Source organism: Microcaecilia unicolor, chromosome 2, assembly GCF_901765095.1.
Source record: "Microcaecilia unicolor chromosome 2, aMicUni1.1, whole genome shotgun sequence".
NCBI classification, from domain to species: domain Eukaryota; kingdom Metazoa; phylum Chordata; class Amphibia; order Gymnophiona; family Siphonopidae; genus Microcaecilia; species Microcaecilia unicolor.
The window spans coordinates 445,081,630-445,153,718 of record NC_044032.1 but is presented as its reverse complement, the minus strand read 5'-3'; the positions used below and the strand labels follow the sequence as shown (position 1 = coordinate 445,153,718).

Here is a 72,089-nt window from a genome sequence, read left to right as displayed (position 1 = left end):
GATCCTCAACCCCCACTAGCTGAAGAAATCTGGACTCTGCCGTCCCAAGTCGGAAAAGCATGGCAGAAACAGCACTTTGAGCCACCAATGACGGCACCATGAACATGCTCAGCTCTCACACACAAACAGAGCATGTATGAGAACTGAGCATGCTCACAGTACAGGCGTCAGTGGCTCAGTGCTGCCACTGACCGCCGTACTTTTCTGACTTGGGACAGTGGATTCCAGATTTCTTCAGCTTGAGGGAGATCTGGCTGCTGGGTGGGCATGAGTCAAAAGAGGAGGGGTCTCAGGCCTACCTGTGGCTAATCCCCTGCATTACACATAGTTTGGGCCATCATGTTTAGCTGGCCAGCCACAGTTGCTTAGATTCATTAGCCAGGGCTCTTGAAATGCACAGTTTTTGTTACATTTGTACCCTGTGCTTTCCCACTCATGGCAGGCTCAATGCGGCTTACATGGGGCAATGGAGGGTTAAGTGACTTGCCCACAGTCACAAGGAGCTGCCTGTGCCTGAAGTGGGAATTGAACTCAGTTCCTCAGTTCCCCAGGACCAAAGTCCACCACCCTAATCACTAGGCCACTCCTCCACCTTACTTTTTAGATGTTTTTGTTGCTGCTGATGCTGAATTACTATCACTTTTAATCTCACAGTCATGTGAGTCAATTGCTGCATTCCACTGGTCACTTGTGCCACCAGATTTCCTACAAAACTTTTACATTAGTACATAAGATCCATCATTCAGGACTACCCTTATATGTTTCATAGTTATTGATACCTTACTCTCCAGCGCATACTTTATGATCTTCTGAACTCAATCAATTGGTAATCCCATCTTTCAGACATGTCTGCTGTGATTTTGTTAGAAGCAGGGTTTTTAGCATGGTCTGTCCTTCCCTTCAGAACACCCATCTTTCCCACTCCATTTAGATGGGTCATTTGTGAAGTTTAAAGTGGGACCGAAGACCTTTCTCTTCCAAAATGCTTCCTTCTAATGCAGTGCTTTCCAATCTTTTTGTGACTGTGATCCCAAAGAGCTCTTACTTAGCTTGAAAAAAAAACCACACCCAAATTTACAATACTGAGAGGGGCATAATCGAACGAAAACGTCTATCTCCATGGGCGTTTATCTCCAAGAACGGGTCCGTGAAGGGGCGGACCGAACCGTATTTTGGGAAAAAAAAGACGTCCATGTTTTATTCGACAATTTGTGAGCTGGGCGTTTTTGTTTTTCAGCGATAATAGAAAATGAAAGCGCCCAGCTCAAAAACGAATAAATCCAAGGCATTTGTTCGTGGGAGGGGCCAGGAGTCGTAGTGCACTGGTCCCCCTCACATGCCAGGACACCAACCGGGCACCCTAGGGGGCACTTTTACAAAAAAAAAAAAGGGACACAAGGGGATTATGACACATAAGGGGGGATGGGGACATAGAAGGGTAAATCTGGATAAAGGAGGGATAGGGACCCACAGGTATGATGACAGACAGGTGGAGGGGGGTATGGACACAAAAGGATGGGATGGGGACACAGAAGGGTGATACTGGATAGGGCAAGAATACAGACACAGAAAAGAGGAATATTTAACATGGTGGGAGGATAGGAGCAAGGACACAGGAAATACTAAACAGAGTGATAACAACACAGAGGGAAGATGGATAGAGAAGAAATGCCAAATGGACCAAGAGGCCCTGGCAAGAGAGTTAAGAGAAGACAGAGGAAAGCAGAAACCAGAGGCTGGGACCAATAGAATGAGAAAATGAGAAAATGAAATGACCAGACAACAAAAGTAGAAAAAATAATTTTCTATTTATTGATTGGAATATGTCAGTTTTTGGAATGTGCATCTGCCAGAACTAGTTTTAGACATGGCTGGGGCCCACAAGAAAAATCTCACTTGTTGGCCTTCAATCCCAGCATTGGGATGGGCCATTCTTGATGTCTCTGGATCCTGGGGAACTGGGTTTGATTTCCTTGTGATCCTGGGCAAGTTACTTAATCTTCTATTGCCCCAGGTATAAATAACACTGAGATGGAGAAAATACCTGTGTGTGAACTGCTTAGTAGGTGTAGGTGGTATATAAGTTGTAAAAATAAATAAGCACAGCCCTATACCATCTGCTGTAGTATCACCACTACATTTGTATATAAATTCAGCCTGCTCTGGCAAGATTAGAGGAAAAGAATCATGGTGGGGTAGCAGTCTTGATTCTGGATACAATCAAACCGCGCAGAATCACCATTCCCCAACTAAATGAATCAGAATCTCTTTTAATCCAGCTTGAAGAGGAGAAACCAATCTGGCTGCACATGGTATACCAAGCACCTCGTAACCACATGTTATCTATGCAAGAACTCCTGGACCCGATTACTCAAGTGACCCTGAATTATCCTAGGATGATGATCATGGGAAATTTCAATCTACATATTGAAATCCCAGATATCACCACAGCTGCCTTCCTTGACACACTGACAGCACTAGGATCCACACAGATGATCAATTCTCCAACCCACGAAAAGGGTCACATCCCAGAATTCTGGGATAGCAGTATTGAAATAACACCCCTATCATAGTCAGACCATTTTCTAATTAAGTTTTCCCTAAGTGACCACCTGAAACAAATGGCAGCTCCCAGATTTTGGAAGGAGATCAGAGACAAAAAAAAAAAAGCAGACTGCTGAGAATTTCCTAGAGGCCTTGGACTATCCACATGTGGATGAAAAGACAACTAGTGTCAGAACTTGACATTTGGAATACACACTTAGCCAAGACCTTAGAGAAAACGGCACCACTAAAAAAGGTCTTATGTCTCACTCACAAACACTCACCTTGGTTTTCTCTAGAGCTTTGGATCCTTAAACGCGAAGGACGGAAACTGGAAAGGAGATGGCATAAATCTCACCTGGATGAAAACAAGCTAAGTACATAAGTTCATAAGTATTGCCATACTAGAACAGACTGAAGGTCCATTGAGCCCAGCATCCTGTTTCCAACAGTGGCCAATCCAGATTACAAGTACCTGGCAAGATCCCAAAACAGTACAATACATTTTATGCTTCTTATCCTAGAATTAAGCAGTGGATTTTCCCCAAGTGCATCTTAATAATGGCTTAAAGACTTTTCTTTTAGAAACCTTCCCAAACCTTTTTAAACCCTGCTATGCTGCTTTTACCACATTCTCTGGCAATGAATTCCAGAGTTTAATTAAATTGTAGGAAATACATGACAGAGTATTGTCAAGCCTTAACAACAACCAAAAAATAGTATTTCTCTCAATGCTGTCAATTCAACCAAGCAGCTGTTCAGTATAGTAAACAGCCTACTGCAACCCCCACAAAAGAACCTGCCCAGTCAAAACTGAACTGCAGTGATTTTGCTGTATTCTTTGCCAAGAAAATTAAAAGTATCCGCCAGGATTTACAGGCAGTCCCATCCAGTCTTCAATCAGCTAACCAGGAGCACACAAAGTCGCCCCCATGTGACACAGACATATGGGACATTTTAACCCAATAACAGAGGAGAACCTTGACAAAATCCTTAGAGACCTTCGACCAGCTACCTGCTCCCTTGACCCCTGCCCATCAAAGACAGTACAGCAGGCAAGTATAGGCCTCACAGAAGTTGTCACAAAAATTATGAACTCCACTGTTTCAAATAGCAACTACCAACATCATTAAAAAGGGCTTTGATAAAAGATAATTCTACTACTTCTACTTAGCATTTCTATAGCGCTTCCAGGGTTACGCAGCGCTGTACAAGTTTAAACATGGGGAGGACAGTCCCTGCTCAAGAGAGCTTACAATCTAAAGAGCTTACAATCTAAAGTAATTTAAGGTTTAAAGTTGAAATGTTGGAAAATGAGGCTAAGGCCCTAAATCTTCAGGTTATTAACTTTCTAAAGGTGCCATTAAGATTACCTAGAGAAGTGCTTATTAGATATCTGCCTGAAATTTTGAAGCTGCCAAAAGAATCTTTGCCACCAATAATTCAAATTTATTATTTGCCTTCAATTAAAAAGAAAATGGAATCTGGAAAACAAATTGATATGGGTGTTATGGCTTTAAATGTTTCACAGCTTTTCAAAATTTCTGACTCAGAATTGAAAGAACTTACAATGCTGATGGTGACTTTTGCTTTGAAAACTGATAGAGACCTGGTTTTGCACCTTTTTTTTTTAAAACTATAAGGAGGAATTGTTTTTGGACACTAAGATATGGATGTATCCAGATGTCTCGAGGGAGACTCAAAAGCGTAGAAGAGATTTTTTTATGGATGAGACCTGTAGTACTCCAGTTGGGCGCACTTTTCTTTTTGAAATTTCACTGTAAATGTATTGTTAAGTACACGTCCAGTAAGTATGTCTTTATCTATCCGGTTCAATTATCCAGCTTCCTGGCTACTAATAAGAAGGTTTGATCAGTTTAGTATGGGTTACCTTAAGAATTAGAATAATCCTTGGCACAGAATTTTTACTTGGAGAATTGTCTGCACTCATCTACCTAGGCTTTTCTTAAATTATCTATTTTTTTTTTTTATTTCTTTAGTTTAAGTAACGGACCCCTACATATAATAGACATTAGTTTTTAAATCCTTGATTCCAGAGTTTCTGGTATTTTCTTTGTGATTTTTCCTCTTTATTTATGATATATGGATTTAATCACTTTTCTGTACAAGTGGTGTTATTCTGGGCTATGTTTCTATTCATAATTATATAGCAAAAAAAAAAAAGGGCAGCGGTGCACCCTTTGCTAAAGAAAAACTAGGACAAACTTGAAAGTTACTAGCCAGTATCCAACATCCCATTTCTAAGAAAACTTATAGAACAGTCTGTGTTCAACTCAGTGATTGACTAGAACAGAAAAACTGGCTGGATCCATGTCAGTCTGGATTCAGACCCAGTTATGGAACAGACGTGGTCCTCGTATCCCTACTAGATGATCTTCACAGAAACCAAGACAGGGGATTCGCCTTAGTGTTAGTGCTGCTAGATTTCTCAGTGGCTTTTGACACTGTAGATCATGATATCATGCTAGCATGATTGATAGATACAGGTTTCAATGGAACAGAACTTGCCTGGTTCAGATCCTATCAGAGAGGCAACAATCCATAATATTTGGCAGCACCTCATCGCCACCATGGGCACTGACCTGTGGGGTACCACAAGGATCGATACTGTCACCTATTCTGTTCAATATTTATCTTAAGCCAATAGCCGAGCTGATTCGGTCGATTGACACTCAGTTCTACAACTATGCGGATGATGTGCAGCTACTCATGCCCATTGAACCTGACTTACCCACAGCCCTGGATAAACTGGCTACCTGTCTAACATCAATTCAAGAATGGGCTAAACACAACAAACTTTGCCTGAACCCAAGTAAAACTGAGCTCCTCTGGGTTCCTAACACAAGTGAACACATACCTGACATCAAAATCACTTTTGGGAAGTACGGACTCCCCCACAAATCACAAGTCAGGAACCTTGGAATACAGGTAGATTCAACACTCACTCTGATACCCCAAATCCAAGAAACCTTCAAGAGCTGCTTCTATTATTTGCGACAACTACGCTGCTTCTCTCATTATACTGCAAAGGCAAATCTTATCCCAGTTGTGCATGCCATGATAACATCAAGTCCAGATTACTGTAGTGCACTCTACACTGGTCTGACCACAAAGGGTCTGCACCAGTTTCAATTGATTCAGAATGTTGCAGCAAGACTAATAGAGGGTTACAAGCAATGTGACCACATCACATCATTTTTGCAAAAACTTCACTGTCTACCAGTACAATAAAGGACTAAATTTAAATCTCTCTGTCTGATCTTCAAGGCCCTTTAGGAAAAGCCCACCATCTACATACTCCAAGGACACTAAGGTCATCCCAAGGAGTATCCCTAACTATACCCTCTCTAAAAGACGTTACACGATGTGATACCCGCAAGCAGGCCTTCTCTGGAGTAGCTCCCACATTCTGGAATGGACTCCCTGAAAGGCTCCATTTAACACAAGACTATCTCTACTTCAGAAAGCAGGTGAAAGCTTGGCTTTTCAACCAGGCCTTTAATGGAAGTAGTAACTAACTTGTTAGTCTCTCACACACACAAGGAGTGACATGGGCTGAACATAATGCAGCAGGACATGTTTATCCACTCCTACCCTAGCTGAGATAATAATCACCTCTCTGACCTCATGTACAACTTTCTTTAAATTAATCCCCCTAATTTTTTTGACTCCACTTACTCTCTTACCTATTCATATGTTAATCATCTCTCTGACCTCATGTGTAACTTTCTTTAAATTAGTCACCTTATAACTCCTCTTACTTTCTTACCTATTGTAAGGTCTCCACCACCGAGAGACTCTTAGCTGAGCTGTGTGCTGTAATCCACTGCTAAGAGCACATGGCAATCCACAAGGTCAGATCATTATACTTTATTGTAATCCCTTTGTGTCAACTGCTCCTCCAAAGGTAGTTCCCACCACAGCATTTCTCAAGAAGGATAGCAGTTCAACAGCAGAGTATTCAAAACAAAACAAAACAAAAAAAAAAGGTTCCAGAATCTCAGCAGTTCATATAAAGCAGTTATGCAAAGCAATTGTTCAAACAAAGTAGCTCAAAAAGAGCTCAAACTCCCAGCAGTTCATGTATAGCAGGTATCCAAAGTAATTCTCCAAACACAGTAGCTCCAGAAAGGGTTCAAACCCTCCCCAGCAGTTCATGTCAGCAGTTAGGCAAAACAATTCCCCAAACACAGCAGTTCAGGAAGGGTTCAAACTCCCAGCAGTTCATGTATAGCAGTTATGCAAAGTAATTCTCCAAACATGGTAGATCAAAAAGGGTTCAAACTCCCCAGCAGTTCATGTAAGCAGTTATGCAAAACAATTCCCCAAACACAGCAGTTCAGAAAGGGTTCAAACTTCCAGCAGTTCATGTATAGCAGTTATGCCCAAAACCACCACTCCTCCTCCTCTCTCTTTTTCAAAAGAAGTCAACCTAGGGAGAGTGTCAAGGGTCCCTCCCCAACCAGGCCAGCATTATACCCTGACCACCACCCGCATGACCCTTCCGTGGTAAACCTGTTCTCTCAGCTCCCCTCGTGGGACAGCCACCTTTTCCCTTCTTCTACCAGGCTCTCCTCCCGAGCAGCCCTCTCCTGTTTCACCTCCTTTCCTTCCAGTTTAGTCAGAGCAGCAATCTCCATCGGCTCCTCTTGCTCTAGTTCCTCCCCCTTTTCTTCCCCTTGCCAGTCCATAGGTTCCTCTCCACACCCATTGCTCAGCTGCTCTCCATTTGCTTGATTGGGCAGGTTCAGAACTCCTTCCCTCATCCTGGCTTTCTGGGATAGGTTTTTCCAACTCCCTTCTCTTGCCCTTCTCCTGACCTCCTCTGGGGGCTGTTGAGGATTGAAGTCCCTGTTTCTACCATGGGACCTACTCAGGGGTTGCTGAGAATTGTAGTCTTTTCCTTTTCTCCAATCCCCCAGGGGAAAAGACTCCTTCCTTTCTCTACCCAGTCTCCCTTCCTCTCGAGCCTCCTCATTCCTCCATGTGCCTTCATTCTCCCTCTCACCCTCATATTCCTCACACTATCTATATGTTCTATCTTTGCTTATACCATACGCTGTCAATTAAAATGTTCTGTTACATATTGTGTTGACATTGCAAGTAGTATACTATCCATACTTTATCTTGTTATTTGAATATTTTACTGCTGTAATTGCCTATTGCTTATGTTTTATTTATTCCTACTGCACACAGCCTTGAGTGAATTCCTTCAAAAGGTGGTAAATAAATCCTAATAAATACATAAATAAATAAATAAATATGCTGCTCTTCTGTGGAACAACCAAAGCAGTTTACATTTATTAGATGCAGGTATTTTCTTTGTCCCTAGTGGGCTCACAATCTATGTTTTTATACCTGGGGCAATGAAGGGTTAAGTGACTTGCCCAGAATCACAAGGAGCCACAGTAGAAATCAATTCAGTTCCCCAGGTTTCCAGTCCACTGTGCTAACCACTAGATGACTACTCCAAAAGGAAGCCCTGGCAGAAGAGGTCTATTGACAGGAATAGAGTGTTTTTAGCATGCATTGAAACTCTGGACCCAAAGACCCAATGAAAATACCTCAGGAAGGAGTATAGTCAGTCTGGTTTTCAGGATATTCACAATGAATGGACATATGGAAGATTCATGCAATGTGGGCAGTGCATGAAAATTTATTTAATGCATACTCATTGTATCTAGCTTGAAAATCCATCTGGCTCAGTGTGTCCTATAAACTAGATGGAGAATCATTGGTCTATAAACACTGGCAAGTATTTTGGACATAGATTATTATTTAGTTTTTGGACACCCATATTGATACTGTCAAGTCACTGGTCCAAAAAAGGACCCTCAAAGAAGCTAGAGGGCCCTCTTACAATATGTCCCTCTATTACCAAGGTTACATCTGCACCTGGACATCAAACAGCGAGCAGATATGGTTTGTAATAAGTGTACAATTTTTTACATCCCAATCTGTGAGCTATAATCAGATGCTTCTACTTTAAAATATATCAAGGATCTGAGACCACCCCTTTTGAAAAATATAGAACCTGTTCTAAAAGGTCTATTTCCAGCTCTGAAAAATACTATTCCATATGGATATCAAAAATACAGAATAATGAAGACAATTTCTTCTCATTACACCCATTTGTACCCAAGTAATTCCATCAAAGGGACAGAAGAAGGAAAGCAAAGAATGAAACTGAACCGAAGGCTAGCATCTCATTTCTGAATTAGGCTAATAGTGAGCAACCAGTGGATGGCCTCTTCTCATCTTATCTTTAATTGCTCACAGAAGGCCTGAGTCCTCCTCTCCAAGATAAAAGAAAGTCTCTGAGTGTCCTCATTAATCATGTCTATTTTCTTTAGCCTGATCTTTTAACCTCCATTGTAAGGTCTATAAGTACCCGTCTTCTGGCACAGGCCTTATTTATTAAGACCGAGGCCTTGTGAAGCTTCCAGTATACCAGCAGCAATGGTTTCTCTTTGTTTCTAGGCCTCACTTAGGCCTGGGTCCAGCCACAAGAGTCTAATAGGTTTTGCAATGGCAAATTACAAAGTGTTACAAGCAGAAGATTAATTGTAGGTAAAATGGGCAGGCCTCAGGCCTTAAGGTAACTTGAGAAGACTGAGGCAGAGAGAAAAAAAATGCAGACTGTTTTACCTCAGTGACCATAACATTACAGACATATAAACCTTCAAACATGACAGGTTACCAAAGGATGTTTATTTGCTTTGGGCAATTTGACTGAAAACTGCTCCTTCATAAAACTAATGGTCATGGTGCTAGTGATTTTTCATAAGCCTATAAGCTTGTTTATTCCTCTGCATCAACCTTCTTATATTAAGTAAGCACATAGGATTTTTTTATTTCTTTGTCAAAACAGTACTTTTTATCTTTTTTTTTTCTTCATAGGTCATCAAGGTGGTTAGAAATGGGATGTCCAAAATAGGACATTCACAGTTTACAGAGTATTTTATACAAGGCTTATTGACTGTAGAAACGTTTGGAAAATATGTGTATTTGGTGGCATACCCAGCAGGAACATTTGCTTTACAAAACAAAAAATGGAATACTTGGGGCTTTGAATGTATAAGTACTGGATTTTGCTATATACACATGTATATACCTGTATTTAGATATGTAAGTACAGAGGGCCCATTTTATTCCTATGGGCCCCGCTGCAGATAACTCAAGCTAAACTTTAGTAAAAGACCCCCCCCCAAAAAATATTTTGCACAGCTGCATGTGCAAGAAGAGCCAAGCTCCCCCAATTTTTTTTAATTATTTGAGGTGGATTTAGTAGCCAGGGACAGATGCGGAAGGCCAGGCAAAAGCAGCTTAAGTCCAATTCAAAGCCCTATTCCATAAAGATTCCCCAGTGCCCCCCCCCCATTCAGAGATGTGAATTCTGGGGTTACATAAACACTTGTTGCAGTTGATGGATCCTGAGGGTGCGGGAAAGGAACAAGGTCGTATATCACTACTCTTTCAGCTATGCACATTTTCTCCAGCTACTCTTCTATCAAAGATTGTTACTGGTACCATTTCAGTAGCGGGCAACAGTTCAGGCATCAAATAACTTTACCACAGGAGTAAGCTGTCTGGGTGCCAGTGGGTGCTGAGCACCCCAATATCGCATAAGTTCCTTCATTATGTCTAGGGACGGAAAATTGTATTGCGTTTGGCTCCCCCATCATTTTGAAATGCCTATGAACTTTGAAGCACACAGTAAGGTATGATGATACATTGAAACCTTCTGCTCAGTGTTCTGCGGCGGCTAAGAAAGCAAATAAAATGTTAGGTGGTATTAGGAAAGGAATGAAAAACAAAAATGAGGATGTTATAATGCCTTTGTATCGGTCCATGGTGCAACTGCACCTCAAATATTGTGTTCAATTCTGGTCACAACATCTCAAAAAAGATATACTAGCTTATTTTCAAAAGGGAAGGACGCCCATCTTCCGACACAAATCGGGAGATGGGCATCCTTCACCCGAGGTTGCCCAAATTAGCATAATTGAAAGCCGACTTTTTGCATCCTCAACTGCTTCCCATCGCGGGGACGACCAAAGTTCACGGGGGCGTGTGGGCAGTGTATTGAAGGCAGGACGGGGGCGTGGTTAAGAGATGGGCATCCTCAGCCGATAATGGAAAAAAGAAGGGCGTGCCTCACGAGCATTTGATTGACTTTACTTTTTTTCTTATGACCAAGCCCGAAAAGGTGCCCGAACTGACCAGATGACCACCGGAGGGAATCAGGGATGACCTCCCCTTACTCCCCCAGTGGTCACCAACCCCATCCCACCCCCAAAAAAAATAAAAAAACATTTTTCCAGCCTCTATGCCAGCCTTAAATGTCATACCCAGCTCCATCACAGCAGTATGCAGGTCCCTGGAGCAGTTTTTAGTGGGTGCAGTGCACTTCAGGCAGGCGGACCCAGGCCCATCCCCCCCACCTGTTACACTTGTGGTGGTAAATGTAAGCCCTCCAAACCCCACCCGAAACCCACTGTACCCACATGTAGGTGCCCCCTTCATCCCTAAGGGCTATGGTTTCCCCACCCCTTCGCCGGAACGTCCATAGAGATGGACGCCCCCGTTCGATTATGCCCCTCATAGTGGTATTAAAAAAGGTACAGAGAAGGGCGACAAAAATGATAAAGGGGATGGGACAACTTCTCTATGAGGAAAGGCTGAAGCGGCTAAGGCTCTTCAGCTTGGAGAAAAGACGGCTGAGGGGAGATAAGATAGAAGTCTATTAAATAATGAGTGGAGTGGAACGGGTAGATGAGAATCATTTGTTTACTCTTTCCAAAAATACTAGGACTGGGGGACATGCGATGAAGCTACTAAGTAGTAAATTTAATACAAATCAGAGAAAATTTCTCTCCACTCAATGTGTAATTAAACTCTGGAATTCATTGCCAGAGAATGTGGTAAAGGCGGTTAGCTTAGAAGGGTTTAAAAAAGGGCTGTGCGGCTTCCTAAAGGAAAAGTCCATAGACCATTATTAAATTGACTTGGGGAAAATCCACTGTTTATTTCTGGGATAAGCAGCATAAAATGTATTGAACTTTTTTGGGATCTTGCTAGGTATTTGTGACCTGGATTGGCCAATGTTGGAAACAGGATGCTGGGCTTGATGGACTTTTGGTCTGTCCCACTGTGGCAATACTTATGTACTTATGGGTTAGAGCAATCCTTGGTGAGCTAATTTTATGCCATTGACAGGGCATAAAAGGAGAATATTTACCCTCAGCCTCAGGTTGTTAGTAACCCCAGGTCACACACATTTACCTGCATTGACATAAATAAGTACAAGATTATGGAAAACTGCACAGAAAGGGGATCTAATTATGGAGCCCATCTCCAAATAGAATTCTGTTGCTGTTTGAGACAATTTCAAAGACCAGAGAAGTGAGCACAGTTCTCTCTTCAATCACTCTCCACATCCCTTTGTCACCTCTCATTCAACCAGTTTCTGTCCCAGTAAATCTCTTAAGGGTCCATACAAAGGATGCTCAGTTTGTTTGTGAGTCACCTATTCTCAACCTTATCTAAAGCCATGCTGATCTAATGTTCTGGTTACTCAGTTAAAGAAATTAATCAGATTCATCTGACATGCTGCCTCAGATCCTGTAATTCACTGGATTCCAGAAACTGTACCATCGCCTGTTTTTAAGAGCAGTTCCATTAATTTACTCATCACCGAGGTCTTGAGTTCCCAGCCTCCTTAGTTCCATTTTTGAGGAGAGGAAGCACATCTGCCCATCTCCAGTTCTCTGGGACCACTCCTGACTCTAGAGATCAAGGCTGGAATTAGGTGTGTGCAACTCCAAAATTTTTGTGTCGTATTATTTCCCATGTTTCTGAGAATTGTAATTTTCTTTGGGGGTTTTATCATTTGTATTTGTTTCAGGAGCAAAATCTTTAGCCCCGCCGCCATTTTTAACCCCCCCGCCACCACCACCACCTTTGACCCCCCGGCACCAACCCTTTCGACCCCCTCTTCCCGCCGCCGCCAACCCGCCGCCGCCATCAGATACCTTTGCTGGCGGGGATCCCCAACCCCCACCAGCCGAAATCCTCTTCTCTGACGCAGCCGCGTTGCTGATCTGCAAGGGCAGGCTTCAGAAACAGTAGCCTGCCCTTGCAGATTAGCAACGCAGCCGCGCCGGAAAAGAGAACAGCTGGCGGGGGTTGGGGACCCCCGCCAGCAAAGGTACCTGATGGCAGCGGCGGCGGGGGAGGATTGGCGGCGGGAGGGGGGTCGAAGGGGTTGGTGGCAGGGGGGCCAGGGCCAAATATACGGGGGCCCATGCCCCCGTGGCCCCATGTAGCCACACCCCTGGTATGCACCCTATTTGCCAAGTGTGTGCTCTCTTCCAAAATAGGAAGCAGTGGGGCCCTTTTACTAAAGGGCTGGTGTGCAGCAGCAGGCTTGCAGTGCACCAATCCGGAACTATTGCTGGGCTATGGTAGTTCTCACCCCCAGTGCACGCCATTTCCGCGGCTACAAAAATATTTTATATTTTTGTAGTGCCGGTGCTTACCCAGTGCTAATTGGGTCACTGCCGGGTTAGAGCTCCCCCCCCCCCCCCCCCCCACAAAATGGCCACATGGTAAGTGGTTCTCTTTTCCCCCAAAATGGCCAGCCTTTTACCTGCTGCGGGTAAGAGGGCATCAGAATACATCAAAAACAGGTGCTGACGCTAGCACAGGCCCCCTTTTACTGCAGCTTAGTAAAAGGATCCCAATGTGCACTGTTTCCTGAAGTGCTCACATGTGTGTACTATTGACGCACACCTGCACTGTTCGTGCATGCACCAATAGTGTGTACTTGAGCGCAGTATCAAGAACTAGTGCGTACTCTTCCAGGAAAGTACACAGTCTTCTTTAAAGTTCAAACTACATTGGAAGACTGTGTGCACTTTGGCCCCAATGCTCAAAAGTAAAATATTTTTGTAGTGTGTTCTGAGGGTGGGAAGTATCTCTGCGCTGCTGAGGTAGCCCGGCAGTACTTCCCTTTAAGCGAGCGGTAAGCCTGCGTTGGGCTTACCACTGCTTTTTAAAAGGGCTCCATAATTTGGCATGCTGTTCATGTTGAGCATTGGTTTGTAATTTCGACTCTGTGTTCCAGCCGGTGTTTTCCGGTGCTGTTCTCTACAACACCAGAGTTCTGTGCCTCTGCCCCGTGTAAGAAACCTGTCATTTCAAGTTAAAAGTAGGCCTGTTTTTACACTTGTGTCCTTTTTTTTTTTTTTTTTTGCAGGTTTTCTCTTTCACCAAGTTTCATCCCATTCTGTTACATTTTCAAAGAGTTATTTTGCACCTAGACAGATGAACAGACAGACGTTCTCCACCACTTTTGCATAATTCTTTCCAACTTCAGTTACGTTGGACAGAACAGAAAAAAAACAGTTCAATATTTTTCTTGAAAGTAAGTTAAAACCAATAAATCAGCAAATAAATTGGAAAGTTAAACTGGAGAAAGTTGGATATTGCAAGCAATTGTTTTACAGGTCCTTTTTCAAAGGTGCACTGAAAAATGACTTGCGGTAGTGTGGGCGCGGGTTTTGGGCGCACGCTGATCCATTTTTTAGTGCACCTGTAAACAAGGCCTTTTTAAAATTTTTGCCAAAAATGGACGTGCAGCAAAATGAAAATTGCCGTGTGCCAATTTTTTGGGTCTGAGACCTTACCACCAGCCATTGACCTAGTGGTAAAAGATTTACACGGTAACCAGGTGGTAATGACCTACGCACGCCAAATGCCACTTGCCGCATGTCCATTATGCGCGTCTGAAAATAAAAAAATATTTTTCAGACGCACGCCAAAAATGAAATTACTGCAAGAGCCATGCGGCAGTCGGGCGGTTTACTCCATTTTTGCGCACGTTGGGTGTGCATAAACGCTTATGCAGCTCAGTAAAAGGACCCCTTAGATAGAAAGTTTCATACTTTCTTATACTGGAGAAAGTTGGTGGACACTTTTACCCACTGCCTTTACTCTAAGTTTCAAATGGGAAGTAGGCTGCATGTATTGTTGATTTGAAACTTGCCACACAGCAACCATGGACCCACAGATATTTGCACCTGCTTTTTCTGCTGAAATTTTTTTCACTGAAATCAAAGCATATAGAGATGAAAATGTAATCTACATGTATTATATTTCCTCCATCAACTCAAATATCTCTCCAGGAATGTCTCTCCTAATGCGTGTAAGAATGTGCACATTAAGGAACAACATGAAGACTTTTAGCTACATTAAAGAAGGGCAATTTTCAGAGAGCCGGTCAAAAGCTTTTACCCATGTAAAAGCTTTGAACTTTGCCTTCTTTGGGTCCTATGTATTTAAAGAATGAAGGGGATCTTTTACTAAAGCTTAGCTTATCTGCAGCAGGGCCCACTTTATTCCTATGGGCCCTGCTGCAGATAATTCAAGCTAGACCCCCGAAGTGACTTTGCACAAGTGCACTTTTTGTTAAAAAAAATAACAAAATGCCTGGAAACATGCTAAAATGCCAAAATTCAGGCATTTTGTGCTATTTTTTCCCCGCAAAGTGCACTTTTTTTTAAGTCACTTCACAAAAGTACACATTGCAACAGTAAACCTTTGCACAAAGTCTGCTTGCTTTAAAGTTTATATGAATTTGGCATTAATGAGATCTTGTGATTCAAAATCATATAAAACAACTGATTAATGCATAAAGGGAGAAATTCTATTAATGGTACTCACTAACCAGAAAGGGTATACAGCAGGGGCGTATCTGGACTCCGGCGGTAGGGGGGGCCAGAGCCAGAGGGAGGGGGCACATTTTAGCGCCCCCCCCCGCCCCCGCCGCCGCCGCCGAGCCCCCACCGCCACCAATAACTTAGTCTCTCCACCCCCCTCCCGCCGCCAACCCTCCCCCGCTGCCGTTCTTACTTTTGCTGGCGGGGGACCCCAACCCCCGCCAGCCGAGGTCTGCTTCCACCTGCCGCTGCCTTCAAAACTTCTTCTTCAGCCGGCGGGGGACCCCAAACCCCCGCCAGCCGCCCCGCGCTGTTTAAAATTCATCTTCGGCCTCCGTGGCCGTGCTGCTGGGATAGGCGGCGCTGTTGAAATCCACTTCGGAGTCTGACGTCGCAGCACGTACAACGTACAACGACGTCAGACTCCGAAGTGGATTTCAACAGCGCCGCCTATCCCAGCAGCACGGCCACGGAGGCCGAAGATGAATTTTAAACAGCGCGGGGCGGCTGGCGGGGGTTTGGGGTCCCCCGCCGGCTGAAGAAGAAGTTTTGAAGGCAGCGGCAGGTGGAAGCAGACCTCGGCTGGCGGGGGTTGGGGTCCCCCGCCAGCAAAAGTAAGAACGGCAGCGGGGGAGGGTTGATGGCGGTAGGGGGGTCCAGGGCAAAATCTGCGGGGGCCCAGGCCCCTGAGGCCCCACGCAGATACGCCCCTGGTATACAGCATACATAGAAAGTATACAAACAAAAAAAGCAACACTGGGCCTTCAAGACTGAGACAACAGGAGTCTTTTATTAACAGATGATCCGACACGGGCCGTGTTTCGGCGTTAAACAACGCCTGCCTCAGACAAGGTTATTACAGGAGCTTATTTCCTACATCGCGGCTGTCTGTGTCGACAGAATCACTTGGTTTTGAAGATTTTCTTCCCTTATTGAGGCATTGGACCTACACATCTTGCACATTTCACAGTCAAACCCTGACCCCTGAGGCAGGCGTTGTTTAACGCTGAAACACGGCCCATGTCGGGTCATCTGTTAATAAAAGACTCCTGTTGTCTCAGTCTTGAAGGCCCAGTGTTGCTTTTTTTGTTTGTATTAATGGTACTCAAAAATGGGCGCTGAGCGCAATTCGGTAAAGAGTGTGCACCCTTTATAAAATCACGCCTAGTGCCGATTCCCACACCCAAGTGTTAGGTGCCAGACTTACTCCTGCTGCAACCTGCTGTAAATACGCACTGATCCAGTATTCTATAACTATGGGGTCCTTTTACTAAGGTGCGCCGAAAAAATGGCCTGCACTGGTGTAGACGCGTGTATTGGATGTGACACAGGTCCACTTTTCAGCACACCTGCAAAAAAAAAACTTTTTTTTTTTTTGGGGGGGGGGGCGAAAATGGATGTGCAGCAAAATGAAAATTGGCGCGTGTCCATTTTGGGCCTGAGACCTTACCGCCACCCATTGACTTAGCGGTAAAGTCTCATGCGTTAACTGGGCAGTAATCATCAGCGTGCATACAACGCCGATTACCACCTGGTTAGCACATTTTCCGGCGCGCGTAGTGGATGTGTGTAAAATATGAAATTACTACACGGGCCTCCCGGTAGCCGGGCAGTAGTTCAAAATTGAGGCACGTAGGGCACACTTATGTGCCTACACTTCTTAATAAAAGGGCCCCTATGTGTGTAACTGTCTTGGAATGCCCTTGACACATCCATGCCCCTCCGATGGCCATGCCCCTTTTCAGATATATGCTATGGGAGTTAGACGCCCTTCCTTATAGAATAGCAGGCAGCCAGATTAGCATGCAAATTTTATTAGGTGCCAATTAACATCATTTATTGGTTGTTAGCATCCAATTATTGATGGTTAAAAGTTTGTTAGTCTTGGGGACATGCACAAATTTGAGCACCGTATAGAATTCGGGGATAAATGTAAAAATGAGCATTTGAAAAAAGGGCTTTGTTTTAGCTCCATGAGTTGCTAGCCCAGTAGGCTGTTGGTTTTAAAATGGATCCAGCTGGCCTCTAGCAGTAGTCTCACAGTATTACCACCGGAGAGGGGGGGGGAGGAGTCAGTTTCCAAAATAAGGACATGTGATCTGGCAATCTGGCAGCCCTAGTGGTAGTACTGCAAGAATATTGTTAGGGGTCAGCTGGCATTACTTTGAAGTCAACAGCCTATGGGGTGGCAGCAAGTAGGGATTGTTCCTACCCCCAATCACCTGCCAGACCCCTTGGCATAAGTCAGAGTGCTGGGGGCATCAAGGGGGGGGGGGGGGCAGGCAGACTCCCAGTACTACATGGTTAACAGGTAGGGCATACTGGAGGTGGGAGATTTTAATCTTTTAGCCCTATTTCATGGCTGAAGAGGGGGCTGTTAAGCCCACTAGGCAACTAGGGATTTGAAGGCTTCTTTTGTTCTCCTGCTTTCTGGGTCATGAAGTAAGTCCACCTATCTCTCTCAATTTGGGGGGGGGAGGGGGTTATAAATCACAATAAATAATTCTCTTCATGGGACAAGTTTATCAGGTAGCAGCTGGAAACCCAATGAAAACATCAACCACTTTGATATCATAGTGTAAAGCAGCACATCAAGCTTATTCGACATTAAATATATAGAAGTTACTAAGTGACATTTACAATGTGGAAGGTGTCTCGGTCTTACATGGGATTATCCTAGTAAATCAAACGGTTTTTGTGCTTGAGTTTAATCATTTGATATACCGCTTTGAGAAAACCAAGCGGTTTACATTAAAACCAAGTAAAACAGACAAAAGAGCTCAATGGACAAAACATTTACAAAATTAGCATCATGCAAAAGGTTAAAAGCTGCAATTCGAAGAGAAATTTTGAAAGGGCAGACAGGAAAGGGGACAGGATAAGGAGCTGCACCACTGAATGCTATTCCATATAATTATCATCAGAATAACGCAATATACCATGGCAAAATATTACGTATCAACTTGTACTAAATTGTAACACACCAAGTCTACAGCATTATGGGTCCCTTTTACTAAGCTGCGTAGGTGCCTATCCTGCTTATAATCGAATGAGAAAAACGCCCAAGTTCCGACCTAAATCGGGAGATGGACGTTTATCTCACAAAAACGAATAACGCGGTATAATCAAAAGCTGAATTTGGACGTTTTCAACTGCACTCCGTCGCGGATGCGGACAACGTTGATGGAGGCGTGTCAAAGGCGTGGTGAAGGCGGAACTGGGGCGTGGTTATCTGCCGATCAGAGATGGGCGCCTTTCGCCGATAATGGAAAAAAAATATGCGTTTTTAGCGAGAATTTAGGGCACTTTTCCTGGACCCTGTTTTTCCACGAATATGGCCCCAAAAAGTGCCCTAAATGACCAGATGACCACTGGAGGGAATCGGGGATGACCTCCCCTGACTCCCCCAGTGGTCACGAACCCCCTCCCACCACAAAATATGCCATTTCACAACTTTTTATTTTCACCCTCAAATGTCATACCCACCTCCCTGGCAGCAGTATGCAGGTCACTGGAGCAGTGGACTTCAGGCAGGTGGACCCAGGCTCATCCCCCCCCCCCCACCTGTTACACTTGTGCTGGTAAATGGGAGCCCTCCAAACCGCCCCTCAAACCCACTGTACCCACGTGTAGGTGCCCCCCTTCACCCCTTAGGGCTATAGTAATGGTGTAGACTTGTGGGCAGTGGGTTTTGAGGGGGATTTTGGGGGCTCAACACCCAAGGGAAGGGTGCTATGCACCTGGGAGCTGTTTTACCTTTTTTTTTTTTTTTTGTAAAAGTGCCCCCTAGGGTGCCCGGTTGGTGTCCTGGCATGTGAGGTGGACCGGTGCAGTACGAATCCTGGCCCCTCCCACGAATAAATGTCTTGGAGTTATTCGTTTTTGAGCTGGGCGTTTTCGGTTTCCATTATCACTGAAAAACAAAAACGCCCAGCTCAAAAAAAGATAAACGTCCATGTTTTTTCGAAAATACGATTCGGTCCGCCCCTTCACGGACCCGTTCTCGGAGATAAACGCCCATGGAGATAGGCGTTTCTGTTCGATTATGCCCCTCCATGTGTGCCCAATGTGCGCCAATTCAGAACTACCGCCCAGCTACCATGTGGCTTGAGCAGTAGTTTCATTTTTTACGTGTGTAAAAATATATTTTCTGGCGCATGGCGCTAACCGGGCAGTAATCGGCATTGTACGCGCATAGAAGATTACCGCCCAGTTAACGCGTGAGACCTTACCACTAAGTGAATTGGTGGCAGTAAGGTCTCAGACCGAAAATGGACGCACACCAATTTTCATTTTGCTACATGTTCATTTTCAGACAAAAAAAAGGGCATTTTTTACAGGTGAGCTGAAAAATGCATCTGCATGCATCCAAAACACATACCTACACTAGTACAGGCCATTTTTCAGGGCACCTTAGTAAAAGGACCCCTATGTGAGGAATGCTAACTTACACTATATGAAATCCAGACTAATGTTATAAAGGCACACTACCATTTTCACATCAACTCCAAATTTACTGAGGTAAAAATGCCATCTGTTGAGTCAAATTCATAACATCACCACAGGAGTAGTACTCCAGTTTTTGCCAAATATACAACTACACCAGAGGAATGGTGCAAGCGTCTCCTTAAAATATAACTGCCTTTCCTTCCTTATGAGGAAAGGCTGAAGCGTCTAGGGCTCTTCAGCTTGGAGAAGATACGGCTTAGGGGAGATACGATAGAGGTCTATAAAATAATGAGTGGAGTGGAACAGGTAGACGTGAATTGTTTGTTTACTCTTTCCAAAAATACTAGGACTAGGGGGCATGTGATGAAGCTGCAAAGTAGTAAATTTAATATGAGTCGGAGAAAATATTTCCTCACTCAATGTGTAATTAAATTCTGGAATTCGTTGCCAGAGAATGTGGTAAAGGCGGTTATCTTAGCGGGGTTTAAAAAGGGTCTGGACAGCTTCCTAAAGGAAAAGTCCATAGACCATTATTAAATTGACTTGGGGAAATCCACTGCTTATTTCTGGAATGAGCATCATAAAATGTATTGAGCTTTTCTGTGATCTTGCCAGGTATTTGTGACCTGGATTGGCCACTGTTGGAAATAGGATACTGGGCTTGATGGACCTTTGGTCTGTCTCAGTGTGGCAATACTTATGTACGTAACATGTGGTGAATATGCCTGTACCCTCTCCCTTTGTAAGACTGGTCTGTAAAGGAAGCAGCTGGCTTGCCTGTCTCTGACCTCCAGATCCTAAATCCCTGTTCAGTACAAGCCCCCAGCAGGGAAGCAGACAGCCGCTCATAAAACTTGTCCCTAATGAAACAGCGATGACATGCAAACTTATCACGGAGACTCTGGGCAATGCCCATCTGCCAGTGTGGTAAGGTACCATTCTACTGTTTAATATACAGTTATCTAACAAATTCCTTCCTGGTATCTTTTGAGGCCTTCTGAACCCGCCACATATATATATATATTTATGTATGGGTGTGTGTGTGAATGCCTGTAGAGTGGAAGAAACAGGGCTCAAGGATCTTGAAACGTGATCAGCTCTCTGCCAACAGGATTGAACCATGTCTCGGGTTGCTCAAGGGGCTTTGTAGAGCAAAAGAAAAGCCACAGGGGTCCCTAAATTATAGCCAAACTCAAGTTTAAAATAGGACATAAAAAAGGAAGCAAGACCAGAGCAAGGAAAGGAGATCAGATTAAATGTTCTTGTTAGGAATCTTTGGCCTCCATTTAAAATCAAAGCCTGCTGAGCACATTATTTATGGCTGCAAGTCATAAAGAAATGAAACAGAGGCTGAACAGAAGAGGTCATGGATAAGAGATGGGGAGAGAAAAATAAGGAGGAGAATTAGGTAGAAAAGAGAAGAGAAGAGAGAAAAAGAAATGAAAGATGGAATATGTGTATTGTGCATGCTTATCCACTCCTACAGAGCAAACAGAACAATACTCTAGTCAAAAATAACATTAAAGTGTAATACATCTGTATGTTCGATAGCATATACCTTGCAGGTGAGCTGATTAAGGACAGCGCACACATTTATTGATTGATTGATAAGGATTTATTTACCACCTTTTTGAAGGAATTTACTCAAGGCGGTGTACAGTAAGAATAAATCAAACATGAGCAATAGACAATTACAGCAGTAAAAATATTCAACTAACAATACAAAGTATTGCACAGTATACTACTTACAATGTCAACACACTACATAATAGAACATTTTAATTGACAGCGTAGGGTATAAGCAAAGATGGAACATATAGATAGGTAAGAGAGTAAGAGGAGTTAGAAAATAAGGTGACTAATTTAAAGAAAGGTGCACATGAGGTCAGAGAGATGGTTAACATATTATTTCAGCTAGAGTATGAATGGATAAACTTATGTGCATAACTTACAGACTACAATAAGTTATGCATGTAGCTTCTGAATCTAAGTGTGAGCATTTACATTAGTTCTATGGCTGGCATAAGTACTTGTACCTAAACACATACGGGCTCCATTTAGGCACTATTTATAGAACTGCCCTCTAAGGGGGGGGGGGGGGGGGGGTAATACTATAAAGGCTTTTTTTTCCACATGTAAATGGTATACATGTGTAAGAGACCTCTTGTAAATGTAGCCCTCACATACAACTGTGCACTATGACAAGAAAGTGTATACTTGTGCATGGTCCAGGTGTAGGTGGTTTGGGGAAGACGTTTGGGCAGAGTGCTGGTGAAGTCATGAAAAACAGGTGTATGTTATAAAGCAGGGGTGGGCAATGTTGGTCCTCGAGGGCTGCAACCCAGTCGGGAGATTTTTTTGAATACAATGGAAGCAATGCATACAAATAGATCTCATGTATTTTCGTTGGGAAAATCCTGAAAACTCAACTGGGTGGCGGCTCTTGAGGACCAAGGTTGCCCCACCCCTGTTATAAGTCATGTACCTATGCACGTATTTCAGCCCTGCACATTTCCAGCTGTAGTGCTGATGTGCAGCTGCATTTTAGTCCTATTTTGGCTGCTTCAGAGATGCAATTTTATAAAGACATAAAAGCCTCTAACTGCCCGATATTCAGCACTATTTAACTGGCCAGGAACGGCTCCTGGCTGGTTAAATGGCCTTAAGTCAGCTAAGCGCTAATATTCAGCACAAGATACACAGCTATCTTGGCTGAATATTAGTGCTTAGGGCCAGATTATATATAAGGTGCCTAAAGTATCTGTGCGGTAAACATTCCGCCTAAGTACTCTATATACCATGTTATCAACTAAGCTTATTCTATATACCGTTTTATAGAATATATACTTAGGCAATTCTGGTCACTGCATCTCAAAAAAGATGTGGAGGGGCATAATCGAAAGAGGCACCCAAATTTTCCTGAGGACATCCTCGCAGGACGTCCCCGCGAAGGGGCGGGGAAACCCGCATTATCAAAACAAGATGGGCGTCCATCTTTCGTTTCAATAATACGGTTGGGGACGCCCAAATCGTGAAATTTAGGTCGACCCTAGAGATGGTCATCCTTAGAGATGGTCGTCCCTGATTTTCGGCGATAATGGAAACCGAGGACGCCCATCTCAAAAACGACCAAATCCAAGCCATTTGGTTGTGGGAGGAGCCAGCATTCGTAGTGCACTGGTCCCCCTCACATGCCAGGACACCAACCGGGCACCCTAGGGAGCACTGCAGTGGACTTCACAAATTGCTCCCAGATGCATAGCTCCCTTACCTTGGGTGTTGAGCCCCCCCAACCCCCACCCAAAACCCACTCCCCACAACTGTATAGCACTACTATAGCCCTTAGGGACGAAGGGGGCACCTACATGTGGGTATAGTGGGTTTCGGGTGGGTTTTGAAGGGCGGGTCCGCCTGCCTGAAGTGCACTGCACCCCACTAAAACTGCTCCAGGGACCTGCAAACTGCTGTCATGGAGCTGGGTATGACATTTGGGAGGGGTTAGTGGGAGGGGTTAGTGACCACTGGGGGAGTAAGGGGAGGCCATCCCTGATTCCCTCCAGTGGTCATCTGGTCAGTTTGGGCACCTTTTTGAGGCTTGGCTGTAAGGAAAAATGGACCAAGTATAGTTGCCCAAGTGCTTGTCAGGGACGCCCTTCTTTTTTCCATTATCGGTCAAGGGCGCCCATGTGTTAGGCATGCCCCAGTCCTGCCTTCACTATGCTTCCAACATGCCCCCGTGATTTTGGTTGTCCCCGCGACAGAAAGCAGTTGAGGACGCCCAAAATCGGTTTTCAATTATGCCAATTTGGGTGACCCTGGGAGAAGGACGCCCATCTCCCGATTTGTACAGAATATGGTTAGCAAGTTGTGCATGTAAATTCTAATTATTACCAATTAGTGCTCATTAGTACCTACTTGAATCTCCACTACCCAAGCTGCAAAGGACTCAGATACAAACAAACTCATGCATCCAACTTCTCCTACATAGGCACACAACTGTGGAATGAACTGCCAAAGTCTGTGAAAACAATCTACGGCCATCTAAACTTCAGGAGATCATTAAAGACCTACTTATTCACAAAAGCATTCCCCACCGACATAAATTAGATGCATTAACTCTGCAACACAGCAAAACCTTAGACTGTATTGGGTACTATATATTCCTTCCTACCCTCGATCCCTATGTACCTGAATATACCAACCTACCTGACCTAACATCAAATTGTATTTGTTTCCATACCGGACTTGGCGATCGCCTTTACGGTACTATGCAAGCCACATTGAGCCTGCAAATAGGTGGGAAAATGTGGGATACAAATGTAACAAATAAATAAATAAATAAATTATTGCTTGTTAAGTGCTGTTATCAACGCTGATTAGCTTGTTAAGCCAATTAAGTTACGCACGTTGTTGTAGAATATGCCTGGATTTTGGCACAGATCTCTAGGTGCTCTATATAGAATCTGGGAGTTAGCAGCTAGCCTGGTCACTGGCTATATTCTGCCAACAAAGCCGGTTAGTGCCGATATTCATCAGCTGACCAGCTAAGTTGTCAGATAGACCTGCATAAATAGCAGTTCTATTTTTGGCCACTATAACTTAGCTGGTCGGTCAAAGAATATCAGTTTAACCGGTATGTTCATAATGGCAACCCCCCCCCCCCCCCCCACAAAATAACAAACAAACAAACCCATAGTAACATAGTAAATGATGGCAAATAAAGACCTATACAGTCCATCCAGTCTGCCCAACAAAATAAACTCATTTTACATGGTATGTGATACTTTATATGTATACCCGAGTTTGAATTGTCCTTGCCATTCTAGGGCACAGACCATAGAAGTCTGCCCAGCACTGTTCTTCTACTAAAAGTTCTGAAGCTAACGTCAAAGCCCCTTAAATTTACACTCCAACCTATTCATATCTATTCAGTTACGATCAGGGCGTAGACCGTAGAAGTCTGCCCAGCACTGGTTTTGCTTCCCAATTACCAGCGTTGCTACCCAATCTCCGCTAAGATTCCATAGATCCATTCCTTATAAACATGATTCCTTTGTGTTTATCCCAGGCATGTTTGAATTCCATTACCATTTTCATCTCCACCACCTCCCACGGGAGGGCTTTCCACGTATCTACCACCCTGTCCGTGAAAAAACATAAATTCAATGCCAGTTGCCGGATATGACTCAGCACCAGCACTGAATTTCCAGGTTCACCGCCAACCGTGTCTTTAAAAAATAGCCTTAAACAGGTGCCTATTTAGCCTCCCAACCCAGGTGACCTATTATAAAATTACCTTTCACATGACTAGTGATAATCATTTGAATTTATGAAGTATTTGTTTTATTACACATACTTTCTGTGCTATTAAAGCATATCTGCAGCCTGGTGTACAGTGTAAAATCTGGTGTTTCTACTGTATGAGAGATGCAAAGGGAGGGTGAGAGGAAATGAAAGAGGTTATTCTTGTTTTTATCCAAATACAGTTGAGGAACATGAGACACAGTGTGACAAATGGATGAGCCCTTTACTGATAACTATGACAAATGTATACAGACAGTCAATTTTCAGATTCTCCATTTCCTCAGTTGCTTAGACATGACAGACTTACAGTCCTTTAGGTTCAAACATGATACACGCACACAATAAATAGCAGGTCTAGAGGCATTGGTAGTTTTCACCTGTTGCCAGGACAATTATTGGAGATTCTACAATCCTAAAGCTTTTGTTCAACACTAGCATGAGGCTGCTTTATTTGGTATTTTTGTCTGGTGAATTTAATATTTCTGAAAGGTGCTAAATTGACAGCAGTAGAAAGCAAAATTGTTCATTTATCCTCATAAGACGAACAGCATAAATAAGCAGTGGCAGAGTTAGCTTCACTAAAATCATCACCCATCGCCAACATAAATCAAATTGATAAAACAAATGGCAAAAAACAATAAACAAATGTGAAAATAGGAGGGAAAAAAGACCTCAGTATGGAGCCTAGGGTTAGGCATATGGTGCAAGCCACATCAATGGTCTTAAACAATCTCCGTACATATATATAGTAAAAATCATGTATCAATGTATTCTAGAACTTCTCTCTGAAAATGTGCTTCTCCTCATATCTGCTTTTTCAAAGACCTGTGTTTCCACATCACCAAAACGACAGTGGCCTCTGTTTTGTCATAAATGGCTGCTTCAAGGTACATTCTACAAGACAAAACACAATGGGTTTGATGTTTAAAAGCATTTTCTGGAAAACAGCACCTGCTACCCAAATAACTGTCGCTTAGACATATATTCAGTCTCTCCGCTATTCAAATCTATTTAATCAGTTAGGAATAGCTCCTGGCTGGTTAAATAGTGTTTAAGCACCTAACCGCAGATATTCAGCAAGAAATAACCGGTTATCTCCTGCTGAATATCCCTGTAAGTAGCTAGTTTCTAACTGGCTATATTGCGTAACATAGCTGGTTAAGCACAGATATTCAGCGCCAAACCAGCTAGGCTGAGTGGTCAAAACAAGCCGCTTAAATAGCAGGCCTATCTTTTACCACTAAAAAGTTAACCGGTTAGCGCTGAATATCGGCATAGCCAGTTAACTTTTTAGCAGCCAAAATAAACCTGGGTATTCAGTGTCAGTTGCCAGAAAAGGTCTGGCATTGAATATCTGGGTTTAACACCAGCGGCAGAAAGCAAACACGCTTCCCGCCACTGGCTGAACATTGGGTCTAGTGACTCTATGCAGTAGGGATGGGAAGCTATAAAAGTTTCATTTCATGTTGTTTCCTATGTCATTTTTGGGAATGTTCATTTTATTCATTTTTGTTTGGCCATGTTGTCATCACGGGAGTGAAAGAGTGCGACCTCTTTGCAAACAGCGCACACTCTTTCGAAAGTGTGTGCACTACTACCAGCAAAAAACCCCCAACACATACAATGTCATGTTTTTTCTGCTCATTTTCATTCGTTAACAACATGCAACAACACGGGATACGCTGTTACAAATGACAGCCCATCCCTACTATCCACAAAGTGCCACTGAATATCTTTGCAGCAGTGGCGTACCAAGGGGGGGGGGGCGGTGGGGGCAGTCCGCCCCGGGTGCACGCCGCTGGGGGGGTGCCGCAGCGCGCGCCTGTCTGCTCCCAGTTCGCTACGCTCGCTAAATTCTCTCGTTCGCTGCAGCAGCTCCCTCCTTCTGACCCGGAACAGGTTACTTCCTGTTCCAGGGCAGAGGGAGGGAGCTGCTGCAGCGAACGAGAGAATTTAGTGAGCGTAGCGAACTTGGAGCAGACAGGTGCATGCTGCGGTACACCCCCCCCAGCGGCATGCACCCAGGGGAAGTGTCATTTCGCGGGGGGGGGGGGGGGGGGGGGGGGGGGGGGGGCGCATCAGTGATCTGCCCCGGGTGCCGTCGAGGCTAGGAACGCCACTGCTTTGCAGACCACCGCAACACTATCCAGTGGGTTGGGCCTAAATCTGCAACTGTAGTTATAAGCTGCTTCCACATTTTCTAAACCAAAAGAAGCTTCTGAGCAAATGGGAAGGAGTTATGCTTTAACTTGTTTCTTTGTGAGAGACTTTATATGCTGGCCACTTAATAGTGTTCTTGATTAAAATGCAATGTTTACCAATTATTGAAAACTAGGGAGAGGGTGTAAAAGCCCCTACGATTCAACCATTTTAGAGAATAGAGACTTCTAGTGGTTCTACTAAATTATTGTACTGTGACCCTTTTTTCCACCTGGTACTTTCCTGAATTGGGAGAGGTCTTCTTGTCAGTGAGGTAATGGTAGGAGGAGACTCCCATTCAGAGAGAAACTGCATGGTGTAAATACCAAGCCCAAAGGCAGTTTCTTGTCTTTGGCTGGCTATTCCACTGTACCAGGAGTTAGGAGTCTCAACCACTGTACCAAATGAGAAAATAAGTCTCTAAGAGGGGCATTTTCGAAAGGTTGTCCAAGTATGAATTAGGACGCCCTCGCAAAGTCGGCCAAAATCAGGTAGGTATAATCAAAAAATAGTATAGACGTTCTTAGACATTCCATTATCGCAGTGCAAAACGCCAAAATCAGGGACGCCCAAAGTATAGTAAAAAGGACGCCCATCTTCCAGAACCGCAAAAGGACGGCCCTAAAACTCACGGTACTTGAATTTGTTATCAACGTCCTTCGCTGGTTCTACGAGAAAGACGTCCTTATTACTATACTTTCGACTTCTTTGATGTACCTGGTTGTTCCGCAAGTACAGTGCATGTAGTTGTGGACATCCAGATACGGGGAAATAAAAGGAACATTCATAAGTGTAAAGTACAGTAACAAGGACAGCTGGGGATGGGGCTAGGAATGGTGCTGGTGCTGGGGATGATGTGGAGAGGGCTGGAGGACTGCGCCTCCTGCAGCAACTGGTGAATAGCCAAAACCAGTTGCTGCAGGAGGTGTCAGCGATGAGGCTGGAGGTGTCGGCGATGCGGCAGGCTAACGAGCAGCACTTCAGGGCACAGAGGTTGCTCCTGGTGCTGCTCGTTAGCCTGCTGCACAAGGCCATTCAGGGAGGAGAACGTGGCCTCCCTTTAAGGACTTTGGGGGGGGGGGGGGGGGGGGGAATTGTACATAGATCTATTTTTTTTTTTGTTAAATACACGTTGGATATATTTCATATAACAGGGTGTGTGTCTCTACTTGTGCACTACATATTATCAAATGCTGGGGTTGATGTGAGAGAAGTCAGCAATCTGGGTTGCATGACAGGTGAACTGTGACAGAGAAACTTTGGTACATATGTGTCATAATTGTGGAGGAGTGGCCTAGTGGTTAGGGTGGTGTAATTAAAAAAAAATAAATAAATAAAAATACAGAAGGCCACCTGTTCCTTCCAAACTGCATGGCTGTATGGTAAGGGGGGGGGGGGGGGGGGGAGGCTGGGTGGGCATTTCTGTTGAGGAATAGAAATGCCCATCCAGCTTCTCCCCCCTTACCATAGAGCCCCACAGCACAGAGTTGTGTAAATAATAGGTATGTTGTCTAGCACTAGTAATCTGCCAAGTACAAACTTGCAGATAGGTAGCACATAGACTATGTTTGCTCTCTGCAGACACCCTTACCCACAACCAAACCACATTGGCGAGGGCCAGGAAGGAGCTACAAACAGCTGGGTCATCTTTGTCACATTGAATGTATCAGCAATGGTATATAGTGCTGAGGAGAAAAAGGAAAACAATGGTAAAAGCATTAGATGGATGTTTAGTTCATCACAATTGCAATATAATACATCAGGTACAGAAGGGCACAGGCTAGGGGAATTATATAGGCACCGGGCTGTAGCCACCTGCAGGTTATTTAGAATTGGAACTGTAATCAGAACCCCTCTCCCTCACCATGACTTAAGGGCTCAAGGCCGTGGTAGGCACGCACCTGTGGCCACCTTGAAAATGGTTTGCAGGATAGAATTTAGAAATGCTGTTGTTCCATAACTATAGAGGATTGCAGGACTGTGTTGAATAATGTGGAAAAGACATTAAGTGCATATATGCTTCCCCCCCTCCCCACCCCCAGCAACCTTGAGAATGGGTGGGCACTTCATAAAAGGGGACTAGGGTTCACCACATAAAGAAGGATGGAACCTAGCAGGGAGACACATGAGGTGCAAAGCAGGAGAAAAACTACCAGCAGTGGATACCCGTGAACCTGGTGAAAATAGAGGTAAGATTTGAATGCAGAGAACATACAGAGAATGGGGAGACCTTGACCATGAGGGATGCACATATCCATTCTCAGGGCTTCTTTCCCTTGCCCTCCCCCACCCCATAGACAGCCACAACTGAGTGTGTCCAATAGAGAACAAGACATCTGTACAATGAATTGGGTAGAAACAATCATGGCTCTCAGAGCAGTGGCATAGCTACGTAGGGCCTGAGGGGGCCTGGGCCCCCATAGATTAGGCCCTGGCCCCCCTGCCGACGATCCCCTTGAACCCCCCTCCCACCACCAACCCTCACCCTGCTGTCGCCGCCCGCCCCGCTGCCGCATCAGATACCTTGTTTGCTGGCGGTTGTCCCCGAACCCCGCCAGCCGAAGAGAGTCTTCTTCAGCGCCGGAAGTAGCGCCTTCGTTCAACTAAGTTCCTGGTGTGATCAGCTGTTTCTGATGCCTTACGTCCTGCACAAATCTTTAGAAAAATTTAGTTGAAACGCCCTATAAGAGACTCTGGGCCCCATATTCAGACCACTGGAGTTAGCCTGGTTAACTCCCGCAGTTGGCGCTGAGCCCGGATATTCAATGCCAGGCCATTTCCAGTGACCAGCATTGAATATCCGGTTTATTTTTGGCTGGTTCAAACCTAAATGGCCAAGCCTATATTCAGCATTGGCCGGTTGTTTGAACTGGCCAAAGATAGACCTGGTATTCACGCCAGGGGCGTAGCCATGGGTGGGCCTGGGTGGGCTTAGGCCCACCCAGTTTGGGTTCAGGCCCACCCAACAGTGGAGCACCTTCATCAGAACAGCAGTGGAGGGAGCAGGCTGAGCTCCGATCCTGCATCTGCCTCCCTCTCTCTCACGGCAGCGCTTCCCAGACGCTGCCTACTGCCACCACGATCCTGCATCTACCTCCCTCTGTCTCAGCAGCAGTGGTAGTGAATTGCAATTCATGCTGCCTCCTGCTTCTAACCCGGAAGCATCTCCTCTGCCGCCCCCGCCCCCATTATTACAACTTCCTGTTTCTGCTGGGGCAGGACGCGAGCGCGGCAGAGGAGACACTTCCGGGTTAGAAGCAGGTGGCAGCATGTGTGAATCGTTATCGCTGCTGCTGAGACAGAGGGAGGTAGATGCAGGATCGTGGCGGCGTCGGCGGTAGGCAGCGTCTGGGAAGCGCTGCCATGAGAGAGAGGGAGGCAGATGCAGGATCGGAGCTCAGCCTGCTTCCTCCAATACCAGGGCTGTTAAGGGTGGTGCCCCATTGAATTGAGAGGGAGAGTTGGGGGGAGGTCTCCTTTCAAAAGATAGATGCTGCATGGGGGGGGCATGAGGTGGAGAGGGGCAAGAGAGAGAGAATTGTGGGATATAGGGTAGAGAGGGGTAAGAAAGGAAAAAATCTTGCATGGGGAGGGGAGAGGGACATGTTGCATAGAGAGGGGAGAGGGACAAGAGAGGGAGAAATGTTGGACATAGGGGTAGTGGGGAGGGAGAGATGGTAAATGTTGGACAGGGGGTGCTGAGGAGGGGAAGGTAGTGAAAAATTGGACATGATGGTGGAGGGCAGGAAGAGATGCTGTAGGGGGAAGCGAGAGATGTTGGCTGGGGCACAAGGGAGGGGAGAGGCAGAAATGTTGGACATGGCAGTGGAAGGGAGGAAGAGAGAAAATGCTGCATGGGGGGAGGGGGGAAGAGAAGTGTTGGACCCATGGCACAAGAGAGGGAGAAATGGTAGAAAGTGGGAGAGAGGGAGATATATTGGACCTGGTGGTAAATGAGAGGGAGACAGAAACACAGGAGGTGGAGAGGGAAGAAAGGAGGAGATGTTGGATTCAGGAGCAGAAGGGTGATGGAGAGATGCCGGACAGTGGGAGTGAGGGAAGAGAGAGGGAGAAATGTTGGAACATGGGGGAGAGGGCAGGAGGGAAGAGAGAAGGGGCAGAGAGATGTAAGGCTACAAGAGTGGGGTGGGGAGAAAGAGGGAGCAGATTCTGGGCTAGAAGGGTAGAGGGAAGGAAGATGGTGGAACCATGTGGGAGACGCCAGGAGGGAGAGGAAGAGGGTGGCTTTTCATAAGACTTAAAATAAAGGCCTAAGGCAGAGCACCAGGAAATGCACCTTGTCTCACAGCGAAGTGCAAAGCAAATCCATAGAAAATCTACACTGCCACCTAGGGGTCTAAGGCTTATTATATAAGTTTAGGTAGAACCATTGTAGCCTTGCCAGATGGGGATTCTGTACCCAAATGGTCTATGCTCTATACTTTCTCAGTACACGTAGGTGGTACAGTCCTGATACCAGGAGCTTACTGGTCTAATAAAGGTCCCAAAGGGATCCTTATACGTGTTATTATAATCACACTGACCACCCTTCAACATCTTCTGTCCTTCTGTGACTGTTCTCTTGTGCTTGACTGCTTAAATATTTTAAATTTAAATGCTTTACTTTTTGTCTATTAGATTGTAAGCTCTTTGAGCAGGGACTGTCTTCTGTGTTTGTACAGCGCTGCGTACACTTTGTAGCGCTCTAGAAATGTTAAATAGTAGTAGTAGTAGTATTAGCATGCCCTTAATATATTGCTAGTATAACGTTAATGTGCACTCAGCATGCTGCCAGTATGTTTTATCTAATTATTACAATATTAATTGCACAATGTTTGCATATTAAACCCATACAGATATAGTGCCATTTTTGAAAAGAAATGGGTGGTCTTCTGGAGTACATCTTCTATAATGCACTTAATCGTGATTCTATTGCTATTTTATTCACAATTATATCCTGCTGTATCAGTCTACAGAGCAATTAGCTCACAGCAAATTAAAAAATGCATTTCAAATGCAGATGCAAAACCAGTACAGTACAAAAAGCATATAAATTGCAATTTTGGCATTAAACATATTAATGAAGAGATTAATATTCAAAAGATTTGTACAAGTGTAACTTGTTTTGTCCGTTGAGTATTAATGCAGGTTACGTTAGTGCTTTAAGACTGTGGGATTAGAGCCTGGACCCTCAAGCTGGGGTATTGAAATGCACTTAATTCCACTCACTGGCTGGGGAGGAGCTGGCTGTCTTGGTACATGTGGGTACCAATGAGACAGGAAAATGTGGGAGGGAGGTTCTGGAAGCCAAATGTAGGTTCCTAGGAAGAAAGCTGAAGTCCAGATGCTCCAGAGTAGCATTTTTAGAAATGTTCCCCATTCCACGTGCAGGACCCAAGAGGCAGGCAGAGCTCTAAAGTCTTAATGAGTGGTTGAGATGATAGTGCAGGGATGAGGGATTTAGAGTTGTTAAGAACTGGACAACATTCTGGGAAAGGGGAGCCTGTTGTGAAAGGATGGACTCCACCTTAACCAGGATGGAACCAGGCTACTGGTGGAAACTTTTAAAAAGAAGATACAGCAGTTTATAATAGAGGCATAGCTAGGTGGGGCCACGGGGGCCTGCCCCCCCCCCCCCCACAGAATTAGGGGAGGGAAATGGGACTTGATATACCGCCTTTCTGAGGTTTTTGAAACTACATTTAAAGCGGTTTACATATATTCAGGTATTTATTTTGTACCAGGGGCAATTTAGCATGCTCAGTTTCACTTAAAGGAACGTGCAGGACGTCAGGACACAAGAAAGCACAGATAAGCAAACGCAGCGAGCTGGACACCGGTGCTGAAGAAAGCTTCAGCTGGCAGGGTTGAGGACCCCCTCCAGCAAATGTATTTGGTGCGGGTGGAGGCGAGGAGACCGGCGCCGAAGAAGGCTTCGACTGGCGGGGGTTGGGGACCCCTGCCAGCAAAGGTAATTGCTGTTGTAGGGTGCGGTGAGGCATTGGGGAAGGTGAGGCGGTGGGGGGGGGGGGGGGGGGGAGCGAGGCAGCGGGGTGGCAGACTAAAATGTGCCCCCTCACCTCAGGCTCTGGCCCCCTCCCACCACGAGGTCTGGCTACGCCACTGGTTTATAAACTAAAATTGGAGAGGAAGCCAACAGTTGCCCAGGAGTGCATGGTTCAGTTTGGTGTATACTTTTGAAACAGGACATTTAGGGAATCACAATAGAGAGGTTTCACACAATGATGCAAGAAAGCCAGAAGTGTTTAAGGAGACAGCAAGGTAAAGATACACACTGTCCCCATCAACTTCTAAACAGCTTGTAAATCCAAGGAAAAAACACAATTTGAAGTGTCTGTATACAAAAGGGAAAGGGAATGGGACTTATGATATATTGCCTTACTGTGGTTTTTGCAACTACATTCAAAGCGGTTTACATAGTATATACAGGTACTGATTTGTACCTGGGGCAATGGAGGGTTAAGTGACTTGCTCAAAGTCATAAGGAGCTGCAGTGGGAATCAAACCCAGTTCCCCAAGATAAAGTCCGTTGCACTAACCACTAGGCTAGAAGACCAAAAAATAAGATGGGAGAGTTAGAGTATATAGCACTAAATGATGAGGTAGATATAATGAGCATCTCAGAGACGGTGGAAAGAGGGCAATCTATGGGACACTGTGTTAACAGGGTACAAATTATATCGCAATGATAGAATGGATCGAATTGGAGGGAACTATATGTTATAAAGGGAACTGAGTCAAACAAAATAAACATTCTACATGAAACAGATAGTAGTGTGGAATCATTATGGATAGAAATTCCATGTGTGAAGGGAAGGAGTATTCTTGTAGGTTGTACTACCATCCGCCAGGACAGAACAAACAGACAGATGAAGAAATGTTTACAAAAGTTAGGAAAGCTGCCAAATTGGGCAACAGTACGTGATTTAAATTACCCCAATATTGACTGGATAAATGTTACACCAGGGAGCACTAGGAAGATAAAATTCCTAGATGTAATAAATGACTACTTCTTGGAGCAACTAGTCAAGAAACCAACTAGAGGGGGATTCATTTTAGATCTAGTCCTTAGTGGAATGCAGGGCATATTATGAGAAGTAATGATGTTGGATCCGCTGGGAAACAGTGATCATAACATGATTAAGTTTGAGCTAATATATGGAGTGAAGCCACAAAGGAAATCTACTGTAGCAGCATTTAATTTTCACAAGGATGACCATGATAAAATGAGAAAAATGGTTAAAAAGAAGCTAAAAGGATCAGCTGCAAAGGTTAGGACTTTAAATCAGACATGGAGGCTGTTTAAAAATACCATGTGGGAAACACAGACCGGATACATTCCACCTATTTACAAAGGTGAAAGAAGAGAAAATGACAGCCAGCATCATTAAAAGGTGAAGCAAAAGAGGCTATTAGAGCCAAACGAATGTCCTTTAAAGAATGGAAAAAAGACCCAAATGAATAAAATAACAAGCAACATAAGCACTGGCAACTTAGATGCAATGCATTGATAAAGAAGGCTAAATGAGAATATTAAGAGAAACTTGCCACAGAGGCAAAAACACACAGTAACAACTTTTCCAGGTACATCAGAAGCAGAAAGCCTGTGAGGTAATCTGTGGAACCATTAGGTTATGAAGGAGCAAAAGGGGCAATCAGGGAGGACAAAGCCATAGTGGAGAGACTGAATGAAATCTTTACGTTAGTCTTTACGGAAGAAGATGTAAGAGATCTACTTGTACCAGAAATTGTTTTCAAGGGTAATGACATGGAGGAACTGAAAGAAATCTTGGTGACCCTGGAAGATGAACTGAGCCAGATCGACAAATTAAAGAGAAGTAAATCACCTGGACCAAATGGCATGCATCCAAGGGTACTGAAAGAACTCAAACATGAAATTGCTGATCTGTCCTTAGTAATCTGTAACCTGTTGTTAAAATTGTCCATAGTACCTAAAGATTGCAGGGTGGCCAATGTAACGCCGATTTCTAAAAAGGGTTCCAGAGTTGATCCATGAAATTACAGACGGGCAAAATATTGGACACTATTATAAACAGTAAAATATGGACCACATAGATAAATACGGTCCAATGGGACAGAGTCAGCATGGGTTCAGCAAGAGAAGTCTTGCCTCACCAATTTGCTTCATTTCTGTGAAGGCGTGAATAAACATGTCAATAAAGGTGAGTCAGTTGATGTAGTGTCTAAATTTTCAGAAAGCTTTTGATAAAGTTCCTTATGAGAGACTCCTGAGAAAAAGAGTCATGGGATAGGAGGCAATGTTCTGTTGTAGATCAGGAATTGGTTATTGGACAGAAAACGGAGAGGAGGGTTAAATGGCATTTTATCTGTCACGGCTCTTGCCGTGACCGGTGCCCTGACTCACCTTCCTATGTCGAGGTTGGTCCCGTGATAGCTCTCCAGTGTTCTTTTTCCAGGCGGCGGTTCAAGTTCTTGCCTCCTGTCCAATGCTGTGCACTCCCAACACTGTCATTCTTAGGCACACACAGTGATAGCGGCTTGACAGGGCCAATGGAGCGAATCCTGGAGGCCGTCCCAGGAGCATCGCACTGGGCCTGGGTATATTTAAGGAAAGCCCAGGCCTTTCTTCAGGGTCTTCACAATGAGGTTTCCCGCCATGTTTCTGCTCCAGTCTTGTTCCTGTTCCAGCCTTGCCTAGCTTCCAGACCTTGCCTTGGACCTTTCTAGTCTTGCCTTGCCTCGGACCCAAGTTTTCCCTACCTTGTCTCCAGGTTCCTGCCAAGCTCCAACTCTGCCTCATCTCTGTGTTCCTGCCAAGCTCCAGCCCTGCCTTGTCTCCATGGTCTTGCCTAGCTCCAGCCCTGCCTTGCCTCTGAGTTTTTGCCAAGCTCAAGCCCTGCCTTGTCTCAAGACTTTAGCACAAACTTTAAATAAACTATATGACATTCAAAAGAACTTGCTTATTACAGAATTACAACAGGTGGAATGTTTCTCAAGTAGCAGATCTTTGGAGCAGCCACAAACACAGTTTTCTTGGAATGACCATTCATTACATAATCAAGGAGACACTATTGCATCATTCCCATGCTTTTTCTGTTTGAAGTTTTAAACATTCTCACACAAGAAAGAGGACTGCTCAAATGATAAACTGTTCATGGAATTCCACATAGCAACTAAGATCATTTGATGTGTTACTGACAATTCAGCAAATATTACAAGATACTTGGACAACTGTCTACGACACAATATAACCAAAGACCGTAATGGACATTACCTGATTCTTCCTCCCCCTCTCCCTCTCTAAGTTCCCCCAATTATCTACCATACTTGTACCTTATCTACCATAATATCACCTTGTATTCACTCATACCTTGTATTTGTTCAGACCGGAACCGGCTAATGCCATTAACAGTAATATGTAAGCCACATTGAGCCTGCAAAAAGGTGGGAAAATGTGGGATACAAATGTAACAAATAATAATAATAATTCTGAACAACATTTGCACTGGTGGTAGTTCATGCTGAACAAAGTCCAACAGCTAGTCACTTTCTGAGTCAGAGGTGATCGAAGCTGCTGATATTGGATCTTTGTTTGATGAAGTCAAAGATGAATCATGTGTTGATGATGTTGACTCCAACTTGTTTCTCAAGCACAAGAGATGTGCCAATCTCACACTCAATCTTGTAGCAGCTGTTGACAGTCATGAAGCACAAAAAGATTTGTGTTATAAATGAATGTTTGACATGATCATGGGGAAAGTACAGGTTCTTAGCAATGCCGTCAGTTGGAGTATCAAACATGCAGATGTTGTTGAAGAGGTGGCTGGTTTTACATTTCTTGATCCAACCTGCACAAGATGGGTTCAGCTTACTTAGCCATCAATTGACTGGTTATAATTGGAATGGAGAAAACACGAGAATGTGACAAAAAATAGGACTAGAACTGATGACTGATACAGAGATGATGTTCCTGAGGAACTATATCAGCATCATGAAGCCATTGTCAGCCACAACTGATATTCTGCAAGCTGAAAATGACTGCTATTATTCCCAGAATAATGGGAATTCAGTCAACTTGGATAAAACAATGCAGCCATTAATTACAGCTCTGATAAAAGGAATTGCTTCAAGGTTTGGTTCAATATTTGAAAACGATGACTACCTTATTTCAACGATGATTGTTCCAAAGTTCCAAGTTGAGATATCTACCAGAACAAAAATGATATGAGAAGATGTAGCTGCTCATTCATGTTGTGGCTATAACAGAGACTGAAGTCAGAGCTAATGGCATAGTTCCACTTTCATTTGTGCAGGAGTTGCAGGCAGCCTCCAAAGAAAAGACTGCTACTCGAGGTGAAGATTTCTTTGAGTTTCTGTCCACTGCGAAGAACAACCTTCCAGCAGCCAAATCTGGAACAAAGGAAGAGGTTGAGCGTTACCTGGAATGTTCAGACACATCCACAAACACCTTGCTTGCATTTCCAAAAGTGGCAAAATTTTTTATTTATTTATTTGTTGCATTTGTAGCCCACATTTTCCGACCTATTTGCAGGCTCAATGTGGCTTCAAGTTCAATGCTGCACGTCCCGACACTGCAGCAGTATAATGGTTATTTAGTTGCTCAGGACAATTTTTAGTACCTTAACGATAACTCTGAGAAAATAGTTTTTCTGTGGTATAAACTGAAGTGACAAATTGAGAATTCTTAGACTTTAAATATAAAGCAGATTAATCATAAAGAATTTAGTGATTAATCTGCTTTAATTAGTGATTTGCTGAGAGTTTACCAACTCTGTTGTTAAACATTAAACACATTTCATCCTAAGTGCAATGGTTATACAAGTGTTTTAAGGCAAATGAAAATGCCATTGAAGTAGTTAACCACTAGTAGTTAACTGTAGTAATTGTCTCATATAGTTAAACTACTACAAGAAAAATGTAGTTAACCAGGTAGTTAAATTACTTTTTTTTAGTAAAGTAACTATAGTTAAACTACTTTTTAAGTAGCTGGTCCCTAGCACTGAGTGTTGGTAAGTGCTTAAAATAATTGAGTTTAAAAAATATAATGTCACCCGTGATGCAGAAATCTGTTTTTAGGTGCACATGAAATCATTACTTGTCAATGAGTGGCCAACAGCCCTTCCTCAGGCCTCGTCCCCCTCACCACCATGCTATATTTATACCCTGAATACACTCATTGGGGTGGTAAATCTCATTCTTTTGGAAGGACCACCCATCTCTGCCCTCTGGTCCAGCACCTTCCTTTCCTCCCCTCTTTTTCACCAGTCCAGCAGCTCCCTTACCCTCTTTTCCACCTCTGGAATCCTCACTGCTTCCAGCAAAAGCAATAACAAAAAGGTGATATAATGATGCAGAGCTGCTGTCTAGGCCATGCTGCTGATGGCTCTGTCAGTCCCACCCTATCTGATATGGACTTCCTTTTTCTGAGGGACAGAACTGACAAATCCATCAGTGGTGAGGCCTAGCCAGCCACTCCATACCTTTATGATGTTTTTTGTGTGTGTGTGTGGGGGGGGGGGGGGTGGAAAGTGGCTTGGCTGGCAGGAATCTAAGGAAACGTCATCGCTGGACTGGGGCAAGTGAAGAGGGGTGCTGTTAGACTGGGGGGGGGGGGGGGGCACAGACATTCTCAAAAGTTTGCCCAGGGCCCTATAGGTGACTATAGCGCAGCGTTGGTGTAGCTCTAGTGGGGATTCACAAGCCTCACCAGTTGAAGACATCAGCAGTCGGCCATAACTTCCCTTGAGGCAGTCAGTAGCAGTGTTCCCAGCTGCCATCACCAGCATCCTACACACTCTCAGTGGAATAAGCAGAATATATATTTTTTTCAAATAAATAAACTGAGCATGCGCAAGAACTGGGCATGGGGCTGGAAATGCTGTCATTGACTGTTGTGAGAGGAGTTATCGCTGCCTGCCGATGTCTTCAGTTGGCGGGGCTTGGGGATGCCCACTAGCTAAGGAATTCAGTTTAACATTTGAGTGGAGTAAGGGGAGGGGGAGAGTGAAAGGGAAGCATGTTGGCCCACCCATAATTTACTGTCTGGCCATGCCAATGGTTTTGGCATTCCAGAGCCACAGCTCTAATTTAGCTGCTAGTGCATAATATCAATTCTATGTGAGTACAATTAATGAGATCACTTTAAATATGGTGGAGAGTGCTGCTGATTGAATGAGGCAAATTAAGGGCCCTGTTACTAAGGTGTGCTAGTGTTTTTAGCATGTGCTAACCATGTAGACACCCATAGAAATATTATGAGCATCTACATGTTTAGCGCACACTAATGTTTAGTGCGTGCTAAAAACGATAACGCGCCTCTAGCTCAGATTAGTAAACAGGGCCCTTAGTGAATAAATACATATGACTACTGCATTACTCAATATTGGCCCCAAATGGCTAATAAACAAATCAAAATTTCATAACTATAAACCCTGAGCTGCTCTAACAACAGTCCCTTAAACAAACTAAACCTCAAAATGCAAGCAAAGATCGCCAGAGCCCACAAAGAACACACAATAGGTTGGGCTCTTTTGGTTAGCCCCTTTGATAATGACCTGCAAGTAATCTCCTGACCCCCAGCCCTAAAATGATGGAATCAGGGGACAGTTTACTGCAGGAGCTAGAAACAAGCAGAGCAGATCTGAAGACAGAAAACACTCAGATGTCAAGGTCTCCCAGAAATACAGCACTTTTCTTCTTACCTAAGTCCTCAAATGTCACGATGCTGGATTTTTTTTTAACTACCCCAGATCACCATATTTTTCAGTGGTTTGTACCACAATAATAAAGTGAACACCTTCTCTACTGGTTTATGTTTTGCCTGGATGATGTTGGAAGGAGTTCAAAGCATCATGCCACCATGGCATCTCTAAAGTTTCTCAACTCTGGTCATTTCCATGCATGGCAGCAAAGCACATGGTTGAGAGACTCCTGAGAAAATTAAAGAGTCAGGGACAGGAGGCAATGTTCTGTTATGGATTAGGAATTGGTTACTGGACAGAAAACAGAGGGTAGGGTTAAATGACCATTTCTCTCAAAGGAGGAGGGTGAATAGTGGAGTACCGCAGGGATCTGAACTGGTACTGGTGCTATTTAACATATTTATAAATGATCTGGAAATCAGATGACAAGTGAGGTGATTAAATTTGAGGATGACACAAAACTATTTAAGGTTGTTAAAATAAATGCAGACTGTGAAAAATTGGAAATTGGAAGACTGGGCATCCAAATGGCAGATGAAATTTAATATGGACAAATGCAAAGTGATGCACATGGGGAAGAATAATCCAAATCATGGTTACCTGATGCTAGGGTCCACCTTGGGGGTCAGCACCCAAATTAAAGATCTAGGTGTCATTAAAGAAAATATGCTGTAATCTTCTGCCCAGTGTACAGTGGTGGCCAAAAAAAACAAACAGAATGCTAGGAATTATTAGGAAAGTGATGGTAAATAAGACTGAGAATACTATAATGCCTCTGTATTGCTCCATGGTGTGACCTCATCTTGAGTATTGCATTCAGTTCTGGTTGCCATATCTCAAAAAAGATATAGCAGAATTAGAAAAAGTTCAAAGAAGAATGACCAAAATAATAAACGGGATGGAACTCCTCTCATATGAGGAAAGGCTGAAGAGATTAGGGCCCTTCAGCTTAGAAAAAAGACAGCTGAGGGGAGAAATGATTGAGGTCTTCAAAATCCTGAATCGTGTAAAATGAGTATAAGTGAATTGATTTTCTACTCTTTCAAAAAGTACAAAGACCAGGGGACACTCAATGAAGTTACATGGAAATACTTTTAAAACAAATGGGAGGAAATAGTTTTTTCACTGAACGAATAGTTACGATCTGGACCTCATTGCCGGAGGATGTGGTAACAATGGTTAGCATATCTGGATTTTAAAAGGTTTGGACAAGTTCCTGGAGGAAAAGTCCATAGTCTGCTATTGACAAAGACATAGGGAAGCCATTGCTTGCCCCGGGATTGGTAGCATGGAATGTTTCTGGGTTTCTGCCAGGTACTTGTGACCACTGTTGGAAACAGGATACTGGGCTAGATGGACCACTGGTCTGACCCAGTATGGCTATTCTTTTCTTCTCAATAACATCATGGCCCTCATGCCCTTCCTGCTGCATTTAGAAGACTGTCTTTTCTTGGAATCAGACCATTTCTAGCAAAATATTTCCCAGAGTTTGTTAGTGAAACATTGTCCCTGGAGGAATACTACATACAGAGTAATTTATTAGCTCTCCTTGCATATGTGATCCATGGTAATTCTGTGAAACAAAATGAATATGAGATGACTTCACGGCTGACATGGCTTTACGCTCAGTCCAGACAAAGGAAAGGAAAGGAGATGAGAGAAAAAAAGAGAGGACTGGGGTTTTGTGAGAAAATATCGTATCTGCTCAGTCTGTGATGGGTGCATTAGTGGGTGAAAGCAGAGGAGGGGTTGATTTAATGACACAGCTGGTCTCAGGTCTAATATTACTACGATTCAGCATTTCTGAAGGAGGTCAATTTGATCATTTTTTTTTCATGATTCTTATATTAATTTCAGTAGGAAGTCTCTGGAGTCTTTCTCACTGTTTTGAGGTAGAAGCAGGGTTTGAAGGGCAGCCTCTGTCCCAGTATTTATGAAGAGCTTGGAGACCATTTCTAGAGTGCATAGCTGTAACTGTCTTGTACAATAAGAGGTACTTGGCAGAGTAAATATTTTCTTATTAGAAACAACCTATGAATTTCACACCCCTTAGCGCCTTCAGTCCCTCACTCATTCTGCCTTGCAACCTCTCCAGTTCCCTCGCTCTCTCTCTTCCCCTTGAACTCCTTCTGATCTCATTCGCTCTCTAGCCCCCATCCCTTCCCTCTTCCTCCATGCTCTCACTAACTTGTCCTCCCTTGTACCCATCACTCACTCACTCACTCACTCCTTCTTGCCTCATTCCCTCACATAATCTTTGTCCCCTCATCCCTAATATATTCTTTTTCTCTCATCCCCTCCCCCAATTTACTTTCTAGTCCTTCCATTTCCCTTTTCTCCCCCTCCCATTTCTGCTTGGCTGCCAGTAGAGGGCAGCTGCACAGTGTCTCAAGCCATGTACTCTCCCTTGTGTGTCTCACTTTGTATCACACAGGACACTGTAGTGCTTTGTGTTTCAAAGTGCAACACTTGGGGGAGGGGGGAAATTGTATAAAATGGACACCAATGGTTAGATGCCAAATGCAGTACAGTCTCAATTTCCAATCTTCGCTGATCCGACCATCCCGCATATCCAACAGACCCCCTCCCCCCAGTGATGTCATACAGCTTCTCTCTGAATCTGGGACCCTACTTATACCACAAAACAGAACTGTTGTGAGCCGGGACCCTTCTTTTACTGCCTTTGTTTCTGCATTGTTTGAGGGTTTACCATTGCTTTCTGTATTATCTGACTTTTCATTTATCTGACAACAGGTCAGTCCCGTTTATTTATTTATTTATTGTATCCCACATTATCCCACCTCTTTGCAGGCTCAATGTGGCTTACATTTTGTCATGGATACTGGAAATAGCAGTGAATATACATTTGGTTTACAGAGGGTTTTGTGTTACATGGTGGTGAAATACATGAAGGCGTTAAAGCAGAAAGACATTATAAGACATTATAATACAGTCTGGAAGTTTTAAGATTATACAGTTATACATGTTAGATTATACAGTTACACATGTTGATCTTTGTGATATATCTTGTCGAAGAGATAGGTTTTCAATAGTTTGCGGAAATTGGTCAGTTCATAGACCGTTTTCAGGTTACGTGGCAGCGCGTTCCAGAGTTGCGTGCTCCTATAGGAAAAGGTAGATGCATGCATTGATTTGTATTTCAGACCCTTGCACTTGACAGGATGGAGATTAAGGAATATGCGAGAGGATCTTTTTGCGTTCCTGGGTGGTAGATCTATCAGGTCTGACATATAGGCTGGGGCATTACGGATAATCAAGACTTTACCTGCATAAATGACCAAAATGCTAGCATATACATGGTGTGGCCAGCAACAAGGAGTGAGGAAACATGCAATATGTTGCCTGCTTGTTGATAGCCTCTGCCGACTGGCAGGGCCGCCGAGAGACTGAGCTAGGCCCGGGACAAGGCCGCCCCCCCCCTAATCGCTACCACTGTCGCCTCCCTCTCCTGCTCTTAGGCCACTGGCGCCGCAGTCCCCAGTCTCCACCCGCCCACCCCCAGCCCCGTTGACAGCCCCCCTCCATCCACCACCGGGCCCCTACATTCAAATCGGTGGCGCCTCATCTCCTTGTGAAAGCAGCAGATCGCCTTCAGGCCCTCCCTCACTGTGCCCCGCCCTCACGGAAACAGGAATTACATCAGATGAGGGCGGGACACAGTGAGGGAGGGCCCGAAGGGAGGCGATCTGCCGCCTTCACACCGAAGTGAGGCACTGCCGAGTTGAATGCAGGGGGCCCGGTGGCGGACGGAGGGGGGCTGTTGACGGAGCCAAGGGTGGGCAGGTGAGACCAGGGACTGTGGGAGCAGGAGAAGGAGAGAGGGGGCAGCAGCAGCCCGATTTGGGGGGGGGGGCAGTGACTGCTGTGACGGCCCTGCCCTGTACCAGGCTCTGTCTCTCAGCAGCTCTGATCGATGTGAATTGTGTTGTCACTTCTGTGATTGCTAGATTTAGTGTACTGTACATTTCAAAGGCTCCTGACGAAGGCACACTTGCCAAAACATGGATGTGTTGAGTCCTTTGATTGTATAATTGCAGTACTTTGGAAGCAATTAAAAGATTTGTTACATCATTGAGCTTTGACTTACATAAGTATGACCATACTGAGACAGACTGAAGGTCCATCAAGTCCAGCACCCTGTTTCCAACAGTGGACAATCCAGGTCACAAGTACCTGGCAAGATCCCAAAACAGTACAATATATTTTATGCTGCTTATCCTAGAAATAAGAAGTGGATTTTCCTCAAGTTCTTTTTAATAATGGTCTGTGGACTTTTCTTTAGGAAACCATTTTTAAACCCCATCTTCTGTTTCCTCACTCCTTCTTGTTGGTATTTTCAAGCTCGAGAGAGGCGGAGAGAGCGCGTGAGTGTGCATGCGTGTGCAGATGCGTGTCTTGGCACTCCAAACAGTGGCAGCCCTACCATTAGGTCACCTGAAGCGGGGGCCTCAGGTGGCACTCTTCAGGGAGCAGCATATCCCCACACACCGGCCACGGCCCCCTTCCTTCTTCAGTCCCCTTCCCCAAGCCTACCTTTGTTTATTAAAAGTCGGTGGCAGCAGCGGTTTCATTGGCTGCCCTCCTAACAGCACTGGCCTCTTCTCTCTTCTGCAGCCCGCCTCTGACATAACTTCCTGTTTCCTCAGAGACGGGTTGCAGTAGAGAGGCAGGGCAGCCTATAGGAATCTCTGTTGCTGCCGTCTTTTGGAAAACAAAGGTAGGCTTGGGGAAAGGGGTTATAAAGGGAAGGGGGAGATGCCAGACCCACGGGCGAGAGTAGGGGCGCCAACTCAGCCCTCGCCTCAGGCAGCAGATTGCCTTGGGCCACCCCTGCCTCCAAATGTTATGAAATATAAAATGTGGCACCTGATAAAAAAAAGATTGGACAAGCCTGCATAAACACACGTAAACTGCAGCATATGTATGTGTAAATGGCATAAACATCCAAGTTTCCAAGTTTATTTAGTACTTCCTACCTTGCCCATCAAACAAACCTTTCAGAAAATACTTGGGGAATTGTGAACCTCCCCACGTGTATACCCCAATTCTTTTCTCGAAGTTCTATACAAAAAGGGGTTTCAAATCTGGGTATACATAGAGTTACCATGTATCTGTAGAAGTCTTGCGAGGCCATTGCTTCAAGTCTCAGCAGCAATTTTGAACAAGTGGCTGCAGTGAGTAGGTCACTGGCAGTGGGCAGGAAAGAGTGGGGTTCTTTCCTGCTTGAAGAAACCACTAGACCACCAGAATGCATTAAGGTAGGTTCGGGATGGCACCCTGACTCAGGGCTGAAGGGGAGGTGGATGGAGGGATGGAAATGTGTGGGTGGGTGGAGGGAGGGAGGGGACTGTAAAAAAGATGGATGGAGTGTGGGTGCAGAGAGAAGGCTGGAAAAAGATTGGTGAGGGGGACGTACGTGAGGGGGAAGGGAAAAGGGGGAATATAGCACATGGAGAGAAGGGGGTGGAGAGGAGAGAAGAAGGGGGTATGCTGCTCATGGATATTTGCTTTTTTGGAAATGTACATATTTTCTAATTTTATACTTAGCTGAGTACAGAAGAAAATGCATTTCTGTTACTTTTACCAGTATTTTCACTGCTTATAGAATCTGGCTTTTGTGGGGAGTCAAGATGACTGTGCGATATGGGGCGGCAGAGGCAGGAGCGGGGCAGCATTTTATTTTTTTGTGTCCCCTTTTTTTTCTGCAAATATGGTAACCCTAGATATACAGCAGTGAGAAATTCATTTAATCAGATCTTGGCTGCAGACTCCTAAAGTTAGGGACATAGATCTTTTGAATATTGGTTCCTCGTTAATTAGGAAATGAATCATATATATTTCATGGAGAATTTGTAATCAATTAAGAATTTATCTTTATTCTTGAAAAAATGTGACTTTATTGATATGGTATTCCTTTATTGCTGGAGGTGTTGTTTAATCTGTTGGGGTAAGACACCTTTTCTGCTCAGAATTCTATTTAATCACACAGAAGAGAAGGAAAACTACAGACAGATCATTATCTCAGCGCTGTATTTCAGGCACTGCGAGTGCAAATCAATTATGACTTGCTATCATCCCATGATTTCACTACAGACAACAGGAATAATAAAATTATAAGATACTGTTATTCCAGCATCATAACATGGGAGTAAAAAATGATGAAGCAGGAATTTGTCATTATTGCCCATCCATTCAGGTGTGTGCCTCTTAATGTTTAAAGCACATTTTGCAAAGTCAGAGATCTCCCTCCTCCCCTCTTCACCACAGTCACGGAAATCCCCTGTTTGCCAGCATCTTTTGTCAATATGTTAAATTCTGTCAGGAAAGCAATTCCTGCCATTCCTTCATCAGCCAAAAATGACTGCTTGGTTCTATGCATTTTCATAGCACTTTATAAAAAAGTTAATGCATGCTGATTTATGGCTACCAAGTACTGCATGAGATAGAATTACTTTACTGCATAAACCAAAAATGAACATGAATAAAAATGGCTGCAGGGCATTAGAAAAGCCTCGCTGAGAAGCAGCCAGTATAGCAGAAACCTTTGTCCTTTACACTTAAAAGTCTAAACAAAATCCCTTCCCATTTGCTTTTTTATTTTCTCTGCATAGGTGAGCCTGAGATGAAAGAGCTGAATGGGAGGAGCTGGGGAGAATGGAATGCTGCGGTCCACTCGCTAGAATAATGGAGTTCAGGTCCCGCAGTCCATTATTTATATCCTAATTGAAAAATCTGTGTACTGAAACGGGACTCAATTCATTGTAATGCCATTAAGGGATCTGTCAGCCAACCCCAGCACCCAGCTGGGAATTAGGGAGACACAATAGAAGAGCCACTGATGGGATGCAATAGCAGCAAGTGTTTCCAGGTCAAAGGTTAATGAATGATTGCTCTGCTACTGCTCTGCTGTAAGCAGGATGCGCAGCTGCCCGCTGGGGAATTTAGTTGTAGAGAGTGGGATTGATTTAATTCACCAACTAGTTGTTTAATTAGCCTGGGGAGATCTCTTTTCACCATAAATAATGGAGTAATAGACTTCAGCAGGTTGGAGTCAGTTCATGATGCTTATAGGGAATAGAGATGGATCAAATCTGTCATGCTTCATTTTTGACAAATCCCCCCTCCCCCCCTCCCTCATTCTCCCAAGCATACACATGTTCAACTTCTCTAAGGAGAGGGAGGAAGAAGAGGGCTGGAGTATTACTTCTAAGGCTGTTGAGTGCCTAGGGTTACTGTTTATATAAAATGGCCTTATTTTACTGACTGTGGTAGTTGGAGAGTAATTCTATGAAAAGGGCTTGAGCATTTAAATGCCAAGAATGTGCATAAATTACTACAGTACCAGCACTTATGTCCATATGTGAATGGGAACCACCAAACTGAAGCACACTTGGAGTGAAGGCTCCCCCTTCCCTATCCTTATTACAGCAGTGACAGAATTGGCAAAAGCCATGGGACCTCAATTGCATTGGTGGCTGTGACTGAAAAGAACAGTGACTGTACCAATGAAGTGCTCCAAGATGAATCAAACTGGGGTCATGACAGGAGGGAAGCCCCGCCTCAACCAGTAGCCTTAAAGGGGCCATAGCTGCTGAGTATAGGACAGGCACCAGAGAGAAGCAGCCTACCACCACCAAGAAGAGTCCCCCCCCCACACACACACAAACACACAACAGAAGTACCAGTGAAGATAAGGGAGGAGGAAGACCCCCAAAGAGCAGAATAGGCGGTGGGAGGAGGAACACCTCTCCTCGGGCTCTAAAGCAATAGTGCCTGGAGCTCATACAGTACCAGAGCAGCTCCAGCCAGGACCCCAGGAAAACAAGATAGTAGGAACAAGATAAAGACATAAGTTCCCATTACCCTCCTCTACAGCACCAAAGGAAGTAGCATCATAAGGACAAGGTGAAGCAAGACCATATAAGGAAAACAAAGAAGACCTGAAAGTAGAGAATGACACAGGGATGGGGACAGAGCCCATGGGAATGGGACAGTGCTGGGGACAGAGCTTATAGGGATGGGGACAAATTTTTGTCCCTGTGTCATTCTTTAAAAGCTTGAGTCTAGCCTTAAACAGGCTGTTTCAGCTAGGTGGAACAGCATCTATGAAATGCTAGTATCAATATGTAAAAACTTAAAACTGACAACTGAATTCAATGATAAAAAACTGCAGAAGCAGCTTTTGGATTTAAATGAAGCACTGTTAAATGACATCATTTGTGTCTTATCTGCCCTTGATGTGGCAAGAAGAATCTTGTTTGCTGATCAGACTCCTACCATCTGCAATGTCCTTTCATCACATGCCCAGTTGCTCCAGCATCTTACTGTTAATGTAAAAGATTCATCCATTGTTGCTGGCATCAAGGAGAATTTCCAACACTTAACTGACACTAATTTTCCTATTCATCCACTACACAGTGTTGGTTCTCTTCTACACCTATGTCTGAAGACAAACCAATTATCGTCCCAGATGATGCAAAAACACAGGAAACCGAATGTTTGAGAAGTTTTGTAGCAAACCAGATCGAAATGGAAGGCTCAAGTCCATCAACATCAATAACTCAGGATCCTGCACAATCCACATTCTCAGAAAGTGTCACATCTGTGGAAGAGCCCCCCTCCAAAAGAATGAAAATGGATGTTAGCAATTTTCTGAGTGACTTTTATGGAACAATGCCTCCTTTGAAGGCTATTGTTAATGAACTGGATAGTTGTTTATGTTTGAGTGATGCAGATGACGATGTTTTGATTTTTTTTTTTTTTTTGGGGGGGGGGGGGAAGGCAAATTGCTGTCCAAAACTAGCAAAACTTGCATGGGGGGGGGGGGGGGGGGCTGTGCATTCCTGCTGCCAGCACATTTTCTGAGATGATATTGTCTATTGTGGGAAGGTCTGTGGAAGACAGGAGACATAGATTGTTGATGACATTATTCATCCACAGATTAAAAAATCATAACAGTGCATCATGGGGCATATTTCTCCCTCACTAGGGCATACTGAGCTGGTTATATTTTGTCCCTCTGGACATTTGAAGAAGGTGGATTAGGGCACAATCCTCCTGCACTTGTTTGACAGGTCTGGGCTCATGCCTGTTGCAGAAAGAGACAGAGAGCACAAAAGAAAAAGCACCAGCCGATAACCAATTATCATCACCAATTGGCAATAATTTGAATTTACACGTGTTCCTTTTTAGGCATATTCTAAAAAGCAGTGCATGGAAATCCTAATGCATGTAGCTGAAAAAGAGGGCGTGGCCATGGGAGGAGTGTGGGTGTATCGGAGGTATTACACAAATTTATGTGCATTGTTATAGAATTTGGGGGAATGTGTCTATATTTAGGTGCAGGTATTTACACCAGGCTTCCAGTGGCATAAATGTAAGCACATTCTCTGACCTATGTGCCATTCTATAAACCGTGCGTTTCTAGAATAGCGCTATGCACTTTTTTCAGACATGTCTAGATTTTAGACCCCATTTACAGAATCTGGCCCTTTGTGAATAGACAATGCATGTAACCCAAGAGATGCAGTGCCCTCATCACCGCTGATTCCCCCTCCCTCCCATGTCTGACAGCAGAAAGCTGGACCAGTGTGTGTTGATGCTGGTATTTTATGGTGGAATCTAGGTACCCAGATGCCATTGTAGAATAGGTGCTCCCCATTCTACTTTGGGGATCCTACATCTAGGTGCCCCATTATATTATGTTGTATTACACTAGTTCCTGTATTTCACCTACACCTATTCAGTTCAAGGACAGATAAAAAAGAAAAAGAAAAAAAGAACTGGACCAGTTTGTCTGGGAATTACAAATAAAAAAATATCAACATTCAACAGATCCAGTTATTTAAACAATAGATAAACCAACCAGTAGCGTACCAAGGGGGGGGGGGGGCAGTGGGGGCGGTCCACCTCGGGTGCACGCCGCTGGGGGGGAGGGTGCCACGCACCGGTCAGCTTCGTTCATTTCCATGCTCCCTCTGCCCCGGAACAGGAAGTAACCTGTTCCGGGGCAGAGGGAGCATGGAAACGAATGAAGCTGACCGGTGCGTGGCACCCTCCCCCCCAGCGGCGTGCACCCGGGGAGGGTTCTTTCGCCGGGGTGGGGGGTGTCCTTTTGTTGGGGGGGGGTCACGCTGCACCCGGGGGGCGGGGCACATCGGCGATCCACCCCGGGTGTCAGCCCCCCTAGGAACGCCACTGAAACCAATTTTACAAAACAGAAAAGCTTTTGGATTCTTTCTAAACTTAAAAATAATTGCCCCTAATTGTCCCTGCATTGTATGTATAATTCATAAAATTATGCATGGTGAAATGAAAACGGAATTGAGTGCTATGCAAAAATGTTTAGATAGAAATTAAAAGCATATTTGTTTTGGCTGGCAGATTCTAGTATTTGAACTCTAGAGGGCTGTGGGATAAGATGGATGTTTGGTATTAAGATGTGCAGTTTGACTATTTTATGTATTTTGCTTTAATGTATTTGTGTTTGGATGTATGCATGTTTAATGTGATATTTAATTGTGAGGTAATGTTGTAAACCACTTAGAAATGTACACATAGGCAGTAAAGTCCAATAAATGAAATGAACCTTTGCGCTCACTTTGTTCAAGCCAGCAGGAGTTGCTTGTTGTTCCTTCAATCACTCAGGCATGTAAGACTGGAACAAGAGCACAAGTTCTGCTGGAATTCACTGCCCTTGGCAATTTGCTTGGAGCAAGATTTTTAAAGTTTCAGCAGATGTTAAAAGCTCACGTTTTCTGCTATGTTTAATTAACAGTTTTAAGGTACAATTTTAATCGTATGCAAAGTTTATTTGGATGTATAATTTTGTGTATGTTTTATTGATACTCACTGGAAGTTTTGAATAAGTGAGATATACATAGAATAAACTGAATTGAAATCTGAGATTTTGGGTTTTTTTTTTCATTGAGAGGATGGCGAACACTCGACAGAGTTCAAACACACATGCGATAGGCAGTTAGGGGCCCTTTTACTAAGCAGTGGCAAAAAATGGTCTGTGGCAGTGCAAGCATGTTTTTTGGGCATGCGCCAGGCCATTTTTTTTTTGCTACTTTCTGGAAAATGGGTCCAATAATGGATGTGCAGCAAAATTAAAACCAGCATGCGTCCATTTTCAGCCTGAGACCCTACCACCACCCATTGACTTAGCGGTAAGGTCTCATGTGCTACCTGGGCAGTAGGCAAGCAGCACATGCCCACTGCCATTTACCGCTGGGTAAGCACCACACGGTAGAAAATAGAAAATATTTTCTACCATGTGTTTTCAGCGCTTGCCAAATTCAGAATTACCACCCAGGGCACAGGGTAGCCGCATGGTAATGCCGATTTGGCGCATGCTGGATGTGCATAGGCCCTTACGCATCTTTATGAAAGGGCCCCATAGGGACCTTAACGCCAGAGCAAAACCTGTGACAAAACATTAAGCAGATATAAATGGGCAGATGAGGTAGGCCAAAGTTATACTTTCTGCCAACATTTTCTCTACGTTAGTCTCATTTTTTTTTTTTTGCCACCATAATTTATACCCTTAATTGATGCACTACAATCAGGTGACTAATGGTATATATACTGTAGGAATGTGCGCAAAAAAAATTGGTTTGTTCGTTTTAGGATCAGTTTACATGGCATTAGGGAGTCCCTCTTTAGCTGCGGTAAAAAGGGTCTGTGGTAGTGGCAGGGGCCATTTTTGCTGCACACTAGGGTCCTTTTTACCACAGCAGGTAAGAAGCCCCTAAAAAAGACATGGCCATGCGGTAAGATTATTCTTACCATGTGGTCATGCATGGGGTACACTTACCGCCACCCATTGAAATGGCGGTAAGGGCTCCAACAGTAACCCAGCAATAACCCACCTTTTCACTGCTGCCTTTAACTCCTAGCCAATACTCAATTGCCCTCCCCTTGTCCCTTCCTTCCTTCTTACCCATTACTTCCCTCACCTGTAACTGTCTTGTCAGTCTGTATTATTTAGATTGTAAGCTCTTTAGAGCAGGGACTGTCTCTTTATGTCAGGTGTTCAGCGCTGCGTGCGTCTGGTAACGTTATACAAATGCTAATAATAATAATAATAATAATAACTGGACAGCAAGTGGTGCTGGCCTATTGCTGCTGGGTTAGCGCTGTCCTAGAAACTACAGAAATTTTTTCATAGCACCAGAAATGACGCAACCCTTTAGTAAAAGGACCCTTAGGTTTATTGTTGCTCATTCATTTCATTTCATTTCTTTCATTCATTTCCATTGAAGTCAAAGGAAGAAGAAATTTTGGACTCATAGAGGTCAATAGTGGAGGAGTGGCCTAGTGGTTAGGGTGGTGGACTTTGGTCCTGGGGAACTGAGGAACTGAGTTCAATTCCCACTTCAGGCACAGGCAGCTCCTTGTGACGCTGGGCAAGTCACTTAACCCTCCATTGCCCCATGTAAGCCGCATTGAGCCTGCCATGAGTGGGAAAGTGCGGGGTACAAATGTAACAACAACAATTCTATATAGGGGAACATATACTAAAATCCAACCCAGAACATCAATGTAAAGACAAGTTGTGAAGAGAGAAGTAAGGAGAAAGCAGGAGGAATGAAATATTACAATAACCGGAAGTCTAAAAGAGAAGGAGAGAAGAGATTAATGTTTCTCAAAGAAAGAAGGGGTCAAGACTGTAGGCAGGAAATTGACAAGAGGTGGAATTCAGAGTCAGACTCACCTCACTGCCCTGCCCAGAACAGTCAGAGGAGGGGTGTTGTGGAAGACAGACAAAGACAGAACACAGCAAGGTTTCAATGAGTGATTATTCTCCAGAAAGATGGCCAGGGCTCCAGCAAATTTATAACAGACAGAATGGAATGCAAGAGAGAGAAAGGAATGCTTAGCACCTCTGATCCAAATGTTTCATGTTTTATCCTGTGTTCTTAAGGTTCCTAAGACATAAAATAAAACAAAACCAAGTCCAGCTTCCTTTTGTGACAATTAAGAACAGCTCATAATGTAAAGAGGTATTCTTTAAATCAATAGGGAACCTAAAGACTTACCAGGGTTAATTTATACTGCTTCTTCCCAAATATTGCAGAGTTGCTAAAGTTTGTAGGGATACTTTGCAAGAAGAAATCGTGCAAAGTTGTGCTGCATGGTCTTGTTGCTGTCTGCATCTGACAGAGAACTGGTGCCTTTGCATAGTGGCAGCCTTACTTCCTTACAGTATCTAGGACAAGCATGCAGGATTTACAGAAATAAACTGGAATGGTTTATCAGAAACATATTCAGCGCTTTTTAGCGCACTCAAGGGAGACAAACCCTCTTGCTCCAAAAGGAAGCATAACAGATCTGAACTAAGAATAACTGTGTAAAGTCCCTGCTGGGGGAAAGGACAGACTGTCTGAAACAAGGCTTCCTCTGTTGGATCCCTTGTTGCCCACTCTTCCTCTCTCTTCCTACTTTACAGCTGGTTGGGAATTACAAGGGTCGTGGGCATCATGTTTCAAGAGACATTGGTTCTTTGAACATTTGGCTATCTTTGCTATTCTCCATTCTCTTTGACCAGGACGCTAGGAGAAGGGGAGTTGGCGTCTTGGAAAAGCTGATGCATGTCTAGCAGAAGAGGATGTGTCTCAGTTCTCTTGACAGGAGAAGCTTCCTTCTGTAAAACTGGTCTTTTCCTTCCAGTCTGTTTCTATATTTAATCTGTAAGATTACACGCTGTTTCTGTACTCCACTAAGGAATTTTTCTCAAAGAGCTTGAAATTTAAGACTAAGAATATAGAGAGTGCATAACTTACACTAGATTACATATTTGAATGAAAAACATCCAAAAATCCAGTAACGAACATGGGCATTTTCATACTGGAAAAATGTCCAACTTTTTTTTTTCAAAAATGTCCATTTGCTAGATGTTTTTCTGCTCAGTATGTTTTTTAGGACTATTTTCAGAAAAAAAAAAGTCAAAGGGAAAAATGCACAAAAACAAGCCACTGGGATGATGGGGGGGGGGGGGGGGGGGGGGGGAACATTCTTAGTAGACTGGCCATATGGACATCCCAGTAGAGCAATGAGGCAGCCTAGGGAACACTGGACTTCACATAAAAGATCTCTACAATAGCCCTTATGACTGCAGGTTTTTGGTGTATTTTGGAGGGCTCACACTTTCCACCACAACCAGTTAGAGTGGGATATGGGCCTGGGTACCCTTCTCTACAGGCCATTGTACTGACCACTATGATACTCCTGGGACCTATTTGCTGCTCTAAGAGGAATAACCATTATATCTGCAGCTATCATAGAGGCTGGTACATACTGTCACTTTCACCTCTTTGGGGGGAGGAGGGTAGAGGAAGTCAGTGACCACTGAGGGAATAAGGAGAGGCCATCCCTTAATGCTAATGGTAATGGTAAATTGGATTTCTATCCCGCTATTACCTCGCAGTTCTAAACAGGTTACAGCTATTTAAGAAGCCAGTTTCATTTAACTAGGAAAAAGGGGCATAATAATAAATTTAGTCATCTCATCATTTAGGGCACATTTTTGTGACTTAGGCACGATTGAAACAAGTATAGACCAAAATGTCTAACTTTTAGCACTGGGCATACAGAGAGAAGTAAATGGAAAGACATTGCCATTGTTTAAGATACAGATTCATTTGAAGTTATACAAGACTTCCTGTCTGTATACTTTGATGGGATGACCTGTCTGATCTGTTTGTTTCTCTTAGAGTTTGATTCACTCAGCATTTTAAATGCCACTTCCCTGGATCCTTTGGGGACTTGACCCAATTTTCCCTAGAATGAGTTTAGCAAGATATTCCTTCATTTCATTTATAGACTGGCCATTTTTTTCATTGTGCCCAAGCAGAACATGATCCTGTCCAATGCATTTCAAGATGGTTCTTTGTGAGATGGCTGTCATTCCCAAACCATGTTCCAAAATGTCCTTCAAAATCATTTTTGAAAATTGACATACAAGTTTTCCTCTTTTCTCAACCAACTTCTAGTACATCCGGCATTTTCGACCCCTATGCTCTGTATTGTCCTGGAGTTGTTGACTTGGTTGGCATGTGAGAGATCTTATGGGGATCATTTCCAAAACAGAAAAATGTTTCAAAAATGGCATTAACTGGAATTTGGTTGTTTTTCTCTGAAAAATATCCAAATTGTGATTGTTGGGGGAAGGATTTGGGTGTTCCCAAAACTTGGATATTTTTATGCCATAATGGAACAAACCAAACATGAGGTCGAAATGCTTGAAGTACTAGAAGTTGGTTGAGAAAAGAGGAAACCTTGTATGTCAATTTTCAAAAATGATTTTGAAGGACATTTTGGAACATGGTTTGGGAATGACAGCCATCTCACAAAGAACCATCTTGAAATGCATTGGACAGGATCATGTTCTGCTTGGGCGCAATGAAAAAATGGCCAGTCTATAAATGAAATGAAGGAATATCTTGCTAAACTCATTCTAGGGAAAATTGGGTCAAGTCCCCAAAGGATCCAGGGAAGTGGCATTTAAAATGCTGAGTGAATCAAACTCTAAGAGAAACAAACAGATCAGGCAGGTCATCCCATCAAAGTATCCAGACAGGAAGTCTTGTATAACTTCAAATGAATCTGTATCTTAAACAATGGCAATGTCTTTCCATTTACTTCTCTCTGCATGGCAGTCCAGCTTGGTTCTCAGTGCTTGGGAATTCAGCGAGAGCAAAAATATATTTACTTTTATAGTGACAGGAAACCATTTTTTGTTTTCCCTCCTGTCTCACCCCCCAATATATACTTCTTTGTTTTATTTTTGTGTGTGTGTTATTTGACATTTTTGCAGTATAACATTTACACAGTTTCCTTCTTTTTCCCAGGTTCAGTCATTTGATCTTTGCTTAGGACAATAAAATACAGATAGTGCTGAAAGAGATTTCATTGATGTTATTCAAGGTCCATGGATTACTTAAACAACAACCAAAAAAAAAAAGCATTAACTGGGAAATGTGAATGCACATTTCATAGGCAAGAGCTTAGGGATGGTTGAACTTAGTTTCATTGCCAACTCCTCCTCATACAGATGTAGTCTGTCACAATATGAGGCCTTCATTGCCTCTTATTTTTGCTGTGCAAGTCATCGGGGATACATCTTCAGGTTTGCCTCACTGGGATACTGTGTCCTAGATCATGACTAGTTTAGCTGGAAGACCATTTGCATCCTAGATCCTCTCTCTCTCTACTGCTTACACCTACCTCCACAAACCAAGAGTTCAGTCCAAGATATATACTGAACCAAGAATTAATTTACAAAAAACATACAAAAATGAAGGCAGATAAAGACCATATGGCCTATCCAGTCTGACCATCCAAGCCATCTATTATCCCTTCCTCTCCTTTAGAGATTCCATGTACTTGTCCCAAGCTTTCCTGAATTCAGATACAGTTTTCATCTCCACCACCTCACCGGGAGGCCATTCCACAAATTCACCACCCTTTCCCTGAAGAATTTCCTCAGGTTATTCCTGAGTCTGTCCCCTTTCACCTTCATCCTATGCCCCCTCATTCCAGAGCTTACTTTCAATTGATACTTGCCTCCTGTGCATTTATGCCATGGGGGTATTTAAACATCTCTATCATATCTCCCCCTCCTTCCTTTCTTTCAAAGTATATTCTATTTCATTCGCTACCACATCACTCTGTATTTGTTTCATCACCGGAGGCGGCTTACGCCTCACGGTACTATGTAAGCCTCATTGAGCCTGCAAATAGGTGGGAAAATGTGGGGTACAAATGCAATAAATAAATAACATATTGAGATCTTTAAGTGTGTCCCCATACGCTTTATAATGAAGACCGCTGCCCTCTGGACCAATTCCATCCTGTATATATCTTTTTTAAGGTGTGGTCCCCAGAATTGTTCTTAGGATTTAAGTGATAGAAAGGCAAAGCAAGAAACCAATAAATTATATATATATTACAAGTGCATTCACTTGACTTCTGGGACTCTTCCTTGTATCTTAGGAACTCCTTGTTTCTTTCTCTTCCCCATGGATATCTCAGGGAGCTAGAATTTGGACTCAGATCTGATTGCAGGCACTGCACTCCTATAGAACCTGGCCCTCCTGGTCTCAGCTCCAAGGATCCTCTTCTGTGTTCTCATCTTTTCTTCCTGGATCAATGGCATCCTTTTCTTTCATGATATTCATAGGCGCTCCTTAGTCAAACAAATATCTTAAATTCTCCTAAGCAGTATTTTAAAGCAGTGGTCTAAGCTTCCCCTATCACTTCCTGCAGTACTGGTTCAAAGGTTGAGACAGAGAACTGCCTTTGGGTTTAGATATTTATACTAGTTCAAATTTCTCTCCGAAAAGGAATCACCTTCTACTATTAGCTCAGCTATTTGATAAACGTGTCTTACAAATCACAGTGATCAACATAGGCTAACATGTAACAGTCAGCTGATACTTAAGGCTTTTCCCTACCAGCTATAAACTCCTGTGATCACTACTATCTGTGATAAATCTGTAACTTCCAAAAATGTACCCCGTTTCTTGATGTAAGTTGCATAGAACTCTGTATGGGAATATTAGCAACTAATAAGAAATAAAGTAAGGTAATATAAAAGAATCCTCCCTTGTTCTTGAAATTGTGAGTGGCACAAAGATCACTATACTCCTCTATTGCAGAGCCACTACAGCAGTGTTTCCCAAGTCCAGTCCTGTAGTACCCTTTGCCAGTCGGGTTTTCAGGATATCCTCAATGAATATGCATGAACTTGCATGAAAGATATTTGTATATAATGAAGGCAGTGTATGCAAATGAACTTGCATGAAATATATTTGTATATAATGAAGGTGGTGTATGCAAATCAAGATTATGCATATTCATTGTCGATATCCTGAAAACCCGATTGGCAAAAGGGTACTCCAGGATCAGACTTGGGAAACACTGCACTAGAGGTCTCTCTCTACCATCTAAGCAAGGCAGAACTAAAGGGGTTTACACAGAGAGAGTCGTTTTATATGGGGCACCTAGGCTGTGAAGGGACATAGATGCATATTTAACCTATTTTATAAAGGCATATAGCTTTTTAAAATTGCCTCCCAAAAGCTGTTGTTACAACTGCCCCAAGGCAGCTGTAATTTTGCGTGTGGAGCAAACTGCCAAAATATTCTTTCTTTTGCTGTTATAGGATGCAGAAATGTTAAAGGAAGTTAGGGAGGCTAACAAACTGGGCAACACAATAATAATGGGTGATTTCAATTACCCTGAATATTTCTGGAATGGGTAGAATATATTATCAGCAAAATTCAAAAATCCTACCTTATATACAACCTGTTGCCCCCAAACAGGTTGTATATAAGGTAGGATTTTTGAATTTTGCTGATTTCAATTACCCCAATATTGACTGGGTAAATGTAACATCAGGGCACACTAGTAAGAGGCATATTTTCAAAGCACTTAGCCTCCCAAAGTTCCATAGAAACCTATGGAACTTAGCCTCCCAAAGTGCTTTGAAAATATGCCTCTAGGGAGATAAAATTCCTTGATGAAATCAAGGACTGCTTTATGGAGCAGCTGGTACAGGAGCTGATGAGAGAAGGAAAAATTCTAGATCTAGTCCTTAGTGGAGCACATGATCTGGTGCAGGAGGTAATGGTGCTGGGGCCGCTTGATAACAGTAATCATAATATGATCGGATTTGATATTAGCTTTGAAGTAAGTATACACAGGAAATCAAATACATTAATGTTTAACTTTAAAAAAGGAGACTATGATAAAATGAGAAGAACAATGAAAAAAACTTAGAGTGGCTGCAAGGGTCAAAAATTTACATCAGGCGTGGATGCTGTTCAAAAACACCATCCTGAAAGCCCAGGCCAAATATATTCCGCGTATTAAAAAAGGAGGACGTAAGACCAAACTACAGCCGGCTTGGTTAAAAAGTGAGGTGAAGGAAGCTATTAGAGCTAAAAAAAAAAATCCTTCAGAAAATGGAAGAAGGAACAGACCGAAAATAATAAGAAACAGCATAAGGAATGTCAAGTCAAATGCAAAGCGCTGATAAGGAAGGCTAAGAGGGACTTCGAAAAAAATATTGCGTTGAAGGCAAAAACACATAGTTAAATTTTTTAAAGGTATATTAAAAGCAGGAAGCCGGCAAAAGCACTGTTTGGACCTCTAGATGACCGAGTAGTAAAAGGGGCAATCAGGGAAGACAAAGCCATAGCGGAGAAATTAAATGAATTCTGTGCTTTGGTCTTCACTAATGAAGATTTGGGTGAGATACCAGTGCCAGAAATGGTATTTGAAGCTGACGAGTTGGAAAAACTGAATTAATTCTCTATAACCTGGAGGATGTAATGGGGCAGTTCTACAAATTGAAGAGTAGCAAATCTCCTGCACCGGATGGTATTCATCCCAGAGTACTGATAGAACTGAAAAATGAACTTCTGGAGCTAGTTCGACCAACTACCTGCCCCCTCGATCCCTGCCCATCAAAGATAGTGCAGCAGACAAGTATGGGCCTTATAGAATGCACCACAAAAATTGTGAACACCTCTCTTTCTAATGGGCAACTACCAACAGCATTAAAAAGGGCAGTGGTTCACTCTCTGCTGAAGAAAAACAACCTTGACCAGGACAAACTTGAAAGTTACAAGTGTGTCAGTGATCACTGTCGGTCATGATGCCACAAATTTGGAGCATTTGGGATTTAAGGTAAAACTCTTGACACATGTCCAAACTGTGCATTTCTGTTTCTCCAATTTTATTTTTTCACTTATGTTTTTCACTTTAGTTGTTAAGGTTCTCACTTAAGTGTCAGATGATTCACATAAATAAGTACAGGGGTACATAAGTATTGCCATACTGGGCAGATCAAAGGTCCATCAAGCCCAGCATCCTGTTTCCAACAGTGGCCAATGCAGGTCACAAATACCTGACAAGATCCCATAAAAGTACAAAACATTTTATGCTGCTTATCCTAGAAATAAGCAGTGGATTTTCCCCAAGTCCATTTTAATAATGATCTATGGACTTTTCCTTTAGGAAACCATCCAAACCTTTTTAAAATGTTGTTAAGCTAACCACCTTTACCACATTTTCTGGCAATGAATTCCAGAGTTTAATTACATGTTGAGTGAAGAAAAATTTTCTCCAATTCTTATTAAATTTACTACTTTGTAGCTTCATTGCATGCCCCCTAGTCCTAGAATTTTTGGAAAGAGTAAACAAGCGATTCACATCTATCATATCTCCCCTCAGCTGTCTTTTCTCCAAGCTGAAGCGCCCTAGCTGCTTTAGTCTTTCCTCAAAGGGAAGTCGTCCCATCCCTTTTATCATTTTCATCGCCCTTCTCTGCACCTTTTCTAATTCCACTATATCTTTTTTGAGATGCAGTGACCAGAATTGAATATAATATTCGAGGTGCAGTCACACCATGGACTGATACATAGGCATTATAACGTCCTCATTTTTGTTTTCCACTCCTTTCCTACTAATACCTAACATTCTATTTGCTCTCTTAGCTGCCGCAGTACACTGAGCAGAAGGTCTCAACGTATCATCAACAACGACACCTAGATCCCTTTTTTGGTCCGTGACTTCTAATGTGGAACCTTGCATGATGTAGCTATACTTCAGGTTCCTCTTTCCCACATGCATCACTTGCTCACATTAAATGTCATCTACTATTTAGACGCCCTGTCTCTCAGTCTCGTAAGGTCCTCTTGTAATTTTTCACAATCCTCTCATGATTTAACAACTTTAACAACTTTGAATAACTTTCAGGCTTATTTTCGAAAGAGAAGGGCACCATCTTCTGACACAAATCGGGAGATGGGCGTCCTTCTCTCAGGGTCGCCCAAATCAGCATAATCGAAAGCCGATTTTGGGCGTCCTCAACTGCTTTCCATCGCGGGGATGACCAAAGTTCATGGGGGCGTGTCGGCAGCGTAGCGAAGGCGGAACTGGGGCGTGATTAAGAGATGGGCGTCCTCGGCCGATAATGGAAAAAAGAAGGGCGTCCCTGACGAGCACTTGGCAGACTTTACTTGGTCCATTTTTTCTTGCAACCAAGCCTCAAAAAGGTGCCTGAACTGACCAAATGACCACCGGAGGGAATCGGGGATGACCTCCCCTTACTCCCCCAGTGGTCACCAACCCCCTCCCACCCTAAAAAAACGTATTTTTTTTTTTTGCCAGCCTCTATGCCAGCCTCAAATGTCATACCCAGCTCCATGACAGCAGTATGCAGGTCCCTGGAGCAGTTTTAGTGGGTGCAGTGCACTTCAGGCAGGCGGACCCAGGCCATCCCCCCCCTACCTGTTACACTTGTGGTGGTAAATGTGAGCCCTCCAAAACCTACCTGAAACCCACTGTACCCACATGTAGGTGCCCCCCTTCACCACTTAGGGCTATGGTAGTGGTGTACAGTTGAGGGGAGTTGGTTTGGGAAGAGGGTTGGGGGGCTCAGCACCCAAGGTAAGGGACCAATTTGTGAAGTCCACTGCAGTGCCCCCTAGGGTGCCCAGTGTTGTCCTGTCATGTCAGGGAGACCAGTGCACTACAAATTCTGGCTCCTCCCAAGAACAAAGGGCTTGGATTTGGTTATTTTTGAGATGAGCATCCTCTGTTTCTATTATGGCTGAAAACCAGGGACGACCATCTCAACATTTAGGTCAACCATCTCTAAAGTCGATCTAAATATTGAGATTTGGGCGTCCCCGACCGTATTATCAAAACGAAAGATGGACGCCCATCTTGTTTCGATAATACGGGTTTCCCTGCCCCTTCACGGGGCCGTCCTGCGAGGACACCCTCATGAAAACTTGGGCGCCCCGTTCGATTATGCCCCTCTTTGTGTCATCAGCAAATTTAATTACCTCACTAGTTACTCCCATCTCTAAATCATTTACAAATATATTAAAAAGCAGCAGTCCTAGCACAGACCCCTTAGGAACCTCACTATCTACCCTTCTCCAATGAGAATACTGACCATTTAACCCTTCTCTCTGTTTTCTATCCTTTAACCAGTTTTTAATCCACAATAGGACACTGCCTCCTATCCCATGACTCTCCAATTTCTTCTGGAGCCTTTCATGAAGTACTTTGTCAAACGACTTTTGAAAATCCAGATACACAATATCAACCGGCTCGCCTTTATCCACATGTTTGTTCACCCCTTCAAAGAAATATAATAGATTGGTGAGGAAAGATTTCCCTTCACTAAATCCATGTTGGCTTTGTCTCATTAATCCATGCTTTTGAATATGCTCTGTAATTTTGTTCTTTATAATAGTCTCTACCATTTTGCCCGACACCGACATCAGGCTCACTGGTCTATAATTTCCCAGATCCCCTCTAGAACCTTTTTAAAATATCGGCGTTATATGGGCTACCCTAAAATCTTCCGGTACCATGATCAAGTTTAAAGATAAATTACATATTACTAACAATAGTTCCACCAGTTAATTTTTCAATTTCATCAGTACTCTGGGATGAATACCATCCGGTCCAGGAGATTTGCTACTCTTCAATTTGTCAATTGCCCCATTACATCCTCTAGGTTTATTGAGATTTCATTCAGTTTCTCTTACTTATCAGTTTTGAAAAACATTTCTGGCACCGGTATCTCTTCAAAATCTTCCTTGGTGAAGACCGAACCAAAGATTTCATTTTATCTCTCCACTATGGCTTTGTCTTCCCTGATTGCCCCTTTTATCCCTCGGTTATCTAGCGGTCCAACCTAGTCTTTTGCCAGCGTCTTACTTTTAATATACCTAAAAAAAATTTTACCTTGTGTTTTTGCCTCCATTGCAATATTTTTTCAAAGTCCCTCTTTGCCTTTCTTATCAGCACTTTGCATTTGACTTGACATTCCTTTTGCTGTTTTTTGTTATTTTCAATTGGTTCCATTTTCTGAAGGATTTTCTTTTAGCTCTAATAGTTTCCTTCACCTCACTTTTTAACCATGCTGGCTGTCGTTTGATCTTACGTCCTCCTTTTTTAATACACGGAATATATTTGGCCTGGGCTTCCAGGATGGTATTTTTGAACAGCATCCACACCTGATGTAAATTTTTGACCCTTGCAGCCGCTCCTCTAAGTTTTATTTTCACCATTCTTCTCATTTTATCGTAAAGGGGCATAATCGAATGGAAACGTCTATCTCCATGGGCGTTTATCTCCGAGAACGGGTCCGTGAAGGGGCGGACCGAATCGTATTTTCGAAAAACATGGACGTTTATCTTTTTTTGAGCTGGGCGTTTTTGTTTTTCAGCGATAATGGAAACCGAAAGCACCCAGCTCAAAAACGAATAACTCCAAGACATTTATTCGTGGGAGGGGCCAGGATTCATAGTGCACTGGTCCCCCTCACATGCCAGGACACCAACCGGGCACCCTAGGGGGCACTTTTACAAAAAAAAAAAAAAAGGTAAAACAGCTCCCAGGTGCATAGCACCCTTCCCTTGGGTGTTGAGCCCCCCAAATCCCCCTCAAAACCCACTGCCCACAAGTCTACACCATTACTATAGCCCTAAGGGGTGAAGGGGGGCACCTACATGTGGGTACAGTGGGTTTGGGAGGCGGTTTGGAGGGCTCCCATTTACCAGCACAAGTGTAACAGGTGGGGGGGGATGGGCCTGGGTCCACCTGCCTGAAGTCCACTGCACCCCCTAATCACTGCTCCAGTGACGTGCATACTGCTGCCAGGGAGGTGGGTATGACATTTGAGGGTAAAAATAAAAAGTTGTGAAACGGCATATTTTGTGGTGGGAGGGGGTTTGTGACCACTGGGGGAGTCAGGGGAGGTCATCCCCGATTCCCTCCAGTGGTCATCTGGTCATTTAGGGCACTTTTTGGGGCCATATTCGTGGAAAAACAGGGTCCAGGAAAAGTGCCCTAAATTCTCGCTAAAAACGCATATTTGTTTTCCATTATCGGCGAAAGGCGCCCATCTCTGATCGGCCAATAACCACGCCCCAGTTCCGCCTTCACCACGCCTTCGACACGCCCCCATCAACTTTGTCTGCATCCGCGACGGAGTGCAGTTGAAAACGTCCAAATTCGGCTTTCGATTATACCGCTTTATTCATTTTTGTGAGATAAACGTCTATCTCCCGATTTGGGTCACAATATAGGCGTTTTTCTATTTCGATTATAAACAGGATAGTCTCCTTTTTGAAAGTTAAACGCTAATGTATTGGATTTCCTGCGTATACTTACTCCATAGCTAATATCAAATCTGATCATACTATAATCACTGTTATCAAGAAGCCCCAACACCATTACCTCCCACACCAGATCATGCGCTCCACTAAGGACTAGATCTAGAATTTTTCCTTCTCTTGTTGGCTCCTGTACCAGCTGCTACATAAAGCAGTCCTTGATTTTGTCAAGGAATTTTACGTCCCTAGCAAGCCCTGATGTTACATTTACCCAGTCAATATTGGGGTAGTTGAAATCACCCATTATTATTGTGTTGCCCTGCTTTTAACGTCTCTAATTTCCGATAACATTTCTATATCTGTCTGTTCATCTTGGCCAAGCGGACGGTAGTACGCTCCTCTCACTATCCTTTTCCCCTTTACACATGGAATTTCAATCCATAGGGATTTCAAGATGATCGGGTGGTGTTTTTGGTCCTCCTGTTTGCAGCAATTTACACTAATAATCGTTATATTTTTGGTTCTCCCGTTTGCAGTCATTTTTATCACATTTTATTTTTGCCCTAGACATTTATCTCTGGAGTGATTTATTGGAAATATACCCAGGGCTTTTTTGAGGGGGTACTTGGGAGAACTGAATACTTGCACCTTTTCCATTATCTGCTAAAATTGACCCATGGTCCCCAAGTTTTAATGAAAGAGCTCAGCCTCTACACAGAAATTCTGCCTTGTCATAGATTCTGTGACTGCTTGTAGGGGGCCTGGCTATTGTGGGGTGAGTCTCTCAGTGATCACCCCTTCCCTAAAAGGTGGTCTGGCATTTGAGTATGGCACCTTTTTCGCTAGAAAAAACTTACTGTATATACCATATGGTGTTTTTAGGCATATAGGACTACATTCTATATATGGTGCCTGAAAACCTGACAGGCAAGGGGTACTCTAGGACTGGACTTTGGAAACACTGATATAATACACATACAATAAACATAAACATGCACACACCACTATGGGGGAAAATAAGAACAGACTGAAAACTCTGTTCTTGACCAACAGTTAGCTGCAGGGGATTTAGATTTAATGACTCATGTCTCCAAATATATGTTTGAGAAGAATTACATTTCAGGTATAGTAGAAGGATCTCTGCCCCAGAAAGAGCTTATAATTTAAGTTGGTAGGCACAAGCACATGCAGGATTTGAACCCAGGCTTTCTCTGATTCTTAGCTCCTCCCCCTCCTCTAGTCACTAGGAGCACAATATTTAGGTGGCAGCAGGCAGCACCTTTGCTGTCTGCCACCGGCATTAAACCCAGATATTCAATGCTGGGCCATATCTGTCCACCAGCATTCAATAACCATTTTTTGGGGGTGGGGGGTCACAAAAAAGTTAAGTGGTTAAGCCAATATTCAACACTGATCAATCAAGTTGTTAGTGGTTAAAAATAGGATTGCTATTTATGTGGTCATACTAAGCGCTAAACTTATCTGGTTAGGCGTTAAATATCTGTGCTTAACTGGCTAAGTCGCGCAACATAACCAGTTTAGCAGTAAGCGCTAACTGGAAATATTCAGCAGGAGTTAACTGGTTAACTGTCGCTGAATATTCGCAGTTAACCACAAAAATGCTATTTAACCAGTCAGTGGCCATTTCTGACCAATTAAATAACGTTAAATATTGGGGTGGGGGTTAGGCCACCAGGCCCCTCCTCAACTTATGTTCATTTAAGCAACATTTCTCCCTGAAAATATTTCCTGTCTGTTAAGCCTCATACATCCCAGGGGCCTGAAAATATTACACATCAATTTAGTGATAGCTGAGGGAGTGAGCAGTAGAAGGGAGTGCACAAGTGGAGTTACAGGCTTTCACCTCTCTGAAATAGACAACAGTATAATATTCTATATCCTAAATCATTCAATTTTGTATTCCCATGTTAAGTGAAATTTGATTGATGTTTTGTAGAAGTGTTATGGAAAAGGGCCAGAACGGTCTTGATCTCCAAAGCTGCGGGGAATAACAGAACTTTTCTTAAAGGCCTGGGATGTTGAATTTCAATTTATTTTCTGCCAGCAAAAAGAACTCTGCCAGTCTATCACCATACAGTAAGAAAGTGGGATATATTCCCCCAGCTGATCAGTGCAGGAGCCTAGTGGAGTGAAGGAGGTATGGGTATAGGTATGTAGAACTGCAAAAGGTGCTGGAGCTGATTTTGAGCAGCAGTAACAAATTGCCAAGTGGCAGCAGGAATTCACCTATCAACACTTTGAACATAAAGATATTTAAGAACCACAGAGATATTAAAGGGGTATTACCTGTGGTGTTTTATTCAAATTATTTTTCCCAAGGCAGACATTTGTCTAAAACATGGCACTATTAGAAATCAGAATATTTTAGTTACTCCACACAACCGTCATTGTTTTATAATATTACTTCATTTATGTTATGTTATTTTATTTTATTTGTTTCATTTGTATCCCACATTTCCCCACCTATTTGCAGGCTCAATGTGGCTTACATGGTACCGCAACGGCGTTCGCCAGTTGCAGTATGAACAAATACCAGTGTTATTGTGGTAAAAGAAGGTTCGTGTTTGGTAGGTATTTTGGGGGAGTTTGGGAGGAGAACCAATAATAACCTTGTTCAATTATAAATGCTTTATGATATAGTTGAAAATCAGGAAAAAGGACTCCAAATTTCTCTTCGGGGGCTTTAAGTTTCAACATGGATATTCGCAGGGGTTTCGTTTTCCAAAGCAAAAAAGAGAGGAGTTTGTCAATTTGTTTGTAGAAAGTATTGTGGAAAAGAAAGGGGATCATACTGAGAATAAAGTTGATTTTAGGAGAGATCATCATTTTAATTGTTTCGAGTCTTCCCCACCAAGAGATATGTAGGGGGTGCCAAGTTGAAATTAGATGTTTTAGAAATTTTAAAATATTTTCACTATTAATATGTAAGGTATCTGTTAGATTATGACTAATTTCAACACCTAAATATCTGATTTTAGAAGGGGACCAGATTAATCCATATGGTTGGATGTGATTTGAAGTAGCGTGAAAATTAAGAGGAAGTGCTTCTGTTTTGGACTGGTTTAAATTGTAGCCTGAAATCTTTGCATAGGAGTCTATTAATGAGAAAAGAGCCAGAAGAGAGGTATGAGGGTTGGTTATGTATAGTAAGATGTCGTCTGCGTATGCTGATACTTTATACATTGAGGAGTTGTGCTGTAGGCCAGTTATGTTGCCTTGGGGGTAAATTATCATATTTGCCCACACAGGTTCAAAGTCTATACATAGTTTTATTCATTGGCTTTGCAGCAATAGTTATAAGAAACATTTTATAGTTTGGAGGTGAGTTTAGAAGAGCTAGGTGAAATTTACATGTATTAAAACAAATTTACACAATCATATGAGCATACATATAAGCAGTGGTTTTAGAAAAGGTCCTACTTATATATAAGTAGCAGGACTTCAGAATAGAGATAATTCTATAACAGATCACCTAGAATTAGGCATCCAGAGGGTGCAAGGTAGGAGCCTGTTCTATAGGAATCTAGGTACTACGATCTCTCTGTGTTAGAGAGCCAAGCAGTAAAGCAAATTTAATAAACTGTAAAAGGTTGTGGATTTGATATATTGCACTAACCATTAAGCTATGGTTCCACTCTATAGAATACTTGTATAACCAGATATACTTGAGCTTAACATTTAGGCATGAGCATTATGTCAGCCATAGAGCTAGTGTAAATGTTAATTTAATTTAGTAATATTTAATATACCGCCTTTCAAAGAAAAGAACATCAAAGTGGTTTACAATAAAAGCACAATTTTGGAAATCAAACAAACATCAAACTCAAACTGGACAAGCCACAAATAGGAAAGGTATGAGGCTAGCATAACAATTGAAACCTTAAGACTATGATATTTAACATAAAATCCAGAGACAAAATTGGAGGGGAAAAACAACGACCAGTACACGCATCATCCTGGAGCTCCAGTGTCAGGACAATCGAACAAAACTACATGAAAGATTACCTAGATAACTCAAATACCAAAATCGGTCAAGGAAAAACCACTCAGAAGATTGCCTACCTATCCTAAACCACCAGATTTTCAAGGCTTATGTTAGTATCTAAGTGCAGTAGATACATAACTTGCAGTATTCTCTAAGTTACATGCTTAAGTGGGAGCCCTGCCTATGTCCCACCTATGCTATGGCCCTGTGTATGGTCCTTGCAAATACATACAAAGTAAGTGGTATTTGCAGAAATACACATAAACAGCATTCTGACATATAGGCATGTAAGTGCATACATATGTGTATAAATCATAGTATTCTAAACATTTATTCATATATCCCCTAATTCTATAAACTTACGCACCCAAATTTAGGCTTAGCACCCAGATTTGCATGCATAGTTTATCGAATAAGATCAGTTGCACACACAACTTAATTTAATGATTGGCCGTTCAACTTTGCTTCTATCCATGATAAGACGTCTAGCATTGTTCAGGATGGTGATTTTGACAAAATGGCTTTATATATTTCAAACGATTCCGATTCTGTTACACAGAAAAGACAAGTTTTTACTTCAGTGCCTTGTTCAGAGTTTTCTATAAGGCCCGCTTCCCACACAGACAGCTAACTTATTCCCCTAATCAGGGTGGTTTGGGATTACCGGACTTGGATCATTATTGCAGAGTCTGTCGCCTATGACAAATTACAGATTGGATAAAGATGACTTGATCATTACACACCAATTCAGTTTGAAGGTGCTTTAGTCTCACCCCTTGCTACAAGCTATGACTTGCATGCTGCACCAGGCAAGTTACCTCATCATTTAAAAACGAGTTTAAAGGGAAGGGAAATGGGATTTCATACACTGTCTTTCTGTGGTATTTTGCAACTACATTCAAAGCGGTATACATATATACAGGTACTTATTTTGTACCTAGGGCAAAGGAGGGTTAAGTTACTTGCCCACAGTCACAAGGAGCTGCAGTGGGAATTGAATCCAGTTGAATTGAAGCTCAGGGGTTGGGTTGTAAATCAGCTCATAGAATCTTAAAGTAGCAAAGAGATATACCCCCCAATATTCAGAGTGAAATATATATATATATTCAGTGTGAGATATATATATATATACTGTATATACTGTATGTATATATATATTGTTTATTTTCTCTGAATCTGCCTTTGCTAATCAAGCAGCGGAAGCAGTGGCCCGTCTCATCTCTCTTGACAAAGTTACATATGTCCTCCAAATATCTAGCTTTCCCAACCTTGAATCTGCTCATGGCAGTTCGGTACAGGCTCAGCCGTAGCTAAGTCTGTAATTAAAGAAGAACCCAGTTTTAATTAGTTAAAGAGATATAGTTTATTAGTATTAATTAGCATTGATACATTACCCAATAATGAGGATACCAGCAATTCAGTCAATCATACAGTGGAACAGAATCACACGACACATCGGCTCTCGGTGGTACTCAGTCTCTCTCCTCTATCAGCATCTGCCTCTGCCTCTGTATCTGCGTCTGTCTCTCTCTCTCTCCTTCTGCGTCTTACACGTCTCAGGGTGCTTCCTTTATACTGTCTCAACCCAATGGATTCCAATGGGATCCAGCTTTGTCAGCAGAACTTGCTATCCCTTATCAGTTGATAAGGAACCGATAAGGGTGACTTCATTAGGTCCCAGGTTCTAACTATACACAAAAGGGGTGCAAAGCACAGGTGGCGAGATGACTTCATCGGTCATTCTGCTCTTCTCAGCTATTCTCAGCTCCCCCTCCCTCTGAGTACTCTCTAACTACGTACATCTACCCCCTATCTACTTTCATTAGCCCAAAACATCTTTCATGACTCTTCACTGATGCCAGTCCCAGGCATGTTTATAAGAGCAAAAGACCCCCTCCCATGCCAGCTCCCTGAGAACTCAGTTCAGCTTGTGCTGCAGAAAAATGTATTTTGTATCAGAGATGACTTTGGATTTTTAAGAGAAGCCCAGCTCTTATTATGAGCCATTTGCTTGCAGAGGCCTAGCACTTTAGCCTGAGCCATTGACCTGTATTTTACTGAGAGCAAGGGCGGCCATATATATATATATATATATATATATATATATATATATATATATATATATATATATATATATCACACTGAATATTTGGGGGTATATCTCTTTGCTACCAGCAGAAACATTGATTGAAGATGCATCTGAGCAAGTGGAGGAGGTTTTCTTTTGGGAAGTGACAGAACCTGGAGAGTATCCTTCTACTTTAAGATTCTATGAGCTGATTTACAACCCAACCCCTGAGCTTTCAAAAACAAGCTGAAGCTTGGTCCAGAGATCTAGGTACACCAATATCTTCAGATTTATTTATGTAAAATTGACATCTACAACATATCAGGAACAACAATATAAAGTTCTTCACAGAGCTTTACATATCACCTCGCAGAGCATTCTTGATGGGAGTAGCACAAAGTAGTCAATGTTTAAAATGTATACAACGTGAAGCGACTCTAGGTCACAAGTTTTGGTGATGCCCAGTGATACAACATTTTTGGGGAGAAATCTCAAAGTTCAACAAATTTTTGATCTACGTCTCCCACTTTTAGCTACTGTTTTCATGTTTAATTGCTGTGATACTGTTGTATGTAAACCAAATAAAACTGCACATACCTTCCTGAACTACTTGTTCTTGGTTAAGTGAAATTGCACCTAATTGGATTCAATGGCTGAACTTACTGTATGGTGTAATGGTCATGGAATGCCTCAAGGCTGGTTGGAATCATCCTGTCGGCTGGCGGAAATTTCAACAAATATGGGAACCTTTATGGACAGTATTACCACATAGGGCACGTCGTTAGATTTTAAATTGTTAATTTTACAGTTTAGTACATGACTCTCAGACTATTTTGGGCTTGGATAGGAGTCCACCAAGTCTGGAAGTTCAGTTCTATGGGGCAGGGGAAGTGATGTGGGTAGTGGGCTATAGGAGTGGGGGAGTGGCCTAGTGGCTAGAGTAGCAGTCTTGATGTCTAGTGGTGGGTGGTTCAAACCCCACTGCTGCTCCTTGTGACATTCGGCAAGTCACTTAACCTTCTATTGCCCCAGGTACAAAATTAGATTATGAGCCCTCCACATACAGAGAAATACCCAGATTACCTGAAAGTAGATCCCATTGAACCACTACAGGTATAAGCAAAATCCTAATAAATAAAGAGAGAAGATATATGTGAAAGTCTATGTTATTATTATTGTTGTCTTGTTGCTGGTTGATTTTCAAATAAAAATATATTTCAAAAAATTGCATAATTAGCTGTTAAATGGAGTTAACAGCCAATTATTGGCTTTAATCCATGTTAATAACTGATGTGACCAAATCAGCCACAGAAAGGAAAATAGCAGTTACCCACAAGCTAGGCTTGGACAAACAGCTTGTTGCAACAAGGGAAAAAGAGTATGCAAATAAGGGAGGCCAGTGGAGAGAAAGAGGAATCCAGCAACAGAGCTGGGTTACCAGGGGAAAGGTAACTGTCTGCCTAGGGGAGCAGAGAATTATCTGAATCATAGTTATCTGATGCTAGGGTCCACTTAAGGAGTCAGCACTCAAGAAAAGACCTAGGTGTCATTGTAGACAATATGCTGAAATCTTCTGCCCAGTGTACAGCGGCAGTCAAAAAAGCAAACAGGATGCTAGGAATTATTAGGAGAGGGATGCAAAATAAGACCAAAAATATTATAATGCCACTGTATCACTCCATGGTGTGATCTCACCTTGAGTATTGTGTTCAGTTCTGGTTGCCGAATCTAAAAAAAGATATAGCAGAATTAGAAAAAGTTCAAAGAAGAGCGACCAAAATGATAGAGGGGATGGAACTGCTCTTGTATGAGGAAAGGCTAAAGAGGTTAGGGCTCTTCAGCTTGGAAAAGAGATGGGTGAGGGGGGATATGATTGAGGTC

General features: G+C 43.2%; 1 long non-coding RNA gene across 1 annotated transcript; it reads left to right on the top strand.

Annotated features, from left to right (window-relative positions):
* Window positions 1-28,891: 28,891 nt before the first annotated feature.
* Window positions 28,892-48,978, top strand: LOC115462547. Its single transcript, XR_003940889.1, has 3 exons — window positions 28,892-28,902; window positions 32,742-32,747; window positions 48,899-48,978. It is a non-coding gene; the product is annotated as an uncharacterized LOC115462547 (long non-coding RNA).
* The last annotated feature ends 23,111 nt before the right edge of the window (window positions 48,979-72,089 follow it).